Source organism: Carya illinoinensis, chromosome 3 (assembly GCF_018687715.1).
Source record: "Carya illinoinensis cultivar Pawnee chromosome 3, C.illinoinensisPawnee_v1, whole genome shotgun sequence".
NCBI classification, from domain to species: domain Eukaryota; kingdom Viridiplantae; phylum Streptophyta; class Magnoliopsida; order Fagales; family Juglandaceae; genus Carya; species Carya illinoinensis.
In genome coordinates this window covers 18,741,351-18,813,439 of record NC_056754.1, presented here as the reverse complement: position 1 = coordinate 18,813,439, position 72,089 = coordinate 18,741,351, and the positions used below count along the sequence as shown (strand labels likewise).

At 37.0% G+C, this 72,089-nt stretch overlaps 4 protein-coding genes across 7 annotated transcripts; 2 read left to right on the top strand and 2 right to left on the bottom strand.

Annotated features, from left to right (window-relative positions):
* Positions 1–8,735: 8,735 nt before the first annotated feature.
* Positions 8,736–11,376, bottom strand: LOC122303630 (tubulin-folding cofactor C). Of its 2 annotated transcripts, none has more exons than XM_043115488.1 (2): positions 10,095–11,376; positions 8,736–9,175 (listed from the first exon to the last, which is right to left on the bottom strand). In XM_043115488.1, exon 1 carries the CDS (start codon positions 11,264–11,266, stop codon positions 10,187–10,189), a length of 1,080 nt encoding a protein of 359 aa, XP_042971422.1. In that variant the 5' UTR covers positions 11,267–11,376; the 3' UTR covers positions 8,736–9,175; positions 10,095–10,186. The 2 variants fall into 2 exon arrangements, with proteins under 2 accessions (XP_042971422.1, XP_042971423.1); XM_043115489.1 differs by having other exon boundaries at positions 8,736–9,107.
* An 18,899-nt stretch (positions 11,377–30,275) lies between these two features.
* LOC122303629 (ubiquitin carboxyl-terminal hydrolase 4) lies at positions 30,276–36,149 on the top strand. The gene is made up of 6 exons (XM_043115486.1): positions 30,276–30,651; positions 31,608–31,724; positions 32,707–32,805; positions 33,682–33,870; positions 34,354–34,535; positions 35,401–36,149. The coding sequence occupies exons 1-6, from the start codon at positions 30,535–30,537 to the stop codon at positions 35,804–35,806; spliced, it is 1,110 nt and encodes a 369-aa protein (XP_042971420.1). The 5' UTR covers positions 30,276–30,534; the 3' UTR covers positions 35,807–36,149.
* A 1,885-nt stretch (positions 36,150–38,034) lies between these two features.
* Positions 38,035–53,566, bottom strand: LOC122303628 (calmodulin-binding transcription activator 3). 2 transcript variants are annotated; one of them, XM_043115484.1, is made up of 14 exons: positions 53,343–53,566; positions 53,087–53,235; positions 51,879–51,998; positions 49,507–49,622; positions 49,252–49,340; positions 47,849–47,891; positions 47,366–47,573; positions 47,086–47,199; positions 46,638–46,945; positions 44,392–44,946; positions 43,527–44,221; positions 41,832–42,411; positions 41,198–41,521; positions 38,035–38,312 (listed from the first exon to the last, which is right to left on the bottom strand). In XM_043115484.1, the coding sequence occupies exons 2-14, from the start codon at positions 53,124–53,126 to the stop codon at positions 38,193–38,195; spliced, it is 3,312 nt and encodes a 1,103-aa protein (XP_042971418.1). In that variant the 5' UTR covers positions 53,127–53,235; positions 53,343–53,566; the 3' UTR covers positions 38,035–38,192. The 2 variants fall into 2 exon arrangements, with proteins under 2 accessions (XP_042971418.1, XP_042971419.1); XM_043115485.1 differs by lacking the exon at positions 53,343–53,566 and having other exon boundaries at positions 51,879–52,008; positions 53,087–53,227.
* Positions 53,567–55,325: 1,759 nt separating this feature from the next.
* LOC122303626 (cyclin-dependent kinase C-1-like) lies at positions 55,326–70,952 on the top strand. 2 transcript variants are annotated; one of them, XM_043115482.1, is made up of 12 exons: positions 55,329–55,567; positions 57,245–57,326; positions 57,462–57,552; positions 57,656–57,685; positions 57,859–57,968; positions 58,055–58,127; positions 59,897–60,017; positions 60,211–60,328; positions 61,067–61,206; positions 68,920–68,977; positions 69,779–69,849; positions 70,111–70,952. In XM_043115482.1, the coding sequence occupies exons 1-12, from the start codon at positions 55,458–55,460 to the stop codon at positions 70,646–70,648; spliced, it is 1,542 nt and encodes a 513-aa protein (XP_042971416.1). In that variant the 5' UTR covers positions 55,329–55,457; the 3' UTR covers positions 70,649–70,952. The 2 variants fall into 2 exon arrangements, with proteins under 2 accessions (XP_042971417.1, XP_042971416.1); XM_043115483.1 differs by lacking the exons at positions 61,067–61,206; positions 68,920–68,977 and having other exon boundaries at positions 55,326–55,567.
* Positions 70,953–72,089: the final 1,137 nt, after the last annotated feature.

Sequence of the window (72,089 nt, the reverse complement as noted above, 5' to 3'; positions counted from 1 at the left end):
ACTAATAATTACTTTTCGATTGGAGATCAAAGACAGAGAGCATAGGACTGGGCTCCGACTTCGACGGAGTTAAAAAGCCCAACTCTGACCTCCGACTCCAACCAAAGTCAGAGACTAAGTTGGGCCCCAACTCTAACTCCAAATTAGAGCATATTCCGACTTCGATCAGAGTTAGAGTCGAGAGTTGGAACTCTAATCGGAGTTGAATAAAAGAAGGAAAAAAAATTTCAACAAAGAACATTTCACAATTCACAACTTGTTTTCTCTTTTGTAATGTAATATCAAGATCTCCAGACAAGGAATATTCCACAAATAATAGATAACAAATTTTTAGATTAATAGAGGATTTTCGCATCCTAACAAATAATAAATAATAGCAATTATAAAAAATAATAGAAATTATAACAAATAACAAAAACTTCAAACTTTAACAAACATATTCATAGAAGATTTTCGCATCCTAGGGTGGATTGCAACAGAGGAATAAAAGCACAATGTAACAAGTCCACCATGGAAGCTCCTTAATGCAGTGGAGAAGAGGGGGCTACTAATGGTGAGAAGCGGCGAGAAGAGGTTAGGAATGAAACCCTAACCCACGTGCAGTGGAACTCAAGTAGATTCAAAACTGAAGTGAAGACTTCAGTTGACTAAGGGAACTCAACTTCCAAAAAGAAAATAAGGACGAAAGAAAATTGCGTATATAAAAGAGAATTTGTGAGAAAACGAAGGAGGAAGAGAGAAACTATAACAAGAGAGAAAAGAGAGAGACTTTCAGTTATGAGAAAATGAAGGAGGATGAGAGAAATAGCATAGGATTTCGGTACTAAAGAGATAAATATATAGGAAGCGAAAACAACGGCATTTTGAACTTTTGAGGGTTTTTAAAAAACCTTTGCAAAATACACCATCTCGTACATGGAAAGGCTCAAATGCTGGTGAGTTAATTGGCAAAATAGTACATTGCACCATTAGGCCACTCAACTACTTATTATTTATGTTACAATATTAAATATATTAAGTCTAAATATCGGAGTTCAGAGTCGGAGCTCGGAGTTGATATGGACTCAAGACTCCGACTAGGTTACTCCAACTCCGATTTTTGAAAACTCTGACTCTATCAAAGTTAGAGTCTTGTCGAAATTCGACTAAAGTTTGAAACTCCGAAATTTTGCCCACCCCTAAGAGAGCGATCAAGAGAGGTACTATTTAAAATTTGTAAAGATAAAAATTGGCTAGAATTAGATGACTAAATGATAAGATTTATCTTATCATTATTTGATTAAATTTGGATGAATGTAAAATAAGTATTTATTTGTATCTAAACAATGTTGAATCTATCTAGAAGTCTTAGGTGTTGTTTAGATAAGTCTTTGAGATTAAAATCGAGTTATGGAAGATTTGTATTTATCCAGAAGAAAACTTAACAGAGTTTAGTCAATAACAGAAAATGTTATCGCGAAATATTAGCAGTCCGTCAAAACACGTTTTCGTGACTGTTGCTAACCGCCAGCAGAGTTATACTGTGACTAAAACTCTTTCCAGACTTTCTATTTAAATGGATTTGGTTTTATATCTTTTCAAGGACTTTGAGCCACGAATTTCAGAGTGAATATTCTGAGTATTTATGAGAGAAAATTCACTTGAGAATTTTCATGGGGTTTTTCATATCTTCTTGAGTGTGATCATGCTTTGAGTGTGAAGGAATATCGATTGGATTTTAGCCTCTAGAGTTCTAGAAGGGAAGTCAACATTTGAAGATTGCCAGAGGTTCTGGCTGCTGCTGTGGTAGAAGATAGACGGGTCATTTATTTAGGCAAGTAAGAGAGTCGAATTGTAAAAGTTTTGTAATTGATTATTGCTTATAATTGTTCTTCAAATAATAATATTGACTTTTCTGGATTTGGCTGCCCCATAGGGTTTTACCTTTAAAGAGTTCTTTAAAGGGTTTCCTTTCGTAATCAATCGTTGTGTCTTACAAGTTTGATTATTTATTTTAAAATATTTGATTCGTTTCATAATCTTGATAATTGAGATCTAACTTATTTATTCAAGGAAATTGATAGACAATTTCATGATTTTACAGGAATACATTGAGAATTTCAAAGCTGATGTATAAATATATATATTTATATACACACTAGTTGATCTAATTTAATGGGTTAGCATGCGGTAATGCAGGAGACTAGATTAGCTAGCCACGTAGGAAGGAAACTTTAGTTGTATATCAATTAGGTAGTTAATCATGTTCATCTGGATAAAAAAATGTTTTGATTTAAGAAATGAGTAAGCTAAAAGGATAAGATCCGATAGAGCTTTGTTCAAATTCTATCTATAATCTAAGTTGAGAGAGAGATAGGTACATAAAATAAATCACGATTCACATATATAGTATTTACCGATGTCCGGCCATATAAATAAGCGGGCCGGGCTCAATATGGTATTTAAAGAGCATTTCATACTAGCTAGAAGAGATATTCACAAGTGCAAAAATAAATATTGTTGAAACTATTTTAATTTGTGTCTAATATTTTTTCTCTCATTCTAAACCTGACAATTTGGATAAAGACGTCAAGGAATTCAAATCCAAGCGAAAGCCGACCTATTTGATGTATGTACATGCATGCATGTTATATATACGTATGAATATAATTTGCTATGGTGCCAAAAAAAAAAAAACATGATAACACACAGGACACATATATATAGGATGTTTTCCCTCGCGACCAAAGAATTGATCTTTCGAATATATATAGGATGGCTCAATATCTAGTCATTTTAAGACAAATTGAGTGTTACAAACGACAACAATGATCAACCTCGATCATTCATTATATATATAATGTTTGGGTAGCTGATCATGTTGAGCTACCACTTCATTTCTTTTATTTGTATCATCTTAATATAATATAGATAGATAGAGTCCCCATATATATTTAATATTTTCATACAAAATTGTTGGATATATACATCATGAAGCAGTCACATTAATTAATGTATATATATTAATATTATATAGCTATATATATATTAAACTATATATGATAATCATATTCATCAAACTATATATTAATTAATCAAAATAAGGAACCCATATATGGTTGATTCTTTTATGTCCAAAATTGCTATGTTTAGAAACTACTACGTGGAGGAATCATGAGCTATATTTAGACTACTGTTACTTACTTAAAACGATCATATATATATTCCACGCGAAGCACTTTATATATAATTGGAGACCAAACCCTCTATAATATTAATATATGGACTTGTAACAAATACACAAACAATAACAGTATTTGTGTATATCTATTAATTCTGACTTGAAAGATCTTTATACGTATCCAAAAGTCAGATCGATGAGATCCATGTTCGATCGGCCTAATCCTGGCCTAAATAATTTAAACAACTCCCTCCTCGTTAGAAGAGAGCTTATGGGCCAAATTCATACATTTGTTGCCGTCAAAACTAGCCCAATTATGAGTCGACCAACAATATTTTTGGTGGAAGCCTAGTGTTATGTGCTGAATTAAAAGAAAAAGGCCAAGCTTTGTTGTCTATATTGAAATGCACAGAGAATCTTTAGAATATAAGCTATATATGCTGTTCGGCATCACTCGTAATAGATCAAGAAGGTTTTCAGGCAAAAATAAACAGTCGAGGATATTAAATGTGTCATGATATGATGATGACAAAGGTAGAAGACGAAAGGCAAATTATTCTCATGATCTGCAACTTGCTTGCCAGCATACGAGATAACTTCTTCATTCAGGGTTATATATATATATACATATATATATATATATAATATTGCATTGAACATGCCTGGAGATACCAGGTGCAATATTCCAATATGTTGGACTCTAGAATATATATAGATGAACCATAACAATATCAACTGATAAAGATAGGCAGGCGAAAACGTACCTTTAAAGAATTGCGCTAATCTTGGAAGAAGAAGACAAGGATTTTGACCACAAACATGTCATGTAGAAGAGCGTGGAGGCAGAGATGATGGAAACGAGAAACTCAGAGGCTTTGAGTTTCTGTGTTATGAAGATAAGCGCTTGATAATTTAACAGATGCTTTCTGAATGCAACAGAGATCCCCATGATCATCCAGGTTGGTGCATGATATCACAGTTGGTAACATTATGGATCTAGTCGAAGCTTAAAAAAAGAGGAAAATTTGCTGTCTGCACACATGGAACTGAACACGGTTTTGGAGTTGGTAAGACAGAAATCCATGTAACAGTGAGGCCTTTTTTCCTCTCAAGACTCAACGTTTTGGGAGAAATTATATATATATATATTTATCTAAACTCGATAAATATCATGCTCAAATTTGTTTATGATTAAGATCACATATAGCACCATTAATAAACTGATTTGAACCATGTTTTAAAGAGAAAAAATGCAGGCATATGCGTACATGTCAAATGAAAAGCTGATAACATGCGCAACCACATGAGGGGAGCATTTTTTTCTATAATTTCCTAAAAGCAAACAATAGATGGGCTGGAAAGTGTAAAGTTTTAACCAGGTTCTGACTAATTTCTATCTCATAGCAAGCTAATCCTGCCAAGTACTCCAACTCTGAAATGCTGCTGGAGGAGGAATTAGTGCCTAACAATTGTATCAAATCCAGATCTCACTTATGGATCTGTAAATTAATTAGTCTTTTAACCTTTGGTTTTGTCTGCCACATGCTCATATATATATATATATATCTAACCATCTATTAAGTCCAAACTTACTTCAGTTTCAAGTATGATCTACTACTTTTACAGGCAAGATTCCCATCAATAAGGCCAGTAATCCATTGAGTTTCTAGCTAACTTTGGATGACACAGTTTCCAACAAAGAATTGGATTCTTACTAACGAGGTGCCCGGAGCTCTACCTCAAGCTCCTGAATGCAACTCTCTCCTATAGCATCCGACTAGCCCTTTGGAACCACTACCATGGACTTGTCCTGGTAAATTTCTTGACTTGAGTAAGACGTCCGGACCCTTTGAAAACCTGAGGCTGACTCTCTCTGCTAAGATCAAATTAAAGGATTTGATTATAATTTCTCTTCCATTTGATTTCAAGAAAAAAGCATTTACGACATACATCTCATATTGGAGCAATTTTGAATCAAATTTTTTCTCCTCTAAAATTCTTTTTTATATAAAGGTATGATTTAATTCAAAACATAGGGAGAGGATAGGATGGGTGAAGAGTTGTGTGCGCGTTTGAAAGCTATTAAGGAAACCCCAAAACCCAGCAGGCATCAAATGATGAATGTGTGAATTATTTTTTCATAGTCAAGGCCTCTTATCTGTCGTGTATAGAAAGAGCAATCTGTTAAAATCAAAAATCAAATTGAAAATCATATTTTCCACTAATTTGTTTTCATGGAGAAGATATCATAGATTATAAAACAGCACGGGAAGAAAAAGTAGCTAGCCTGGTTTGATTTGGTAGATGAGAAATTTGTGATAGTAGCTGGGAGATAATTTGTGAATAGTAGTAAAATGGTTTGAGTTATAATTTTTATGAAGTTTTGGGAAATGAGAAAAAAAAATTCAATACAAAAATTATAGAGTTAAACGACGGTTAGAATATCATTTTTTAATATTATTTTTATTTTGATATTTGAAAAAGTTGTGTGTGTGTGTGGAAATTTGGAAAATTTTAATGATTAGATGAAAATTTGAAATTGAAAAATATTTGTGTTTGAATAGTGTTTAGATGTTGAGATGAGATAAGATAAGATGAGATAGTTTCAAATGTTTGAAACTAGACCGGGCCTAAGAGGATGCTTGAGGAATGAGATGAGATTAAAGTTTTGTGAATGTAATAAAATGGTTTGTGAATAGTAATGAAATAGTTTGAGTTAAAATTTTATTGGGTTTTGAGAAATAAAAGAGAAAAAGTTGAATAAAAAATATTATTAAAATATAATAAATTTGATTGGCCTGTGCACACTCGAGATTAGTAGGGATGCTATTTTGGATACCTGATGCTAATAAAAAAATCATTTTTAATATTATTTTTATTTTAGAATTTGAAGAAGTTAAATTATTTTTTGTGTTTTATTTGGAAGTTTGAGAAAGTTATAATAATTAGATAATGTTAGAAAAAAAAAGTTGATAATAATTAGATAATGTTAGAAAAAAAAAGTTAAAAATTTAAAATTAAAAAATATTTGTGGTTGAGTAATGTTTGAAAAAGAAATTATGAAAAATTTTGAGATAAGATGAGTTATGTTTTTCAAACAACTCCTAAGTTGCAGCGACGACTAGAGGTTGAGCAACGAGAGACTGAGAGACAAAAGAGAGGAAAGAGAGAAAATCAAGACTGATGTGTTTGCACCTAGGGGGAGAATGTTTTTATGCAATGTCCAACTTGACACCTGTTTTCTCAAGGGGCTAGTGCCTATCAATCTGCCTGCCGAATGTGGGTGGACTACCTCACCTGCCTTAAGGCAGTGCTAGGGTCGGGTACGACAGAGCTTGGGTTGGATAAGGCAGTGCTGGGTGCAGGTACCCAGTCCCCATCTCTAATTTTAAGACATTGGTTCTTAATTAGGTAGAATATTCTTGTTCTTATTTTTGGCATATGGTTTTTTGATTTTGTGATTAACTGATAAAAGATCATATTAGTTGATTATAGCGGTGCTATCCGCACCATATGGTGCGGGGTAGCCCCCTCCCCGCACCCCGCCCCGCATGGTGCTGGGGTGGGGTTTTCCTCCCCGCCACCCGCCCCCGTAGCTTCGGGGCGAAGTGCGGGGAGGATACCCATATCCGTCCCGCCTTATTTCCACTTTAAATATTGACTATATTTTATTATTTTAATAAATTATTTCTAGATCTAAAAGTGATAAAAAAAAATATATTTTTAGATCTAAATTGTAAATTTAAATTTTGTAAATATAACTATAATTTAAAAATTATGTAGTTTTTAAATTTGTTAATGCATATTTTGTGTAAGTTGTAGTGTAATAGTTTTTAAACTATATAGTTTTTAAATTTGCTAATGCATACTTTGTGAACAAGTCTAACAAATTATAATATATATATTTATATATACACAATTTGTAAAATATATATATATATATAAACATATATTTATGTTTTTGTATATATAAATATTTATGTTTAAATATATATATATAGGTAAGGGTGGGGCGGAGGAAATGCGGGGTGGGGTTGGGCCCTCCCCGACCCCCGTCGTACGGGGGAGGGCGAACTGGGGCGGGGTAGCGAGGCCCGCACCCCGCTACCCACCCCTAGTTGATTATTTGTTTAGTAATGCAAAGCTCAATAGAAAAAATAAATAAATAAATAAAATTAAAAATTATTTGACTCTTTTTTGGCATTCTCAGAGTATTATTTTATGATGCACTTCCACTTTTTCTATATCTTGCCATTTAAACTAAGTGAAACAATGAATATATCGTTAGTTTTCATAACTTTGAAGTGTTTCAAATATATGCAAGGTTCATTTATATTTTAATTTGTACTTCTGATTTTTAATGCCCTTAAATACAAAAATCCGTAAAATTTTCAATCATATGGGTTTTAGTTCTTGCTTCTTTTTGATAAGTAGTTCTTATCATTTTTCAATAAACTACCACTTGTTTTTCATATTGTGGCTTAAACTACCAAACTTTCAATTTGTACCCTAAATTGCCTGTACTTTTCAATTTCTCCTTCAATTAATGTTTGACCTAGATATTGTCATAAACAAATTTTCATCCATCTTAATGGTAAGATCTTAAGTGATTGTGCGAATTAAAATATATATATAGGTAATTTAGGATGCAAATTGAAACTTTCAAAGTGAAAAACATAGAATAGTTTGTAAGTGAAAGGTGTAATTTCATTTTTATATAGAAAAGGAAAAAATCATCTTTCAATAGAAGTGTTAGGTATGGTTGGGATAGATACTCATTAAAGATTGGTATGTATTTTCCTTCTTCCTAAGCAACCATTTATTTAGAAATGTTTAAAGTCTCTCCTCCATCACTGCTTGGTCTCTCTCCCTCTTGCCATCGCCCCTAAGTACGAGCTCTCTCTCGCCCTGAAATACCAGTGAGTTAGTGACAGTGAGCGGATGGCCTAGGGACCGAACTCGACCCCCTGCCCATGCAGGTACGGGGGCGGGGGGGCTGGCTGACCGCTTGCTAGGGGCGGGTAGCAGGCCTACTGAAAAAACACTAAAAGAAACAGAAAGAAGAATTCACTTTCCACCCTCCAACTGATGGGCGTTTCACAATTTCAACCTCAAACTACTAACACTAACACATTGCATCCTATAACTACCAGAAACTGATAAGCTGTAACATCCTTCTCCAATCCTGGCTGTTAAGATGAATTAAAATAAGTGAAAATATATGAAGTGGCAGAACGACCATTGGATCTTAACAAAAGGTGCATATTGCAATTTTTTATTTTTTATTTTATTTTATTTTTTTGTGGGGGTAAAGTGTCAATGGGATGCAAAACAAAATGCATATTAGTTAGAAGGTTAAAAATGTATTCTCTAAAACAATCAAGTCCATCAAGAGTATGCATCTTATATAGCATATAAAAACTTCCTAACATGCCATCTCAGACTGCACTGATATAAAAGTCCGGATCGATGAAAATAGTTGCTAAAACTAAAGTACAATTCATTTATAGTACATTATACCGCTAAGTTGCATCCAATTTCACAAGTGTATTAATACTTTAGCTGAACTTAGGTATTCCAATAAATCTCTAATTTGGATATTCACTAAATTTTATTTAAGCCTTACTGTAGCAAAACTTCCTTCTACAAGAAATAAGAAGATTGCTGTATTGTCTTAATCAAAATCACTTAAGTCGAGGTTAGCTGTAAGATTAACACAATGTGCAATGGAAGATGGGTGCAACTACAAGGATACAAGAAATCATATCAGCATGCTATCTTCTCGTACGCTTGGAAAAGTCTAATAATCTCAATATCTCCAGATGATTAACCATGGCATACCCAAATAGTATAAGAGCCATCCCCTGCTGTTGAAATAAAGCTCCATCATCAAACGACCTCCTCAATTTTACACAAACACCACTGCAGAGATCCTATATGTCGTTTTCTGTGCAGCAAATTTATGTAATCAGTTGAAGGATGGAGGACTTTTTCACAGCTCACTCCTTCGAACCCCTAGCAATCGATCCAGCAACCACCAATATTAAAGCCAGAACCAATAAGCTTTACTTGTGGAATATCATCACAAGGGACTGCCAGAAACAGTCAAATCTAAGAAAACATTTTACATTCTCTCAGGGGAGCGAGAAAACGCCGACGCTATCACCTCTTTCTTAATGTAGGCAGCTAAAATGCCCATGTGGAGTATTGTAACATGTGAAGAAACTGATTGCAGTGAATATTATTCAGTTCTGAGTGGAACCATTTTAGTTAAACTTCAAATGAGAACCATTACTAAACGAAAAAGTATTCAATAGAAACTTCAAACGAAAAAGTATTCAAAAGAAACTTCAAATTTTCCTCTCTAACAGTCGAAAGTTCAAGCTTCAGTCTCTCTTCCACAAAACTTTAGTCTCAAGTGTCTCTTTCTGTGAGCCACACAAATATGAATAAGGGACTGTTTTGAGCCAACAGTAAGAAGCGAAACCACTGAAGATTGACACCATTCTCCACACAAGAGCAAACACTAGCCAGGCCCAGTCTGCTTCTTTCATTTAACCAAATACCATCCATCAGCAAGACATTATCATAGTAAACTAGGCCAAGAGGAATCTATAAACCAATGAGGGTCTATATAAAAAGAGACATTTTGGGTCAAACCCAAATACAAGCCATCAGTAGAGAACACGCCTGACTCTATATTGCATGGAACCTACTTATTTGGAGATGGAACATATGTACAATACAAATTACTACTAACTAATCCAAATGTGGCAAACGAATAGTGGAGAAGCTAGTTAACAAATAGCAAAAACTAGCTGGCAGACCACCGTCATATTCGACTAAAAAGAATTATCACAAAAATGAAGCACTGAAAATTGGTAATCATATATTTCCCCTTAATTTAAATACCAAGTACAACAAGGAACGTCACCTCAAATTTGAATAGCTCAACGTGCTCCTTAACCAAAAAAGAATAGATAGAAACTTTCGAACAGTCGCTAAAATCAAGAGGACGAAACAAAGTTAATTGCCGTCAGTTCCACCTCCCAAAGTTGAAATGTTAACCACCTCAAACCTCTCGTTCTCCGGTAAAACCGACCAGTTGGGCGACTGCACTGCACGCAACCACCGGAAATCATCCACATTGGCCCAGTTCCCTGTCTCCTCATCGAGACTTGCACCCTTCAGATCCTCCTCAACGCCCTCATAGTTCAAACAATACGGCGCAAACCTCACGCCGCTAGTATCCTCAATTATCGGCCTACTCCTCACTCTCAAGTAAAAATCGCAACCCTTCGCATTATGAATACGAATTTGATGCGATGCCATCACGAACACACACCCATCGGCTTCATCAATCAGAACCGAACCCGTTACCGGCCCAGCATAGACCTTACAATTGCTCAGCCTATGGATAAATAATGCTCTCACGGAACCAGTCAATCTCACTTCGCAAGAATCGAGATCCGAAACCGTGAATTCTCCAATGTCCGAACCCTTGAAATTCTTAACCAAAATATCACCCTTTCTGTTTCTAAAGCCCGGGGAATCCCTAACCGGGAAACTCAAATTCCCGTGTTTAGTTGAAACAGATTCAGGGTTTTCGGGCGTGGTTTCGTTGGGTTCGGCGGTCGGATCTTTCTTGGCGGCTTTGTTCTTGAAAGTGAATTTCTTTCTGGGGATCAGCTCGGAATTCAGCGTCTCGAGGGCTTGTTTGAGGTCGGAAATGGTTTTGAGTGAGGAACGGACCTCGTAGGAAGGCAAAAGGTAGGAGCTCTCGGCGACGAGCTTCTCGAGGTCAGAGATGGAGGCAGAGATATTGTCGAGGAGGGATCTGACTTGACTCGGGTCGGTGGGATGGTCGATTCGGGACAGGTCGATTCGAGACTCTATGGAGCGCTTGGAGTCGGAGAAGCGGGAGAGGAAGGTGGTAGAAGACGACGGCAAGTTCGAGTGGGAGTCGGAGTCGGATCGGCGAGCGAGTGAGTTGTCGAGGCGAATTTGTTCGCGGTTGGATAGGCGCTCGAGCATCGAGAGGTGCTTTTTGTGGAGGGCTGAGTCTAGGGCTTGGTTTGAGGTTGAGCGTGCTTCTTCGTTTTCCATTGTCCTGGCCCGTGAGAGTGCGCGAGAAGATGGGGGAAGGGGCTCGTGAATCTGAGCAGGAACCGGGAGGCGGGTTAACTTTGGTTTGATTCCAGTTCAATTATTGGTAACTAAACGACACCAAGTCCTTCGCGTTTTAAAGCGTTGCAACTTGCTCCCTGGTAATATTAACAGGAAAAATATTATAAACAAAAGCCTCACACCTTACGTTATCACTTTAACATGTGATTTTTTCCTTCTACTTTCATGTTTAAATACATAGTTCTTTTTCTCATTTCTTATCTTTTCCCTCCTCCCAACACACCCCACCCCAAGTCCCCTACTGTTCTCGCCTTTCTCCACTCCCCTTCTCCTTTTCCTTATCTCTTATTTTTAAAAATTTTAAACATAAGCCTCACACTTTACACATCACTTAAACATATAATTTTTCCTTTTTACTTTCATATTTAAATACATATTTCATTCTCTGATTTCTCATCAACCCACCAACCCAAGTCCCCTACTCTTCTCCCCTTTCTTTGCTCCCCTTCTCCTTCTCTCCTAATTTTGATTTTTCTTTTTGGCTCTAGTATGCTTCTCCCCCTTACTTTTCTCCAATTTGTCCATCCAATGTTCTCTATATTAGGAGAAAAATAGAAAAAAGTAATCAACTTGGTGCTTGACCCTGGGCAAGATTTTGAAAATAATCTAAGTTTTTCTTGGACAGATAATACAAATCATTTCAGGAGAAACTAATTGGTTTAGAGCCCAACAGCCTTAGGCTATAGATAGTTGATGCTTACTTAAATTTACGTCTTTTGAATCACATAAATTGATGTTTTAGATCTTCAAACAAATCAGACCCATTTTCACTTTCAATCAAGCTTTCCATCTTGCTATTGTCAAGTTGTTGAATTAGTCCTAGAGGTTCCTTTGATGCATTGAATTTTAAATGCCTGCAAACATCAAAACAGAACAATTAAAGACATACAGAAAATGTGCTTGTACATTCAAATTCAATGAATTATAAAGCAGATTCCTTTAAGTTGAAATAGAGACATTTTTATCAGTCAGGATGATGAGGTTTGTGTGGTAGTTGAAATAGAGAGGTAGTTGCTGATGAGAAAATTAATCATGTTAGTAGCCTCTTAACCAAGTTTGAGGTAGCCCATGCAACAATGAGAGAAGTTTATCATTAAGGAAGGTGACACAAAACAAGAATAAAGTTTAAAAGCACAAGAAATCTAGAAGTGATCTGCAACAACAACCAAGCCGAGAATCATGCTTTGTAATTGTTGTAAATTAATTTTGTAACCAATGTACATGTTAGTTTTTTATAGCCATATATTTCCTTAGATAGATCTATAAGGTCTGTATAAAAAACATCTAAATGATCAATACAATGTGTGTTGAAATTTTCATTGTGAGCTCTTGTAATATTTACTTCTCTATATGGTATTAGGAGTCCCTTTCTCTAATGAGAATTTGATACTCATCTCCCAAATGTCTTCCGCTAATCAGCCTATCTCTTCCTCAGAAATTCTCTTGTCATTTTTAACATCACAACTCAGATCAATGAGAAACTCACATCCTCATCTTTTCCCCAATGGCGAGCTCAATTTGAGGCACTCCTAATTGGCTATGATCTGATGGATTATGTTAATGGAGAATCGTAATGCCCCTCTTCCAATGGAACCCCATCGTCTGTTGCTAAGAAAAACCACTGAGTTAAGCAAGATAAGCTAATTCTTAGCTCTATTCTTGCCTCTACTTCACCAACAATCACGCCTCTCATTGCCATAGCCAAAACCTCATATGAGGCATGGAAAAAATTATCAACTATATATGCAAACAAATCGCGTACAAGGGCAATGCAACTCAAGGAAGAACTAACCTTGATTCAATGTGGAACTCGACCAATTCTAGAGTACCTTCATGCGGTTAAAGGATTGACTGATGAGATAGCTCTCATCGATCACCCCATCTCTGACAACGATTTAACCCTATATGTCTTCAACAGGTTAGATCCTGAATTTCGTGAGATTGCTGCACCTATTCGGGTAAGAGAAAAATCACTTGCCTTTGAAGAACTCCATGATCTACTTGTTGGGCATGCAAGCTACTTAAAGAGGATGGAGGCTGCTACACAGCATCTCGTGGCTGCTGTGAACTTCACCAGTCGTCGTTCTGGTTTCTCAGCAACAGAAAGGAAGTAACAAGAACAATGGGCCTTCGCGTCAACAAGGCCAAAACCACTCCTCAAATGGTCCACCTCGAGACCAATAGCACAACAATAATTCGAGCCACCCCAACTCAAATGAGAGACGCTTCTAGCCCAAGTGTCAATATTGTGACCAAGTGGGCCACAGCTAAGGTTTGCCCCCAATTACACCCTTCTAAAATGACTGTTAATTGTGAAGAAACATCTGATGGTCAAGAAAATAAATGGTTAATTGACTCCACCGCTTCCTACAATATCACGGGTGATATACAAAATTTATCCATTCACTCTGAGTATGATGGCACTGACGAAGTCATTCTTGGTGATGGTCCAGGTTTGACAGTTACACATATTGGTTCTTTAGCCTTACCCACACCTAAAAAAAATTTCATTTACATTATACATTATGTGTTCCAAATATTCACAAGAATCTCATTTCAGTCCATCACTGCACCAAACAAAATAATGTTTTTCTTGAATTTCACCCCCTTTATTTTCTTATGAAGGAACGATCCACGGGGCGATACTTATAAGAGGTGCGTGTGAGAATGGCGTCTATTGTTTCCAAACTCAATGGTGGCTTCTTCCAATCCAAAAATGGTTGCTTATGTGTATAAACAGACTTCAATAGATGGGTGGCACAAGCGTCTTGGACACCCATTGATTAAAGTTATTCAAAATCTTGTCTATCTTTTTTCTCTTCCTCTTACCACAAATAAGTTACCATCTTCATGTACTTTCTGTTCAATAAATAAAGCACATCAATATTTGGCTTTACAAGTTTTCAAAGTCATTCTCCACTTGAAATTATATACACTAATGTTTGGGTCCCGCTCACATCACTGGGTTAAATGGCGCATGCTATTATCTCATTATTGTGGATCATTACATCAAATACATGTGGTTTTACCCAATGTCTACAAAATCTCTTGTTTCTAGCATTTTTCCATAATTTAAAATGCTTGTTGAAACAAGGTTTAAGTCGAAAATCAAAAGTTTGCACTCAAATAATGGTGAAGAATTTCTAAGTTTATAAAAATATTTGTCCAATCATGGTATAAGCCACTACACCACTGCGCCCTACACCCCACAATAAAATGGTGTTTCTGAAAGGCATCATCGTCATCTTGTAGAGAATGGTCTTACTTTGCTTCATGATATTTCTTTACCACTCTCTTATTGGCCTCATGCATTCCAAACTGCCACTTATCTCATAAAATCTCATAAATCGACAACCAACTCCTTTTCTCCAAAATAAATCTTTGTTTGAAGTCCTTTTTGATCAACAACCAAATTATCTCAAATTGCAAAAATTTGGATGTTTATGTTATCCCCTCACAAGGCCATACAACACCCACAAATTACAACCAAAGTCAATTCCATGCATTTTCATCGGATATTCACAAACACAGAATGCATATAAATGCATGGATCCATCAACGGATTGGGTCTATCTATCCAGACATGTGACTTTTGATGAAAGCCCAATCTCCACCACTATCACGCACGGCCCAATATCCAGAGAAGGCCCACTTGCCCACACCCATTTCTTTCTTACGTAGAACTTGTGCCCTAACATTTCCTCTTCTGCTCTTTTAGTTTCTACACAATCATCCATCTTCGATTGACCATCGCAGCCACCACTGAGCTCGAAAAATGTTGCTGTCATCTTTGCGCCACCTCTAAGTATACCCTTATCTCTCTCTAGTCCTTATCTTTGTGAATCACATGACATCCTAGGTGCTAAAAATTTAAATTCGAATTTGAATTCTAGTTTAAATATTATTGCACCGCATGCTTCATCCTCACATCAACTTGCATCTACTTCTGTCTCTGATTCACAATGTCTAGTGCCACCTAAAAATTCATCAACTCTAACCCATTCCATGACTACTAGATCCATGAACAATATTTACAAACCAAGCAATTGCACACTATCTCTAATCATTCTCTACCGTTACCTCTAGAACCAACATGTGTGAGTCAAGCCGCATCTCACCCTGAATGGCGTGAAGCCATGTCCAATGAATTAACAGCCCTCATGCAACATGGTATATGGGATTTAATTCCACTACCCACACATTGTAAACTATTGGGTTGTAAGTGGGTATTTGAAGTTAAACGGAAAGCAGATGACTTAGTTGATAAATTCAAAGCAAGATTTGTTGCAAAAGGCTATAATCAACGTCCTGTAGTTGATTATAAAGAAACTTTTAGCCCAGTTGTTAAACCAACCACAATAAGGACAGTGCTAAGCATTGCAATCATGAATGGGTGGCCCTTTAAACAAATGGAGGTAAACAATGCCTTTTTACATGGCAATTTGACTGAAACTATTTACATGATGTAACTTTCGGGTTTCCAAGATTTTTTTAAACTTGATTATGTCTGCAGGTTAAGGAAAACAATTTATGGTCTCAAACAAGCCTCGAGGGCGTGGTATTCAGCTTTAAGAAGTGCTCTACTAGAGATCAAGTTCCACAATTCTAAAGCTAATTCTTTGCTATTTATTTATCGACATAATTCCATTATATGTTATTTCCTTGTTTATATTGATAATTTAGTCATTATGGGAAATGACAAAAAGTTTGTAGCTCATGTTGTTAACAAACTTGGTGATTAGTTTTCATTGAAAGATATGGGCTCACTTCGATACTTCTTAGGAGTGGAAGTCATACCAACTAATGCAAGTTTATTTTTCTCACAACATAACTATGTTCGTGACATCTTGAAGAATACAAAAATAGATGGTGCAAAGGATGTTTCTACACCATTGTCAACTAGTCAATCTCTTCAATTGGTAGATGGAACAGTTGCAATGAACAGTACAGAGTATAGGTGTATCATTGGCAGCCTACAATATCTTTCGGCATTCACATCAAGAAAGCTGCAGCACCATGTTTAACAACCTACAGTGATGCTGACTGTGCTGGAAACATTGATTATAGAACCTCTACATCGGCTTACATCACATTCCTAGGTTGCAATCCAATCTCCTGGAGTTCACAAAAAATAAAAGGTTGTTGCTTGGTCCATTACGGAAGTAGAATCCCAAGCCCTTGCAAATGGAGCATTAGAAACAATGTGGTTACTTGCACTTCTTCACGAACTTGGCTTTCCATTAAAGGTGTCACCTTCTCTTCTATGTGATAATTTTGGAACAATCCATCTTAGCTTTAATCTGGTTCAACATTCAAGAATGAAGTATATCCAAATTGATCTTCACTTTGTGCATGATCAAGTTCAGAATGGTACTCTTAAAGTGAGTCATGTACACACTTAAGATCAACTGGCTGATTTACTAACCAAGCCACTGTCCCGGAAACACACAGAATTTTTAAGAGCTAAAATTGGTCTTGTCGATGAAAGCTCAATTTTGTGGAGGCATATTAAGGATGGTGACACAAAGTAAGAATAAAGTTCAAAATTAAAAGAAATCTGGAAGTGATTTGTAGCAACAACCAAGCCGAGAATCATGCTCTGTAATTGTTGTAAATAAATTTTGTAACCAATGTACATGTCAGTTATTTATAGCTGTATATTTCCTTAGATAGATCTGTAAGGTCTGTATAAAAAACATCCAAATGATCAATACAATGTATGTTGAAATTTTCATTGTGAGCTCTTGTAATATTTACTTATCTATATTTATTTGATGTTAAATGCTTTGATGCAAGCAAATGAAAGTACAAAATAGTTGATCGGTATGTGAAAGCAAACTAGTGAGAATTTGATGGTAAAGGGAGCAAGCTCGATTGAAGAAGTCAAACAACTTAAGTTATCAATACATTTGAAAGAAGAGAACAAATTACTGCATGATCAAATCCCATATGGTCTAGCAAAGATGGAAAACTCATTATCATTACTTGAATGGTGTTTTGTGCAAATGCAAAGGGTTGTAAATGATAGGTTCAACGTAATATATTCTTATGCCTTATCTTTAGGACAGGAGATGCTTTGCTAAGTAAGCAACTCTAGATCATCAGTAGAAGATATTTGCACTGAGATAATAGAGAAATGATTTGCTTTCTTTGTGTTGGTTCAATATAGAAAAATTGAAGGTCATCTAGCTAATACCAAAAAGGCTTTGGTTATTTCAAATTATGATCTTTAAGTAGGCTAAAGAAACAATAGACAGTTACTCAAACTAGAACATAGAGTTCAAGGTTCTATTAAAAGATATCTATCCTAAAAAAAAAAATTAAATTGTTGATTTTCAGGGATTTCCAAAAAAACTAATTCACTATGTCTTACAATTCACAACCATAGAAACATCTTATAAATTAGAAATCCTGGGCAAACTTATATTACAGGTGTACTCTATATTACAAATCCTGAACCCAAAAATGTATAAAATGAATTCAATAAATCACTGTCTCATTAATACAACTTGCTTGTTCCAACTTGCCCGTTTGTCACCATATTTGAGTCCAGATAGTCCACATTATTCATTACCTCGTAAATCTAAACTGCCATACTTTCAAGTGATGATAATAGGATTAAAATTGAAAGTTTCTAAATTAAAGTGGAGCTAACCAAGCTACACACACAATAGGAAAATGATATGAATGCAAAATGAATACTACTAACCCAAAAATAAAAAAAAAAAAAATGTTGTTAACCATGGGTGCCAAGCTCCATTAGTTTCTAGGAAGTGTTGTACATGCTTTCTGCAAAGATGAGGAAAACAAACTTATGAAGGAAATTTCAGCTAATCTTTTTTTCTTAAACACAAGAAAAGCATACCGTAGAAATTATGCTAACATGAGTTGGAGAGTTTGGTAACATATAATTGATTCACTTACTGGGAGGGACTGATAGAAATTAAACATGGGTGTTAAATTACAACAAATCACACTACTAACAAAGTAAAAAGCCTTCAGATTAGCATTAAACCTTTTGTTTCTTTCTATTTAAATCATTAGAGTATCCATCTATTTTCTTCCTTGATTGACGATTTTTTACAGACTTCTCAACCATGGAAACTCTCCATCATTTTGACGACCTCCCTTTACCTCTTATCACGTTCAGACTAAGGACTATTTTACCCTTGTCTACGGTACTATCAATCATAGCTCTTGGTTTCAAAGTCATTTGTTCGCACATTAAGTCACGACATTATGCTTTGGTCGTAGTTAAATGGTCCACCAATCTATTATATAGCTCCTCACTTCTTGATACAAGTGGTACTACCTCACAAAACAATCTCATAAGATGACGTGCCTCTGTGTATCGGGATTGTCATGCAAGTCGTCATAAGTACTATTAATAAGAGTGTACTTGCGTTTCAAGTTCTTTCTCCATTGGTCTAAAATATACATAAACGGTAATGATGTATCACTCTTATACAATCTAAAGATGGAAATGGCATGCCTACATAAAATACTTGAGTCTCAAACAACCCACAAGTACATTTCAACTCAAACTCCCGCTATTGCAATAAACACAAAATTTTACGTCTTTAGTGAAATCATCAATTTGCACAGTATCAAATACCTCATGAGTTAAAATTGCACATTTATTCCTCATAAGTGAGCCGTTACAATAAATCATTCTCACTATCTCACGTTGGACCTCCTTGAACTTCTCATTGGTGTACACACTTTGGAACTACTTATCAATTATGGAAAATGAAACATATGGTATCGTGACGTTGAATGAGTTAAAGTCGGTAGATTACTCATTCTCAACTTTTTTTTTAGAGTATTGTCGAACTAATCAACAAACTCTTTCAATATGATACCCAAATGCATGAACCCATTAAAAAAAAAAACATTAATACTATCTCATTGCTAAGTGGTGCTCGTTCTAGTCCAAAACACATCTTTCAAATAAACTGGTAATCAAAATGTATGCTCACTATATAACCCACTCATCCATGCATTATCATGAAGTTTATATGCATCCAGTAGCCTTCCCCAATTCTCTTCAAAGTTATCACGAGTTTGAGAATCATACAGACACACCTGGATAGAGGATTTTAGACCATAATTGTACATTAAATGTGAGCCAAGCTTTTCTTGGAGTTTCTTCATGAGATGCCATAAACAATATCTATGTCTAGTGTGTGGAAAGACAATTGCAATGACACTCTTCATTGCACGATCTTGGTCAGTTATAATTGCAGCTGGTGCTCGGCCATTCGTACACTTCAACCACATTCGAAACAACCATACAAATATATGTGCATCTTCACTTGATATCATCCCTGCGCGTAGAAGTATGGATTGACCATGATGGTTTATACAAACAAATGGTGCAAATGACATCCCTTATCTATTAATCAAATAAATCGTATCAAATGTTATGACATCTCCAAAGTATAGGTACAATGCTCTACTTCAAGCATCAACCCAAAATACATTTCTCAATCTCAAGTCATCATCGAAATCTATAGTGGCGTAAAAACCATCATCCATATCACACATCCCCTCAAAATAAGCTAAGAGTGCCTTAGCACCTCCTTTACCCAAGTGAAGGAGTCTTTCCTTGTCCATGTAGTTTCGACAAACAATCTTTTTTTGTGAATTCAAAATTTCAAAGCCTTCGGCTTCAATAACCAATAAATTGAAACTCTTATTCATCCTTATCCCAGCTTTGTCATTCAAATCAATCTTTCATTTAACAACTAAATCTATATTCTAGTAGCATTGAAAATATATAGATTTGTGCGGGATCAATCCATAATTGTGGATAAGTTCTACTGTAGTCAAACGCCACTCAACATTCACCAAGCGGGCATTTATTTTTGCCTTACATTCTGTCTTTGTTGTTGGACATGGTTTCGATACATTACTATTAGTACTTTATGCTTTCCATCCCTTGAACAACCAAGTGTGATGTATTTGACTGTTCCATTTGACTCTCATTTAGTCCTTTGTATCTCCATCCCAAATCCTTCTTGCTTTGCATATTGCTTCTAATATGCAGTTAGTGCACCATCATCCTTGAAAATCATTCTGGACTTGGGTTCGTCAATAAGTTTCATTGTAGATTGGTGGCACTAGCATCCAGTAATCCCATATCCCTCTCAACATCCAGTTCAAAATATTCTTCTGTCATTTAAAGAATTTAACAATTAAGCATACAATACTTACCAAAACTCAAGTGTTAAAAGAGGGCAACTTTTGACAAACCATTTTGGATAGTGCAATCCACAACTTCCTCAATATGATGCTCGCTTGAGTGCAAACTTGTACTCTCTTTATTTGTTGGGAACTCTCCAGTCACACTCTCATTCATTGATTTTAAAGTTTCACCATGTCCATTTTCTGCACATTCTTCTATAATTCTTGATGTACACATGCTAAATGAGCCAAATGGTTGGATAATTGGGGGCCACAAAGCGTTAGATTCTGATAAGTTAATATGATAAATTATTAATGAACTTAACAATCTTACTTGTACTAAATATTTTTTCAACAAATAACTTATAATAAATATAATGAAACAGTATTATATTTACTTGACAAGCCCATATATCTGGATAACAAGTTGAAAGAGCATTGGTACTTGAAGGCAGATGATTAGGATTTTGATGGGGAGTAAATGGATTTTGATGAGGATAGGGATGGGCATTAGGGATTGGAGGAGCCAATGAAGGTGGTGTTCCAACAAATGGAGTTTGGTATGGTGTGGACATAGCCCCACAATAAGCCTAAATAAAAAGCAAATGCATTAGTTTCATTATGCATCAACAATATCAACAATAGTTTCCAAAGGCTATAAGCAACAACTATTAATGTGTACAAGTACTTTCAACAATTTGATGTTTGATGTTTGCAATTAGTAAAATAGAATCAAACTTTAATGTGCATTTGATGAATATCTACTTCTAAAAGCTACACAAAATTCGTCTAAATATGTAAGGAAAATTGCTATGGAAATAGATGTTTACTTAAAACTTGGGGCTTACTTGGTGTTGCCTCATTATTCTTATTTATTTTCACATGTTTCGCCACCCATATATGTTGTGTCCTACCTAAAACCATAAATCAGATATGTTATGGTTACTGGATCTTGCAGATCGCAACTCTTAAGGAGGTATGAATACTAGGGAAGATAACCTTAATCGGTTATTTTGAAACGGAACTTCAAGTTTGTGCATTTAATAAGGTGAACAGAAGATTTGAACAAGAAACAAAACTCGATCGACAACCTGTCGTCACAACTCAACTGCAGGTTTTCAGGAATTCAAACTCAAAATTTAAAATGAGTTATTTTGGCCCAATGACTTTCTAAAGGATGGTGAAATTCAGTTTCAAATATAGTTAATCGATCGGATAATATTGATCAATCACAAGTGTGTATCAAAAGGAAAAATGCGTAGAGAATTAAGTTTTTTATGTGCTCAAAACATCCAATGTGGCCCTATTGGAGTTCTTAATTTGAAAAAACTCTAAAAACTACAATAAAGATTCAATATTTTGAAGAGTGATAACTACTACAGGTTCCAAGAAAAAAAATTAGATAAAAAGCTTATTATTGTAGAGAAGAACCAAATCTTAGAAAGGTAAATAATGCTGGATCCAAACTGTGTTTGTTGCACAGAGAAACCTAGGATTCCTCCCTCCCTCATAGATTACAAAGATATGAGAGAGAGAGAGAGAGAGAGAGAGAGATAGAGAGAGATAGAGGTTACAATTACCTTCCTATATTGCCAACCAGAAATCCTATGCCCAAGTCCAATATTTAGTGCGGGTGAAGAGGAAAAGAGGAAGTTTGAAGAAGAAACGTTATGCCGATTACCTTCTAGGTGAAGAGGAGAAGAGGAAGTTTGAGAATGTGCATATTTTCTTTTATTAAAATAAATAGTGTCATGTCAGCAGGGTGTACGGGGTGTGCAAAATAATGGAGCTTCTGGGTAGCACGACTCTAACAAGGGTGCTACCCGCACCCATCCCACCCCCTGTCCATCGCCACCCACAACTGTTAGTAACCAGTCAAAAATAAAATATAAATAAAAAATTCAAATACACAATAAATTTACAAAGTCATCTTAAATCTACAACAAATTTATAAAATCATCTTAGATCCACAACAATACAGATCAAAAACCAAAACTAACCACATGAAAAAACCAAAAATAGCCGAAAATTTGAGGATCTGAGGAAAGAAAAAAGAAAACCTAAACGTCTTATAAGTTTGCGCCACAAGAGAGGAAATAGAGAGAGAGGGGCAAGAGAGACGATGGAGATATGGGCAGTGCCACCACGACAATTGCAAGAAGGAGAAAGGGCAGAGGCACATGCTAGAGAGAAGAGAGAGCTCAAGGAGGAAGAGAGAGAGATAGAGGGGGAGGATAAGTGATACGCAAAGAGGGGAACCTTAAAACCCCCCAAAAAATAACATTTTTGGCATTCGTTCTTTTTTTTAATGTTTAAGTTCATTATCAAAATGATGTCTTTTTTATAACAAAGTCTTATATATATAGGTTTTTAGTTGGGCTTAGGCCTTGCCCTGTGTGCGGCAAGGATAAGGCTGGGCCTAGCCTGCCCCCACCCTTATTTTCCCTGCAGGGCAGGGTAAACAGGAGCGGAATATAGACTCGCAATTATCGATATGAGTTTTCCACTTTTGCTTAGGGGTGCTACCCACATGGTGTGGGGAGGGTCCCCGCACCCCATCCCACACCATGCGGGGGAGGGGTTTTCAACCCTGCCCCTACCCCGGTTGTAAGGGATGGAGTCAAAAACACCATCTGCCTCTCATTTAGGCCAACTCATTGGGTCCAAAAGAAATATTTTTAGATTCAAAAATATTATTATAATATAATTAAAATTATAAATTAAAATTTCTAAATATAAAAAGAATTTAAACACATTAGAGTTATATTTTGAATTGTCTAAACCTCCTAGGCCAACCTTATATAGGAGACCAATGTAATAAAATAATTATACTTAAGAAATGTGCGACTTAGTAGTAAGTTCCACATTTCTTAAATATGACTATTGTTTTGCCTTGGTCACCTATATAAAAATTAGCCTAGGAGATTAAGGCAATCTAATAACTTGAATACAATTTCAAGCATTTAATAAATTGTATATATTTATATACAATATATTTATTTATATAAACATAAAAATATTTTTTTATATATGTAGAACGGAGCGGGGGTTGGGACGAGGCCTCGTTGGGGTCATTCCACCCCCTACCCCACATGGGTGGAGTGGGGTAGAGGGGTATGGCCCCCCACTCCCCACCCCTACTTTTGCTACTTAAATTTGGTGCTAAAGATATTTTTTTTAATAACTATATTTGAAGATTTTTATGTTGCACACTATTTACGTGTTATAATTTAATTTGAAAGATAAAATTTAAAACTTAAATCTTATAAATTAAATCATGACATGTGAATGGTGTATGCTATGTACAAATTGACATGAAAGATATGTTGGTGCAACAATATTTTATTTGTAGAAGAATCTAATTAGTAATATTTTTTATAAATCAAATTTTATTATATGATGTATTATTTACGTTTATTTGCAATCTATTAAAATTTGTAAAAACCTATTTAGAACTTGATTAAAAATTATCCTAGTACTCGCTTTGGATTTCAACATATTGAGAATATTCTAACAACACCACCTCAATATGCCATAAATAATAACATATAAACACAATAAATAAATAAATGGTACATGCAATGATGGAAACTCATCATAATGAAGTTAAAAGTATTTTAAATTATAAAAATTTTATATATAGTCACTTTTGTATATTTTTTATGTATTCTACTAATATGATTGATTGCGTTATTTTTTTAATATAAAATAACTATTTTGATTAATTATATCAGTGAAATACTTAAAAAATATGTAAAAATGATTGTACGTAGTAGAACTCTTTTTTTTATAAGAACAGAAAATCTCATTAATATAAGAATTTTATAGACATTTATCAAGCCAAATGACTTGAGAAATAAAGTCTGGAAAATAATCTCACCACATTGAAATATCTTTAACATTCCAAACAAATCGGGTAAGAATGTAAGCAACCTGATTGCCTTTTCTAGGGTTGAAAATCGACAATCATAGTTCAATTTTCTTCATAAACCGAAACTGACCAGCACTTATGGGATAAGGAACTAAACCGCCCAAAACCAACCGTGCATGGGGGAGAAACCGGTCGGTTCCTTTGCCGGCTAGTCACGGTCGGTTTCGGTTTGCTTATTTGGTTTGGGCCGTGGGTTTTGGGCCCTGTTTTGGGCCTTTATCCAATATATGTTTGGGCATTTTTTTTAAATTTTTTATATATATTTTTTTTTCCCTAAATTTATCATCCAATATCTTTTTAAGTTTTTGTTCTGAACTAATCATTCAATTCATCATCTAAGATCTTGTAAATTCATTTTTCATAATATTAAAAATAAATAAAAATAATAAATAACTAAAGCATTCATCATATTAACTAATTAATTACTATATTACTTACTACATAATTAAAATTAAATAAAAATAACTTCACTTGATATTTAGTATTATATATTACAAATTTGGAAAACAAGCCAAGTTGTCTTAAGCATAGCAAAAATGCAAGTAAAAAAATAACATAAATAAGTGAAAACAAATTGTTTTAAAGACTTAAACATAGCAACAATGTAAAAAATTAAGAATATCGATCTTCATGTTCGCTCATTACTACTTCAAGCCTTCAATCTTCAATCGTCAATACTTGTCAAGTTCGATTGTGAGGTCAACTCTATAAGAATAAAATATCAAATGTTAATGAATTCATATTATGAAAAATATGTAAAATTAAATTACAATGAAAACAAAGAAAACATTACCCGATTCTACTACAAAGTGCTTCACATTATTTATAGCCTCTCGAATATCAATGGGTGTTAACAGATGCCTTAACCAATTTTGAGTACAAATAAGTACCTCAGCAGTTTTTGGAGCTAACGAACTCCAAAAAGGATCAAGTACACGACCTCCTATACTAAATACTGACTCAGAAGCAACTGTGGGAACAGGCATGACCAATAAGTTTCGTGCAATTCTCGCAAGTATAGGATAGTTAGTCTTATTTATTTTTCATCAAGTCAACAAGTCAAACAATGCACTGAGTGCCTCACAACCATTTGATAAATATCGATCCACTTTAGTTTTGGTAATACTAGATCTCATGGCGGAAGATGCCCTATACCCCTCTTGGAACCATTTGGTCTCACGTTTGCCATTATCTTTATTCATGGATCTAGATGTTGGAAGGGGTTGAGAAACTGGGGTACTCGTGGTAGAACCGAATGTAGCATTATACTCTGTATACAAATTTACTAATACTTGTTTCACATTCGAAACCAACTCCTCAGCACGAAACTCATTATGAATTTTTTCAAATGGAAAGTAAGAAGTCCTAACTTGCTTTGTGGATCAAGCACAACAGCAATTAACATGAACAAGTTCATCCTATCCAATAACCCCTAATACTTATCATATTTGGTTCTCATGTTTATGGTCATACTCCTCAAACAAGTATTAGTACTCTCGCTCAGCATAATCAATTCAGTTTGGAGATCACAAATCTCTAAAAAATTGGTGTTGGCTGTCACATATAAAGATCCAGAAAATCTAGTAGTGGCTTCATAAAACATCTCCAAAAACTTGACAAACACCTGCACTATTTCCCACTCCGTAGCTTTAGGTCTCATGTGCCCATCATCAAAGTAAGAGATGAAATTATAATCCTCACTGTCCATCTGCCTCAAAGCCTTCTCAAACTTCTCAGCCGCCTCCAACATCAAATAGGTTGAGTTCCATCATGTCTGTACATCAAGACACAACATTTTCTTACAATCAGTTTTTTCTTTTTCTGCACATCTCTTAAACTTGTTTAATCTTGCGGGGGATGAATGCACATATCTAACTGCATTTCTAACCATTGTAATGGCATCATTGCACTTCTTCAAACCCTTATTCAGAATAAGATTCAATATATGAGCACAACATCTCATGTGCATATACTTACCCCCAACACATTTCCTGTCAAAAATTGTTTCAAATAGGAAATTCCAGTATCATTTGAACTTGCATTATCAACAATTACAGTAAATATTCTATCAATGCCCCAATCAAGCAAGTATGACTCAACATATCTTCCAATGATATCCCCTCGATGATTATGGATTAAACAAAAATTAACTATTATTATTTTTTACAATATCCAATCCTTATCAATGAAATATATAGTTAGACACATATAATTCAAATTCTGTATCGATTTCCATATATCTATCGTCAAGAAAATTTTCATGCCACCATCTTTAAACACTTTTTTAAGTTTTTCCTTTTCTACTTCATACAACTTCATACAATCTCTTGCAATTGTGACATGACATGGAACTTTAAACTGGGGTTCAAGAGACCAAGTAAATTTTCTAAATCCCTGTCCTTCAACAACACTAAATGACATCTCATCAATAATTACCATTTCTGCAATAGCCAATCTCGCAATCTCTTTACTAAATTTGTGGGTTACAAGAGTCCTTAATGTAGTATCATCACTCCCTCCAACTTCCTCCTCAGGTGATGTCTCACCTGCCAATGTTTTTTTATACCTATCCAAAGGTCCACGTTTATGAAGATTTTTATAACATGAAGGTAAATGATTTTGCATCGTTGAAGTTCCATTCCTCTTTGAGTGGCAAGCGTATATCTTGCCACAATAATTACTTTTAGCTTTCGGATCATCTACAGGACAACCATCCACCTTCGTAAAATGATCCCATACAATCGACTTGTCCGTCCCTTTCCGTTTCTTAGGTAATGGACAAGTACTACTAGTAAGGGCATTAAGGGGTTTTGATATTTGGGTCTCTCTCACATCTTCTTCCAAATTAATTGTTGATTAAGATTCATTTGTATCAACATCAATCGGAGACGAAGAAGAATCCATCTAAATTATAATACAAAATATAAATATTTTATGTTTATAATTTTTAAGATCTCATACAACATCACAAGTTTGAAACATGGTAAACATAAAATAAAATATCCCAGCAGCTAGTTTGCAACATGGCAAACATCACAAGTCTAAAACTCTAATTTAGGTTGTTCACTCATCTTCTCTCAATTTATATAAATAATTAACAATAACTAAATAACAAATTATATATTAACAAATTATATATATACAACAAATTATATATATACAACAAATTATACATACAATCGATTATATAAGTTAATATATATATATAAAAGATTATATATTAACAGATTATATATATATGCACGTTAATATAGTATATAGTATAGTATATACTATATACTACATTATACTAATATATATAATTTATTAGGGGTTAGAATACTCACGGAGGTCAAAGGAAAACACGAAGGCTTGAGGGAGTCACCGTTTTGCCTGCGGTGCTGTTGAACGGAGAGAGTCATGGGTTTGCAAGCATAAACGAGTCATGGGTTTGCAAGCATAAACGACTGCGACACGAGAGAGAGAGAGAGAGAGAGAGAGAGAGAGAGAGAGAGAGAGAGAGAGAGAGAGAGAGAGAGAGAGAGAGAGAGAGAGAGAGAGAGAGAGAGAGAGATGGGGGGTGGAGATTGTGAGAGACTCAGAGATAGAGAAAATGAGGGGGGGCAGAAGAGAGAAAAGGGAAAATGGGGGGAGGGGGGGACTGGGAAGGGGAAGGTAACCCTAACCTATTCCCAACAAAATGACGCCGTTTGGTCTCAACCAAACGGCATCGTTGGCTTTAATTTTTTTTGCTCACACATTTAAACAAAACAACGTCGTTTTATATAAGGTATATATTAAAATATATATAATAATATAAGGTCGGTCGTTTTATCAGTTTACTGTGTGGTCGAACCGGGACCGAGCCGACCGAAGTCAATTTTCATTAATTTCTACCGTTAGCCAACCGATTCTTCTCTAGTTCCGGTGTCTGAAGGTTGATTGACGTCGGTGGAGGTCGGTTCTCCAGTGCTCTGTACACCCCTAGCCTTTTCTATAGACATGTTGAAATTTGTAATCTGCATATAGTCTTTGAAGCTTTCTGATTTCACACACTAAAGGATCTAACAAGGCAGCAGATTCAAGTTCATTATTGAGCACTTGTACAACCATCAGACAATTTGACTCAACCAACAATCTTTGAATTTCCATTATGCAGTCTTTGAAGCTTTCTAATTTCACACACTAAAGGATCTAACAAGGCAGCAGATTCAAGTTCATTATTGAGCACTTGTACAACCATCAAACAATTTGACTCAACCAACAATCTTTGAATTTCCATTTGAGTACACAACTGTATAGCTCGAAAGATAGCTAATAATTCAATAGCTTTTGTAGTGTTTGCTTCGAACTCTACTTTGCTAGTTATCAACAGAACATCACCATTCCCATCTCTAAGCACCAACCCCACACTTGCTCTATTGATCTCACCAAAAACAACACCATCCACATTCAGTTTCAAACAACTAGTCGGTGAGAGCTTCTAGTCATAATAAGCTCAAGCCTTAGGTCCGGATTAGGTTTTCAAAACCAAAAATCTCATCTCAACTCATCATAACAACTTTTTCAAATCTCCATACAAAATATAATAAACAATTTAACTTTTTCAAATCTCAATACAAAATTAATATTAAAAAATATATTATAACAATCTTTTGTTCATTACTATTGAAAACATTTCGTTTCATTTCATCTCATCTGTGTAACCAAACATGGCCTTAGTCTTAGGTATTTATTTTAGATCAATGAAAGTCTTTTGAATAAAGAGAGCATTATCAATAACCTGTTGCACTTCTATACATTTCTGTTCTTCATGAATCATATGATTCCTTCTCCACCAAAAATCCTATGCAATAGAAAATAATGAGGCTAGCTCCTCATCTTGGACCTTTTCTAAAACTGCCAATGCTACCTGCATTACATACAAATATTTATCTAGATTTTTCAGCAAAGAGACATATGGAAACTAGCTAGAATGTATGGCTTGAAAGTAAAATAAGGCATGTGTTGTGTCTTCAATCTGTTGCTTGCAAAAACAACATGATCCCTCAATATTAACATGATTATTGAGTAGATTCTGTTGTGATAGTAGTCCCTCTTTGCATGCCTTTCATGCAAAAACCTTTATTTTATTAAGGGTTTTCATTTTCTATAATGTCTTTCAAAGTGACTGTTGTTGCCTTGCATTTGAACATTCCCCTCTACAACCCTTCAACTTCTCCTTGAAGAACCCGTAGCAGTTTCTCACATTAAACTTGCCACTCCTTTCTTGTGACCAAATCTCTTATTAGGTTGCTCAGCTGGATAATCATTACTTTCAAAATATCAGCAACCATGCTTGGATCGAAGAGAGCTCAAAGTTATTCTACTTGCCAACCTCTATTAACAAGGTCAATTAAGCTATCCACATAGGCATTTTTAAACTCTTCAGTAAGCAAAATGTCTTCCTCCATTAATGATTGGTGACCTAAGATCTAAGAGTCATTCCATAGTTTAGTAGTTTACCATTCCCTATCCTCCCATATACAATCCTAGCTCAACAAGTTCTTAATCTCCCAAATACCTCGCCGGGCAAAAGAAGACATTTTACCTAGATCAACATTCAAAAAGACTTCATTAAGAAAATATTTTATCTTGAACACCCTATAAATCAAAGAATCTGTCTTTTGCAAAAATCATGGGTTGACAGATAAAATAGAAAAAAGCCCAAGCCCAAAATATAATCCCGGAAGATTTGTAACAACAATTCCGGACCATTTACAGCTTGGCACAGCACGTGAGAATGTGCAGCGCCAGCCGCAAATGGAGCAGTGTCTCAAATATTTTTGCTTATTTCTCAAATTCTCAATTAATATTTTTTCTCCACCTTCATTTTCTTCGTCGTCTGTTCTCTGTCTCGAACGAAACCCTCGTCTCCCTTTCCGCTCCCGACCTAAAGAGCAATAGAAAACCATCCCTACTGACATCCCTAAGTGAATCTAACCGATTCCAACCGATAAAGTCCCGGTGAATCGTGGATGGCGCGCAAATCGCTGAGTTGAGCGCGGTCGAAGATCTGAGTCCAAAAGTCACCGGTGTTTGACAAGCGCTAATGGGTGCCGCGGGCTCCAAGCTCGAGAAGGCTCTCGGTGATCAGTTCCCAGAAGGCGAGCGCTACTTCGGTCTTGAGAATTTCGGCAATACTTGCTATTGTAACAGCGTCCTGCAGGTTTGCTTCCATCAAATCCACTTTCTTGACCATTCAACTTTCTTCCCCTTTTTCCGTTTTGTATTAGTTATTAGTATTTTAATTTCCGATGGAATATATGAACTTAAAGATTTTTTAATTTTCTGCGTGTTCGATGTTAATTCTGGTTAAGAGAGCTTGCTTATCTATGTTTTGCCGGGTTTGATGGTGAGTATAACCTTTTTCTTAAACTAATATACTTTATTTTGGAAATTTTAGCTGTGTTATTGTTGGTGATCGCTTATTTGTGCGAAGTGCTGGTTTTACATTTGGTATTGGGTGTGTAGCTGAAATCATTAGCTAGTCTAGCGAGGGCTTAGTTTTTTTTAAAGATACGGTGGTCATAATAGGCGCCTGTGTTTTATGGCTCAAGGACTTTGAAGTTGTTTCAATCTGCAGGTGTCTCCTCAAAATGTTTGAATAATCTTCGTTCTTTTTAATCTATTTTTTATGGGGAAAAGTGAACCTATTACCTTTATTTTGGCTCAAATTTGACTAGTATATGATACAAACAATGTTTGCTAAATTTCATTATAGGTAGTCTCCATCTCATTATATAATATAGAAATGGAAGGTGATTACAGTCTATTTTTTCCCATTTTTTGTTGGGAAATAATAATTTTATTGATGATAAAAAAATAGTCATAGCCAAGTACATGGGGGGTATACAAGAGCAACACATACTAGGTAAGCGTTTTCTCAAATTTCTAATGCCTTAGTAAGATTAGAACCCACAAGCTTTTAAGCGGATATGCCCACTGTATTTATTGTCATCTGGAGGCTTCAACATGCAATATCAATGGTGTCATATAAATTTTTTTGAATGGTATCCATTGACATGTTACTTTAATGATGGGTGAATGGAGAATTATGATTATGTTTGACAGGCGTTTTTTTATGGTACTCCACTAATGTCATTTTTTTTTTTGTGCTCGCAGGCACTTTACTTTTGTGTCCCATTTCGTGAGCAACTGCTAGAGTATTATGCAAATAACAAAAACATTGGGGATGCAGAAGAAAATCTATTAACATGCTTAGCAGACCTATTTTCGCAGGTTAATATCTAGCCCATATATGTACTTATCAAAAAACATATCTAGCCCAAAAATATGTATAGACACACACATCTTATTATAGGTGTGTGTAGATGTGTGTGCACGCGTAATATGTATGCAACTATATGTATGTGGGTGTCGGTGTGGGTTATGCAGATGTACATATCTTAAGCAGTAAACCAGCCCAGAGCATTTGTTTCTTGAGAATAGTCCAAGTCTCTCCAATATGGGTTGCTTGAAATTTTGATGGCAGACTACTTACTAGCTAGTAACTGATCAAAAAAACTTCATGATGCAATATGAATGAAATTGTCTAGGTGCCTGTTATCAGTCTAAATAGAAAACCATCATTACAGTAGATGGGCACCACAATTTAGGGATCTTTATTATGTTAGTTACAAATCTTGTGAAGTCTTATTTTTGTTGTTTTCAGATTTCAACCTTTGGAGATCCCCTTCTACCCTAATTGTATTTTATTTGTTAAATGGACTGATTGCTTCTAGAGAGAAAAAAACAATCTTCCCTCCATCACATATATATAGCTTAGTTCTGCTATATCAGGCCCTGTTTAGGGATTTACTTATACTTCATTGGCAGGTTTTACTCTTGAATCTTTTTTCCTTTCTGGATAGATCTAGCATCTCCTTTCTTGAGATATATTTTTCTTTCTAGAACTAACATAGCATGTCCAATGGCTTATTTTGGTCATCACTCTTAGGTTCAAGTAATACGAATAGTCTAATAGATTGTTTCAATTTATTTCTAGAACTAATATAACATCTGCATTTAATGCAGTTCTATAGATTTTTATGTCATATTTTAAGATATCAGCTGGAGTCCCCCCCGCCCCCCGCCCCCCCCCCCCCTTCTCTTCCCTCCCCTTGGGTGAAACAGGAATGTCTATTCATGCACTGCTTATTACATGCTAATATTTTCAGCCATGACAGTGGGTCTAAAAAAGTTCATTGCTCCTTTTGTCTAGATAAGCTCACAGAAGAAGAAAACAGGTGTCATTGCTCCAAAGCGCTTTGTACAAAGATTGAAGAAACAAAATGAGCTTTTCCGTAGCTATATGCACCAGGTATGTATACAGTACTTTAACTTCAGAGCAAAATCCTCTTTGACTGGGTGAACTGACAGTTACATATATATAACTGGAGAAAATTTTCTTTGAGAATTTTTTTTTCTTATGTAAAGGACTGAGAATGTAGTGTTGCGTAGACATCTTCAGTTATAATACATTTTGAGCTGTAAGATAATGCTTACTAAATGGGGCAATACATAATATTTCTGAAGTGGAGATTTCTCCTTTCCTTACGATATGAATGTCAAGGATACCTCGTATCTAGCATGAGGGTGGTGAATGAGATCCCACGTTGATTGGGAGGGAGAAGTTCTTGCAATCTCTAATGATTTCAAGGAGCTGCAATTGTAATCTTAACTAGGTTTCTTGGAGTATGGGACTACAATGGCTTCGGCATTTTTGTTGTTGTTACAAATAGGATCAGAGCCAATTCCAACTAGAATTGTGAGACATGAGTCTTGCCGCTTACAACAGAATGGCCTAACAACGATGATAGGAATTTAAGGGAAGGGCTGTAATACCCTGGATTTAGTATGATTGAGTAGTAAATTGGATTCCAAATTGCTTGGTAGAGAGAAGTTCTTGCAATTTATTATGATTTAAAGGATTCCAATTGCAACTTGACTAGTCCTTTTGGAGTATAGTCCCATATGTAGCTTGGGCTTTTTGATAGATCATACTGATGTCTCATTTTGCATCGTTACTAAATCTCTCTCTTCAACTATTCAATTATGATACTAATTGTTTACCTATAAAAAAAATTATGATGCTAATTGTATCTTGATTGAACTTCTTAACTTTCTCTGGTCTAATACAAAGCGTTGGATTTTGTATGTCTTCTTTCATTATAAAGACATTTTCTCCTTTTTGTAGGATGCCCATGAATTTCTGAATTTCTTGCTCAATGAGCTCGTCGACATATTGGAGAAAGAGGCCCAAGCTGTAAAAAGTGATCCAGAAACTTCATCACCTTCTGATAAAGTTGCAAATGGGCCAAAGAATGTTCGGGCTAACGGTGCTCAAAAAGACCCTTTAGTTACCTGGGTGCACAAAAATTTTCAGGTGACTTTGATCTGCCATTTCATATATTTTGTTCAAGTATTTACTTATCAAAAAAATTATTTTGTTCAAGTATTTGATTTTGATAATTCTTCAGGGAAGATAAATGGCTAAAGATGCTGCAATGAAACCAATTTTGTGTTCTTCCAGATTACACGAATTTCTGTACAAATAAATCAGTTTTGTTATTGTTTTGATTGGTCCAATTCTTGATATCTATACCTTTTCTCTGGCCTATTATATTATCAAATGAGCTTCCCCACTACTCTCACTCCAAGGGAAAAAAGTACAGGACATCCTTGTGTCTGTGCTGATGTGTGAGTAGCAGCATAATAGTTACCGATCAAAAAGAGTAGCAGCATAATAGTTACCCTTAATACATCGTTGAGCAGTGATGGTATGGTTGCCTTTTTCTTTGCTGCCCCTTAAAAGGTTCTCATGACATTTTGTGTAGATTCTCATAATGCAGTTCGGTTATTTGGTCAGGGAATACTCACCAATGAAACAAGGTGCCTGCAATGTGAGACGGTGACAGCAAGGGATGAAACATATCTTGACTTGAGTCTCGATATTGAACAAAATAGCTCAATTACGAGCTGTTTGAAAAACTTCAGCTCAACAGAGACATTGAATGCCGAGGACAAATTTTTCTGTGACAAATGCTGTAGGTAAGTAGCTTTTATGCTCATTAATATGGTTTTATGTGCCTTGTTTTTCAAATGCTAACTAATGTCTAATTAATTGTAGATGGCTTTGATTACATGTTTCACTGAGAAATTTGAATGAGGCAATTTAATCAAATTATTGTACGTTACAAATGCTGTAGGAAGGTAGCTTTTATGCATATTAATTTGGATGAGGCAGCTTGACACAGAGTGATTACCTTAGGTCTTAGCTTGATGATAGCAAAAGTGATTATATGTGCATCCAATGCTGAAGCACTCACTCTAAAATGGAATAGCCATCATTATAAAAGGTATATTAGTTTGGATTGCCTGTAATGAATTCAATGACGCCACAATGTGTTGGGAACAACTTTTAACTCAGAGAGAAAGGTTCAATATTTGTTTACACCGTAGGTTGAAAATAATGAATCTCTTTCTTTCTTTTACAATTCTTTCCCCGCAATTACCGCAAAGCCTTCCCTCTTCTATATGCAAAACCTCACCGACTTGCTTCTTTGAGTGGGTGATGTCTTGAAGATTATTGGCACCATATGGCAATTTATTCTTCGATGAACTTTTTATATAGTCATGTGCATTTTCTTTGAGGACTTTATTATTTATTGTCTTGTGCCATTCCAAATGCTGTGTCTGAGTGCAGCCACCCACTAGTTCCTCTTGGGTTAATTATGTATGCTCTATTGGGCAGTGCTCCACCCTTTTACACCATACAGAGCTTCCGGAGATTATTCTGGAGGAAAAGAGATTGCATCCAAACAAAAGAACTAAGAAGCATTGCACTTTCATTCTTTATATTGTTAGTCTGTTTTTGTTTTACTTGTGGTAACTGAAAGTGGACCTCATTATGCAGTTTGCAAGAGGCGCAGAAGAGGATGAAGATAAAGAAGCCACCTCACATATTAGTAATCCATCTGAAGCGATTCAAATACATTGAGCAGCTGGGTCGCTACAAGAAGCTGTCTTACAGGGTTGTCTTCCCACTTGAGCTGAAGCTGAGCAACACAATGGAAGATGCAGATTCCGAGTATTCCCTCTTTGCCGTAGTTGTCCATGTTGGTAGTGGGCCCAACCATGGACACTATGTCAGCCTTGTGAAAAGCCATAACCATTGGTTATTTTTTGACGATGAAAATGTGGAGATGATTGATGAGTCCGTTGTGCAGACATTCTTCGGGTCAGCACAGGAATTTTCAAGTAATACGGATCATGGGTACATTTTATTCTACGAGAGCCTGGGGGCCGGTAACAGGAGCTAAGAAGAGGTGCTTTGAATTTACTAAGATTAGATACTTTAATTATTCAAGACTCATTTTTCTTCTGTTATTACCCCCCGCCCCCCTTTTTTTCAACCTATAGGAAGGAGATGTCAAATATCAACGAGATTTTATGGGTTGTGAGAAATTGTATACTTAGGTGGTTGTCGTGTACAGTGGATGGTGGAAGCACAGCCCTTTTTGGTGTTTCACAATAAGAAAAGAGCAGTGTATATGGTGTGAGAGAAACTCACAGAGAAAGTTTGTATTCTTCATGATTGAGAAAATGTTTAATCAGCATCAGAAATGCAATTCAATTGGATCTGCTCGTGACGGTCCTATATCATTATTAGCTTTGTTTTCCTTCAAGTAATGTTATTGGAGGTAGTTATCATAGTGATATTTAGTCATCCCAACAATATTATCTTCACAAAGAAAAGAGGTGGTCATCACAGGAAGCTTAGAATCCTCTATGATTTTGTGCAATTAAAATTTGGTTACCTTCTGTCGCGTTTGTTGGCAAAATGGTCATGCCAAAGCTGGGGGGGATGGTAGTGCCAATGACAATTTGTTAGATCGGAAAATTCAGTGGAAATTCAGGCTGTTCCCTTTAGTGCACAATCGCCAAACGCTCATCACGAAGATTTTGTTGTTTGGGTTACCTTTTAAAACCGTCAGTTACCGCTGCAAATACATTGAAGTGTGATGAACAGTGTCAAATGGTCTCATTCGGTCTGGTTTTTCATAGATTCGAGCACAGGATATCGAGGTTCTTAGATTACTTGAAATTTTCATGTTTACAACTTGTGGCAAGAGAGGTATAGAAGAAGAATACATCAGAATGGATTAAGGGTACTGCATCTGTGCATCTCAAAGCTGTTGAGCCAGCGAGAATAGCAGCCAGAAGACTATGGACTCCACACGTAATTCGATTGTTGGCTTATTGTTAGTGTTTATCAGTCTGTTGTTACTTCTAAAATGTTGGTGTTAGAGTGCCGTAATTGTTACAAGTTGTCTCCTAAAATGTGGTTACTTCCGCTTTCCACTATCCGAAGTGTCACGGTTCAATTTGGTTTCGGCATTGCACTGATATGCTTTCTTGTTTTCGGATAAGATTTCCCATAACAACAAAGCAAAGTTTAAAAGGCCAAACATCAACCAAAGAAGTCCTGATTACACTAATCAATTTATCATGTTTTGATGCTTTTGCCCAAAGCTACTGCAGTAAGATCATGAAATTAAGAGATTCACAATTTAAATTTAAAAGGCCTTACAATAATGTTGTTAGAAATCTATCTAATGGCAATTGCATTTTGCACCTGAAATTATTAAAAGTTAAGATATGAAGATTATAATAAACCAAAAAATATGATTCAGTGACATCATTTTAATAGTCAGATTTAAGATTGGGCGGCGGGGCACCGCCACTTGCCCCACCTCGTCCGGCATTTGCTTGGCTCGAGTGGGGACCCTATTCGCAGGTGGGGCCATGAGGGTAAATGCTCGCAAGTAGATGGGAACTTGGGGCTAGGCCCAAACCCGCTCAACCCAGCCCACATATATATTAAAACAATAAATTTCTTAAATAAAATAACATTATTTTATCTAAGAATTTATTTATTTTTAAATCAAATGATGTAAATGACGTTGTTTCATAGTTAGGTTATAAAATTAAAACCTAACCCTCTCCCTTCCCCTTCCCCTCGGTCTCTTTCTTTCTCCTCTCTTTCCTCTCTCAATCTATCTTCCCCCACCCACTCTCTCTCTCTCTCATCAGTGGGTCTCCTCTTCTTCTTCTCCTCCTCTACTTTTTCTTCTCCTCCTTCTTGAAATCCACAGCCATTCATGATTATGATTTTTTGAATCTTTGTTCAGATTTGTAACATGAAAGAAAATGAATCACTTTCCTCAGATATGGTGTTTATTAACTTCTTTTTTTCCGATTTGTTGTGGATGGATTTGTGATTAAATGGATTTCATGTTTTTTGGTATTTTGTATTTTTTGATGTTTTCCAGATGTTTTTTGCTTGGGTTGGTGGTGGGCAAGGCGGGTGTCCGGGGGCCCAAACTGAACCCCCCCCCCCCCCCCCCCCCCCCCCCAAACAAATAAAAAACCCAAATTCAAAGGGCAGGACAAGAGTACATCCCGTCCGAGGGGATGCGGGTATCTCCCCTCGTCAGATTTGAATTTATGGTGCAAGGCGAAATCTGTTGGTAGGATCAAGGTTTGGTTATAGATGAATTGGATGAGTTTTCCATTTACAGAGAGTTTTAGCAAAAGCCAAAAGATTACATGGACAATACCAGTCCTACTGCCAGTAACGAAACAGTAAATTTACAATGAAACGGTAATTTTACACGAGAAAAGACTGAACCAGAGGCTCACTTTCTACATTTTCGGAGGCATGTAAGTGTCATCATCCTGATCCAACAATGCTTCAAGATCGATCAGGTCATCATCATCAAGATCAGCCGCTTCCTTGGTACTGTTTAGAACCCCATCATAAACCTGCCAAATCAACAGGAGCGATACAGAGAGACTTTGGTTATGAACCCAATCAGACGAAGTATATTGCAGCATACCAACAAACATCATCTCTTTTTGAGAAGTAACGAAGATTTTATTAGAAAACTCAAAAGGAATAACCCGAGTACATGTAATAGACAAACCAACAAACAACATCCTATTTAGAGATCCATTGCAGATGAGCTCCCAAGTCGATAGCATGCCTAGTATTATGGGGCTAAAGAGAAAAATCACATTCCCAGTCACAAGATTTAAGGGCTTGAGGGGTCAACACAAGTATTAGTTTTTTATGACTTCAGTAATATAATACAATTAGGGCTGTTCATGCGGGCCGGATTTTATCCGGCCCGGCCCGGAAATCCGGATAACCGGATTCCGGTTCCGGTTTTCGGCCCGGGTCAAATCCGGGCCGAAACCCGCAATGATAATAACCGGTACATCCGGTCCGGACCCGGGTATGAAACCCGGGTTCCGTATTTAATACCCGGTACAACCGGGTTTGTATAAAAGAGGGAAAACTCCCCCCCGGGTCCCCGATCGAGCGTCCCAGCCTGATTCTCTCTCTCTGTCTTTCTCTCAAGCGAAAGGAGCTTAGAAACCCTAGCCGCCGCAGTGTCACAAGCAGCCCGTCTCCCCCCCTCGAGTCCCGACCACCCCTTTCTCTCTCTCTCTCCCTCCCTCTCTCTCTCTCTCTCACATGAAATCTAGCTTTGGAACCCTATCCATCGCCGTGTCCCCCCTGGGTTTTTCACTATCTCGTTGATTTCTTGATGGAAAGGAAAGCATATATGGGAAGAAGATGATCCATCTGTTTTGAGCGCCGAATCCCTTGCCATCGCCGTCAGCCTCGTGACCCAAAGGTTAGTTCTCTGCGATTTGGGTCCTTTTGTCGATTTGGATATGTTTAGCTTTTGTTCTCTACTAGGGCTTGTTTAGCTTTTGCTCTCTACTATGATTTCTTGGATGTATATGTTTCTCGATCGATTATCTCGTACGTGCTTTATTATTTACTAAATAAATTGGAGGAAAAAGTCTGCTACAAATTTGTAGACATGATTCCTCAGTGGGGTTGTATATACGGGTATGTATATTCTATTATTTTGAAAGATCTGTGTATTTTTTGTTACTTTGTTAAACATGGGTATAATGTGTAAGCTGTTATTTGAGCAAAACCCTGATAGAAATTGGTAATAGGTAATTAACAGGATCGATCGAGTACCTGATGATCTAGCTACCTGTTTTTTCTTTCATGTCTAAATAGAAACTTCCTCTTACTACCAAACAGGTTTGGTACCTAACGGCTGGAAAGCTATGATTTTTGTTTATTTTTTTCTTTTTTATTGCTATTTTTAGTTTGGGACTGGGGAAGTCTTCTTGGATTTTACTCCCTGATTGTGGTCTTGTTAAGGGACAAAGCAGGGGTGTCAGTCTTAATTCTTCAATGTATTTGCTGGTTTGTGAATGGTTTCAGTCAATATCATTCAAAATGTTTTGAAAAAAGTACAAACAGTAGACTAATATACATACTTGTAGTTACTCAAAATATGCTTATGCCCATTATTTCAAATAATAAAATGGACTTAATAGGTACGTGCCATTCCATTTAACAGGTACATCATGAAACAATTTTTAGAAATAATTTGATGGACCATCTTAACCTCTACGCAAATATAAGAAGACCCATAAGGAAACCAATCAAGTGAATACTTCTTTTATTTCCTTTTTAAGCATACTGTGAGAGATCAAATGTATTGTTTGGTGGTAGCATTTTTCTTTCCAAAAGCTTTGCAGTTGACATCTTTGATTTATTATTTGAGTATCTTCCTTTTGTTACCTGGTGTTTCTGATCATGAAGTACTGTTGGGACCTGTTGTTGACTTGTCATTCTTATTGTTATGAACTGTGAGGAACATAGCTTGGAAATGTAATTTATCTTGCTGTTCCATAAAGAGAAGAATTGTAATTTATCTTAAAGTGAGTTTTGTTCTCATCAACAATTTTGGCATTACAATTTTGGTGTGAGATTAAAGACTACATAGCTTTTCTAAGTATTCAATTTTTTTTTGTTTGCAGGATCCTTTTTCAGTCAGATCACTGGAAGTTGCTTCTTGGTGTTAGATTAAATCATTGATGGAAGACCATCCTAATGATTTTGTAATTCATATATTGTAATTTTGTAATGTAATATATAAATAAAAAAATAATGTAGTATGTAGTGGATTGCATGCATTTTAGTTTTTTATTTTTATATATTTTTATTATTCTGAAGAATGTTAAGATATATGCTTTTTAATATGACTTAGAAAAAGTTTTCATAAAATATAGGCTTTTACAAAAAAGTATGATTTTCAACATTATTTTTAATAAATATTGGCTTTTACATAAAGGAATTTATGTCCTTCAACATGGATGTTTGTTGAAAAGTCTCTAATATAAATATAGGCATTTAAAAAAAAAAAAAAAAAAAAAAGAGGCTTTTAAAAAAAAAAAAAAAAAAAAACGGGTATAGTCCGGAACCCGGATTTCCGGGTTGTAAAAACCCGGATGAATCCGGGTTTCGGACCGTATCTTAACCCGGGTATATCCGGGCCGGAACCCGGTCCGGATTTGAACTCCGGATTCCGGGCCGGATATATCCGGATACCCGGTCCGGTACCCGGTTGAACACCCCTAAATACAATATGTGAGGGCAAGATTCCTTTTGTCCCTCCCCTCCCCATACTCCTAGTAGGCAAAGTGTAAGCCCCTATGGGTAAGCTACAAGAGTTGAGTGAAAACTCTTTTTCTGTGATAGAAACATAAATCATATTCCCGATGAGATACTCACACAGAGAGAGAGAGAGAGATCTACAAGAAAAATCAAGTACCTTGGTTTCCTGAATCTCAGCCACAACATTCAGCAGCCTACGATATTGCTCTCTTCCCTCTGGATACTGAACCATGGACTTCACCCTAGCAAGGGCTTTTTGTAACCCCTTTTCTGTTTGCTTTCGGCCTTCTTTCAGGAAATCATAGTCATCCTCCTTTGAAGATGTATCTTGAATTCTGGAGCCCTCAGTAAGTGCTTCTGATTTAAATCCACGCAAACCAATTCCTTTTCGTCTCCAACGCAAAATAATCTTCTCCAAAATTCCAACTGACCAGGTTATCTTTTTATAGTTCTTCCTGACCTGATGGCCTCTTACATGGGCCTTTTGTCATGAGAGCGAATAGTTAGTATTCATGAACTGGGCTTGATTACTCACTGAGGGAAAAAGTGTGTGAAACAAGAAAAATTCCATTTGAAGGCCTTGCACCACACACCATCCCCATGTCATAATTTGATTTGAAATATAAATTTTAAAATTTGAATCTTACAAATCAAATTATGTCACATGGATGGTGTATGGTGTCAAGGCCTTCAAATAGCACTACTCGTGAAACAAAGACCAGGAAAAATAAATGCTGCATGTAAAGCAGAAGCCATAAATTAAACATAGAAAAGCAATAATGGCAATGAACCTGAATTTTAACAATTCGCTCCCGGATGATCAAAAATTCTTTTCTACCCTTCCAACTACGGAACTTTTTCTGTATCTGTATTGCAGCAGTTTGCAGAGGCAGATCATGTTGTCCTGATTTGTGCGTCTTAACAGCAAGCAAAGAAAGAGCTTGTTCATCTGACATTCCAAATGTACCACCAACATACTCTTTTAACTGTTTTTGGTGGAATGAATGAACCCTAAAGACTTGATGAATCCGAGCAGCAGCTTGGGTGGCATTGCAGACAGCAGCTAACGAATCCTTCAGTGATAATCCCTCTGATAATTCCCCATTGCTGATTGGAGTTGCACTTCGTTCTGAACCTGTTTGTACTGCTTTTGATCCAGAGATCTCTGCAGCATCACCTTCCTTGGTGTCCAACTTAAGGGACACAAGGTGGGCACTAAGAGCAGATTCTGCAAGATAACCAGCAATTCCTTTGTGCCCATTGGCGGAAGCTAGGTCGGCAGGTGTTCTGCCTGAAGGATATTGGGGACACGGATCAGTCAACGCACCAGGAGCAGCACCAAGAGAGACAAGGGAAGCAACTGTGCGCTCTCTGATAAAGGAAGTTCAGAAAAGACGTTAATGGGAAAGGAGATGAAAAAAAAAGGTTATGGATGACCAATAGCATTTGTAAGAAGTTCAAAGGACTACGATATGGTGCTCGGGTTTATCCCTTTTTTTATTGGCACCAAGTGTCCGGGAACAGCGTCCCGACTAATCCCGGGGGTGCACAGCCACTTGTCAATGAGTTTCCTAGAAGTGCACCTCGGGTAATTCAAGGAGAAAATTCTCCAATCTAATGACCCCTAGAGATTGTTTGCATCTAAGGGGATTTGAACCTTAAACCTTGGGGGGAGCATACCCCCAAGCCGAAGGCCTTTACCACTTGAGCCAACCCCTAGGGGTTCTCAGGTTTATTCCTGACAGGGCAGCTATTCTCTAACCTAAACAAGATCTATGTAATTCAGTTTTCCTCCCATTGTATGGGGAAGGCTTTCATTGCATTAGTTTTTCTAATAATACCTTCTGATATTAAATCATATATTTTCCCCTTTCCTCTGCCATCAGGTTCAGCCAAGGTGGATGAGGAGAGAATAGATTAAAATGACTCTTTATCCTTTTGGCCATGAACAATCTGAGGAAGCGAGGGCTTGTTATGGATGGGTGCTATAAGTGTAAAAAAAGTGGTGAAACAGTGGATCATTTATTACATCACTGTGAGGTGGTTAGGGTCTTATGGAATGAAATTTTTAGCAGGACTGGACTTGTGTGGGCAATGCCTAGAAGGTGGTGGACCTCCTTGAGTTGGAGGGGCATTCAGAGTAATCACTAAATTGCTGCAGTGTGGAATATCCTTATGCCTCATGTGATGTATTTAGCTGGAAAGGAATGGCCTGAGTTTCGGAGAACACTCTTTGGATGATCTTAGATGTTTCTTCTTCCATACTTTATTCTTGTGGGCTTCTGGCATCATCCTCAATGGGACTAGTTCCCATGATCTAGATCCTAACTTGTAACTAGGTGGTATATTTCCTATGTAGTTGGGCTTTACCTATTTGTTTTGATCAAATAAGTTTTACCTAAAAAAAGAAGAGGAAAGAATAGAAGCGCACAAAATAATGTTTACTACAAAGAAACAACTCACAGGCAAGAAATTTGAGTCCTCACCTGCCACAAAATGCAGCCCAATGAAGTGCAGTCCATCCATTCACATCACGGAAATTCACACTTACACCCGCAACTGTTGTGGGTTGTAGGGCCCAATCATAGCCAAGAGCAGCTGCAAAATGCAGCACACCTTGGCCACACTTATCTAATACAGAAGGTCCTTTTCCACCTTCTGCTGCTTTCTGCAGGAGCCATGCATGCAACTTTTCTTTCAGTAGCTTTTCAAGCAGCTTCTCCTGTGCTTTTTCAGGAGAATAATCCTTCTCAGAAACAAGATTTAACATTTGATCCCATTCATCATCATCCTCTTTTAACAATGAACTGATTTTATCGCTTAATTGGGATTTCTCGCTCACACCAATGGAATCAGAGTTTGAATGGCTGACAGAGCTCAGACACAATAGTTTTCCAAATTGCATATGAAGAATTTCACTTGTTTTACTATAACTATCTATAACATTCACATCTTTTATATGGCTAACTCGGTATTCAAATTCTCTCACTTCGCTACATGCTAACCTATTGGAATTTGTTACATAAAAGGGCAGCCTCGCAGCCTTATGTACAGGAGTATGACAACGTAGAACACCATCTGCTATAACCTCAGCTGGAACTTCCAATTCCCCAAACATACATGACCACTTACAAATTTCTGCTTCTTTTTGACTCTTCAAGAACTTCCCCGTAATCAGGACCTGCATAAATTGTGGGATAAAAAAGAAACAATTAAAAAGAGAAAAATAGACCAGAAAATAATAAATAAATAAGATAGCATTTGTATACCAACTTTTAGCAAATAGATTGAACATTTGAAAGCTTAGCAGACACTACTACAGCACAGAAGGAAGATTAAATCCTGGAGTACCTTAACTTCAGAGCCTTCATATGCCCAATTTGGTGAGAAATCAATTATGCTGAAAAGCTGATCCTGGGATAGAGAGGGACCCAGAATATAGTTATCCAAGTGCACTTGAGAAGAAATACTGGATCCATCAACCCTGCTCTCACTCGCAACACTATCCCAATAGGCCCCAGAGCTGGACTGCATATGTGACTCATTTACATCTCCAAGTTCCTTACTCATCCACCGATTGAAACTGTCAAGCTTCTTCAGACCTTCTTCTGACAGAGAGCCATCTAACAGAGGTGGTTTTATGGCAAAAGAGTAGTTTGCTTTTCCCTCTAAGGCCATCTTGTTCTCTCGATTGGATTTCAGATAATCTTCGTGTTCTGCGTTTGAAAGCTGTACTTGGAGGTTATTTTGGATAGGATGATTTTCTAGCTTATCACTATCTGCAAAGAAAGGCTCAAGAGAATTGAGCTGATTGGCTCGGATGATATCTTCATGAAATCTGGAAGTGACTTCAGATGCTAATTCTTTCTGCACAATCCGATCCAAGGGCAACTTGCTTTCAGAAGTCTGTTTTTAAGAAAAAGCAAAGCCTGGACACAATTAGTTGGAGTTTACAAGAATCAGCAGCTAACGTTTAGACCAACATATAAGTACATACTCTATTAGAGACTTAAAATCCAAACCCCTGCATTTACAACAAAAATTTGGACTTTATGCTACTGTCGGCATCTTCAATCTGCAACTACTAGTTCATTATTAACTAAGAGCAGCTACATTACCATCACGATTTTATACATGAAGAGAAAGAAAGACAATTCAAATACTTGAAAGAGTAGTCATTTTGTGATCTAACACAAAATGCTTGCTTAACTAACATGGGAAGTATGACTACCAAATTATCCAAGTTTTGTGCCAGATCATGCGTGGGCATCAAATGTTGAAATGCAACATCTTTACACATTGACAAATCTTAAATAGACCAACATCAAAAGTTGAAAGAGGTAATGCAACTTCACATATTATAGTTAAGGACTGCCTCACATGCCTTCCAACTTATTAAAGAGGTCTCACATGCCTTCCAAAGTTGCTTTTTTCATAAGGACTGCCTATCTTGGGAAAATCTTAACATTGGACAATTTAAGGAAGCATGGTATTATGGTTATGGATTGGTGTTTCATGTGTAAGAAGCATGGGGAAACCGTGGATCATTTACTTTTGCATTGTGAGGTGGCAAGGGCTTTGTGGGATGGTATTTTTCCCAGAACCGGTTTGGCTTGGGTGAAGCCTTTGAGAGTGGCTGATCTTCTTGTGCGTTGGAACAGGCTTCAGGGTTGTTTCTCAAGTGGATGCGGCTTGGAAGAAGTTTACTTTGTGTCTTACATGGTGTATTTGGATGGAAATGAATGGGCGGTGTTTTAATGATAAGGAGTATACTTTGGAGGAACTCTGAAACTTTATTGTGAACTCTTTATTGCTTTGGTTTTCTGCTTTAGTGATTAACAGAGCTTCTGCTCATGATTTTCTGTTGTCACTTTCTGTTTCTTATAATGTATTTAGGAGTTTTCTTTTGTATACTTCCTGCGTACAAGGGTTTCGCTTATACATTCGCTTCTAATAAAATTAATTCTTACTTTTATATATATATATATATTTAAAAATAAAAAAATTAAAATTAAAAAACTTCCCATATTAATGTCAATGAGGCATCACTATTGTTTTGTTAGGGAGGAACCACAATTTCTTTTTGCTTAAGTAAAAAATTTCAATTAAAAGTTGCAAACTAGGTGCACCGATGCATACAAGAGAAACACCTATGTAGAAGTAGAAAAAGATATAAGAAAATCACAGGGACCACAATTTAAGACCAGAAGATGGTGAAGTTTCTCTTGAGCTGGCCTCCTTGCTGCCAAATATTATTTAGAAATAAATAAAATCGGTATTACTTGTACCCAAAGCGTCTCTGTTGTAGTAAGAAAAAATTGTTGGAGTTGTCAAAAGGAAGTAACCATAGCATGAGGAAAAATAAAGAATCTAGAAACTATTGTGAACATATAATTCTGAGCAATAACACAAAATGCTACCATACTATATCTCTAGATGAAATCCTAGCTCAACTTGTAACATAAAAACAATAAAGATTTTCCAAATTTATAGTGATCCTTGAGAGAAACCCTGATGAAATGCCCAAAAATATTTTAGCAATATTATAAATACTTCACGCAGATTAGATATACTATAAATTGTATATAATTCTGTACCTGCCACTCTTCTTGGACCTGCAGGTGACTCCCAATCTCCGGCCTTTCAAAGTTGCCAGTGAAAAGTTGCCCCAGTATCTGGTTTTCTTGTTTAGAAAGGACTCCAATGGTATCAGGTTGTGTTTCTGGAAATGATGGCTGAAAAGAGACGCCTTCACCACCGGAAGTACCATTTCCCAAGATATCATCCCATGTCGCAAAATCAAGGTGTTTTAATTCAGGATTGTTGCTGTCTTTCACTTTATCTGCTAGAGTGAGAGAGACAAAATCTACCCTAGAAATGGCTGACAACTTTCCTTGAAAATCTCCTGTCAACAGTTTAGAGTATTATGATGAAGTTGGTATAGCATGTCAACAGTTTAGAGGATCAGCTAACAAACAGTAATATTAAGATTCTCTATGCATCAATGATGAAAATATATAGAATGATGAATTTAAATAAGCTTACTCGAACTTGATGCATCAAAATAAGGATTAGGGAATCCAGCATTAATCTTCTCCACCATCGACTGTTGTGATTCAAGGAAACAGTGTTGTCCAGAGCTTGCTTGGTGATTGTATGCTGCATATATAACATTAAGTTGCAAAGATATAACTAATGAATATTCAGAACTTGCTGACAATGAACAATCAAGGCATACATCATCCTCAAACCTGTATAAAATCTTCTTTATGAAGTAACACTAGCAGTTTTTTATTATAAACTGAGGCATGTCTGACAAATCTACCTGATTCAGTGTCTTCATAATCTGATGCCTGAACACTGTTCAGGCTTGTTGTATCTGTAGTTTGTGAAGGCACTTGGTAATTATTTAGACGAAAATTAGAAGCCACAGAGCTATCATTCTCAGAGTTGGGTAAAATGTCTTCAGCTTCTTGGGAATAGGGAATAGCTTCCTCAGTCTCTTTAATGCGGTTAAAATTTGTCCTATTGCCCTGCTCAAGTTGTGAAACATAAAAAGGACAAAAATCCAATGTTATGAGATGTGCTTCAACAAAAGCAAATCTTGAATTCAAGGCCATGGTTTTTATCATGTCAAATCCCTTATCTAAGGTATCAAAATTACTGTGCACTACTGAAAATGCTCTTATTTATTGAAAAGCTAAGCCTTCTGGTTTATCCATCTATGACTAATTTTTATAGGTCATATGTTCTTATCCATCTAGACTAATTGGGTAACAAAAGTAGGAGAAAGAGGATAGAGTCTTACCTTTACTTCCCGATAGTGGACAAGAACTATGTGTGAGAGGTCACTGCAATATTAGGTAAGAAACAGAAGAGAAACCCCCAACCATAAGCCATGCTAGAAATAGAAACTACAAGGAAGTAAAATGGCAATTACTTAAAGTGAACAAATACGAATATCAGCTGCTCAAGACTGGTTGATAACTAGAACCAGAGCTATCTCTTACTCATTGTATACCCTTAAGATCAAGGAGCACGGAAAAAGGGGGGGGGGGGGGGGGGGGGGGGGGGGGGAAGGCAAAAGAAAAAAATTAGAGAAAACTAAAAAGATACGAAAACAGAAACAAAAAGGAATGGTAACAAGTCTAAAGGCTTGGTAATTGCAGGATACTACACTCAAGAGTTATACTAAAATACATATTGAGCTAATACAGCTGACAATTTTTTACTTATATAAGGGAAAAAAGAAGAAAAAGATGGTTGATGATTTTATTTTTATTTTTATCTTTCCTTTTGGCTTTCACCTCATCTATTGCAGCCTCCATTGAACTTCCTGCTGTGGAAATACAAAAACAGCAAGATCTCCATCCTAGAAGTCCTCTCTCAGCTTCCAGGCTTTCTATTTCCCTTTAAATGTGAGGAAGAAGCCAACTTGTGGCTAAAAGTGTGACTCTGGTGAATAAGAAAGTATTTGTGGATAACTCTTATTTTTATCAGAAACTTTATGGTTGATTTGAGAAATCTACAGGTCGCCTAACTTCTTTTTGAAATTCTCTAGTGAATAAGAAAGTATTTGTGGATAACTCTTATTTTTATCAGAAACTTTATGGTTGATTTGGGAAATCTACAGGTCCCCTAACTTCTTTTTGGAATTTATATAATTTTGTTAATTTCCGGCTCATTTTATAGGTGTATATGTCCTTGATTTATCTACTTACAAATTCCTTTTTTTCCATCCAAGTCACATCAAACATAGAAAGCAGAAAGAAGAATGTTTACTGTGGAAGCAGGTATAGTGAATCTTTAACTCTTTTTTTCATTTGAAAGTAATTCATTGCAAGGCCAAAAAAATACAACTCATTGGAATGTACTAAAAGAATTGAAAATTCTCAATAAAAAACAAGTATTTTAACAATTTTAAAACTGAAAGTTCGGTCTCCATGCTTAATAACAGACTTCAAAGATATCCCAAAGATCGTGAAACTAAAACATTAAATAATATTCTAACATAAGTGAATGTTTCACTGTCTTTAATTATCCTTCAGTACATAGAAAATTAATTTTTTTCAAAGAACATTAACATTTACATCTAATTTGTCGTGTCATATACAGCATAGAAAACATTAAATTCAAACATAGAGCGAAAAATGATAAATTCAAACAATAAGTTTGGTAAAAACACACAAAAACAATCTTTCACACACTCACTCTTCAAGCATCCAATAACTGCGCCTTTGAAAATTTTCATTTTCTTCACCATGGGCATAGTAGCAGTGCAAAACATCAATGCTTCCAGCCTGAAAGGAAGGACAATTTTCTCTACACAGTTATAAGAGGCTTAAAGAGTCTTTGAACATATATCTCTCCACAAACTAGAATGAAACACTATAAACTATGATTCTGTAAAAGCAGAGAGCAGCGTGATTAAAATGTCTAAAATGAAGAACCAGGCGCAATGCCTACCTTAAGCCTCTCATGAGCTTCCTTCACTGTCTTCCCATCTTTTTTCTTCCTCCAGTTATGACCATCTTTTCTGAAGTATCTCAGCACCTTCCGATCAAAAAGAAAAAGTGAACCACCTGAAATTGGAAATTGGAAATACATGTGAGGTGAAGATATGCTTAGAAGAAACGTTTCAAAAAGTAATAAAAAACCATTCAAAGAATGCCCCATTTTTGGAGTAGTTAATACTTTAAAATCTACCTCCAACTACAAGAAATGAAGAAATGTCATTATTTACAAGCTAACACAAACTACACAATCTTTAGGCTTTCTAAACATCAGTTACAGACAACAGAAAGTGTTTATCGAAATAATAAAGGCTATGTTATAGAGATATGTAACAGCATATATTTCTAAATCCAACACTTAGGCATTCTCAACTAGCCAAAATAACTTTGAGGTGAAACAATAATATGCTGGAATTCTTTCGAAGCTGAACAAGCAAAGGGAGAAACAAAGTCTAGAGCAATGAATGACTAAATCAAAAGGAAAAGTTACACTTTTACCTCCAAACCACTACCTTATTGCAATATGCACCGTAAAACTACCAAAACTCACAATTGGCATCCTAACCTACCAAATTTTGAAAATTTTAAACATTAATTGAGATATGATTGTAAAAATTATATCTCATTTTCACTTTTCTTTTTATCAATCTTGACAGTCAGATCTTAAAAGTGAAAATTTTCATTGGTGGGTATCGATTACCATTTATGATACTTTAGTGTGCATTTGTTTTATATATATGTTAGGGTGAAATTGAAAAAACAATGGTAGTTAAGAGCTACAAAAGGTCTTTTCCCCAGTTAGAAACTAATAACATATGTATCAGAATCATTTTAAATTAAAAGGTTTCTGCTTTTAACTCATTGAGTAATAGGTACCACCAAGCTTAGAAGCTAAAACCCATGGCTGGAGACCCACCATACTTCAGGCTTGGGTGTGAAACCAGCATTCATCACAGTGATTTTTTGGAAGATTATGGGTTACATACATCCAAAAGACAAAAAAATAATAAGTTGGGAAAACAATTTGCAAAGCAATTAGATTTCCAATGTCGATTGCTAAAATCAATGGGCACAAAAATACTACAGGAATGATACAGTAGGCTCTAGGGGTGAGCAACAGGGGCCCCACCACCCATCCACTCGCCCCCACCGGTGGGCCCCTGCTGCCCCTGCTAGGCAGCAAGTGCCCCCCCAGCCGTTAGATGCCGGTGTGCAGGCCTCCACCTGCACCTAAGAACCCAAGCGGAAACGCGGCCCAGGCCTGCCCGCATATATATATATATATATTTCTTTAGTAAATGAAGTCATTTTGGAGAAAATCCCAAAATGATGTCGTTTTGATATAGGGTTTTCGTATAAAGTCCCCCCAGCCCTTCCCCTCCTCGTGGCTCTCTCTCTCTCTCTCTCTCTCTCTCTCTCTCTCTCTCTCTCTCTCTCTCTCTCTCTCTCTCTCTCTCTCTCTCTGTTTTAGTGTTTTATGACATTGATGTCGCCCCTTGCCAGTTGCCATCGCTGTGGTGGTCTCTCTCTCCCTCTTGCCATCAACCCCAAACGGTACTTCTCTCTCTCTCTCTCTAGTTGGTTTTTGTTCACCGTGGTTCACTAGTTTGGTCTCTTCAATTTTTGTCTGGTTGGTGGTTGATTATGATCTTGGTTTTTGTCTAGTTCGTGGTTTATGGTGGTTGATTATGAATCTGATCAGATTGATGGTTTTGTCTGGTGGGTGAGGGGTGCAGGTAGTAGGCCTGGTAGGCTCTAGCACAGCAAGTCTAGAAGACCACAACAAATTGGTCCACATAATTGATAACAATTTGGTACTAAAACATAGACTAGAGACTATACCAAAATATTGGTTACGATCACAAATGCTGGTGAAATATCATCAACAAAACCAGTTGCAAGAGAAACTTGGTCTCTGCTTTATATATATATATAAGTGATACTTGATCTCAGCTATAAGATGGAGGAGCTTAAAAACAAAATCCTATACTCCCAATATAATGCAAGTATATCGTAGAGAAAGGAGGTTAAACCTTACGTAAAATCTCTCTCCAGGATTCCACAAATATACAAAAAATAGAAAATTCATCTAGAAAAATGTGTCAATAACATCATTTAGATAGCTGCTGTTATCGAGAAGAAGTACTTCTAACAATTATTGCATGTGATATCTTTTTTTTTTGATAGGTAATCAAGAAGTTATATTCATAGAAATAAGCAAAGCCCAGGTACACAGGAAGTATATATGAGGAACACCTAGCTAGAGGTTACAACAGAATTATTGCACATGATATCAAACAAAAGCAATTCAGTAACGAGTCATACTTGATGGCATATTTGCAGGCTCTGGGGCAATATAGAACTTCTGATAGTTTCGAAGAATTTCACAAATTTCAGCTGGGCGTAGCCATCGATGTTGTGCTTCTAGGAGTAGTTGTTCAATATCTGCATTCCACTAAATAACATTCATGAAACATCTATACAATTATTTGATCCTAGGGAACCACTACATGTAGGGCAGGCTTCAAACTAACAAGTAGAAAATAAACAAATTATTTCCTAAACATCAAATTTATGTTTATGCATTTGTGTAAAGAAATAATTTTAACGCCATGCAAGGACTAATAATAATATAGGCACACTGAGTCCCTGGCTCAGGGCCAGTGCCAAATAAAAGTCTCCATCCACATCCGTGGAGTATATTCTTGAGCATACAAATCACACATTTTCAGAGGGCAAGTGACTGAAAATGGTTTTTAATCTAAGCTGGTATCTCTTTATGCACACATACATACATAGACAAGTCTCTTGTTTAATAAGTGCACACATACATACATACATAGACAAGTTGAGCAGATAAATGTTTCATCTTGTCATCAAAATTTAACCTTTGGGATGCAAAGAAGTGATTGTCATTTATTATTCTAGTTTCTCATCACAACAACATCATCTACACAGTTCTAATATAGTGTCTCCTTGTATCGCTAAACTAGCATGCATAGGCGATGCTCTTGTATATGTCCTGTATACTCAAGCCTTTGTCTATTTCATGCTCAATAAAATTTTGTTTATCGATAAAAAAAAATAGTCTTCCATAATACACAACCCAATGGGGACTAACAAGTTTAAGATTCTCTCTTAAGTCTCCTTTCACGAAGTACGATTTAACCAGTGCTCTAGCATTGATGTATAATGATCCCTTGTTATATGTAGAAAGTGGAAGCATTCCAAAATATGGTCTCAACAAATCTCAATTCATTTAAAATCAAGCACACAAGTATCTTTGACAAATAGTTAACAGTATAAACTCAACAAGTTTTACCAATTCAGCAATATAAATACCAAATGCAACGTTCCCCAAACAACTACGCTCAAACAAAACGACAAACACTTCCTGGCGAATCTCATAAAAACATGCTAAAACCATGAAATTATCCATCAGATATAACGAAAAGAAAATGAAAACACTTCAAACCCAAAATTATACTAGGATCGAAAAACGAGGAAAACCAATAATTCAACAAAAATCTCACCTAGTTGGTTACCAAGAGCGTAGCGCCTGCTGTCCGCCATGAAATCGTTCTGGGTTACCTACTCCAACTCAGCAGTCGAACGCAATCATCACAAACACCATTGATTGACAGACAGTTCTTTGATCCGAAAAGGTGGAGTTGAAACGCGTCTATGATAATATAGACGTGTTGAGGGAGAGATATTATCATATTAGTGAGAATTAAGGAATCATATTAGAGAAGTGGGAGACATAGGAGTGTACGAAGAGGAACTTACGGAGGAAACAGAGGTCGCAGCCGAAGTGGAATTCAGACACTGTCGATAAACAAACAGCGGCTCCCGGTCAATAATAAAAGCTAATGATAAAAATAATAAGAAAAAGGAAAGTCGAAGACTCGGGTCAATCTGACGTAAAACTCGCGACAACAGATATTGCAGGAAATGTGAAAAATATCTCGCTTCCAGTTCATTTCCATGTCCGCGCTCGTGTAAAACGCCTATGACCGATAGTCATACGTATACCCTTCTCTGCATCTCAATTTTCATTATTTTTTTTTTATCATTTTATAATATAATATAATATTATATAATTAAAAATTATTTATTTTATTTATAAACTTATCATATTATAAAATCGTAAAAAATTATTATTTTCTTTCCTTTTAATGGTGAAATTGAATAAATTAAATTTTATTTTTATTAATAATATATAATATGAAAATATTTTAATCATAAAAATTATATAAAATAAATCATAAATTAATATAATTTAATGAAATATAATTTATATTAATATATATTATTAATATATCAAATTATAATATTATCTTTATTATAAAATAAATTTAACTAATCTGAAAAAATTATTAATTTATAAATTTAATTGTATATAATCACTTTTCATATGTTACAGATATTGCAATAAATATGTCCTCTAAAGTTAGTAGCTTCTATTATTGATGAGTGGCGGAATATAGATAAAATTAGAATTTTCTTCAATTCAAAAGTTGTATATGAAATTCTTAAAGTGGTCATTTATCCTGACAGCATAGCCGATAAATGGACTTGAAAGTATAAGAGGAATGGTCAGTTTTCTATTAGAAGCTACTATATATTATTATATATATCTGTTCTCAGCAAAGGGTACACTATGTAGAATCTTCAGATATGAGTAGACAACAAAGGGTGTAGAAGGCTTTGTGGAATATGCAGTTGCCTAACAAGATTCAGGTGTTTGCTTGGCGTGTTTGTAGAGAGGGTCTTCCTACTAAGACTAATCTGGTTTATAAACAAGTGATTGCAAATTATGTATGTTGTCTCTGTTCTACTTCTTAGGAAGATTTGCATCATGCTTTACAAAGTGTTCTCAGATTGAAGAGTATTGGCAAGAATTTTTGCCTTCCATCTCTACTTATACTAGTTTTACAGTGTTTGATGTAGCACTAAAACTGATAGGAGAGGAGATAGAAAATTTAGAGCTATTTTTTTGTCTTGCATGGGGGTTCTGGTATATGAGAAATAAATGGAAATTTGAGTAGGTAAAGACTAGAAGTCCTCGGAATGTGACTAGTCATGCTATGGGTGTTATGCACAATTATAAAGCAGCGAAAGTAAAGGATAACGTGCAGCTGCAAGCTCATTATGATTGGAAACCACTATCAGAGGCAAGCTTAAGCTTAATATTTGATGGAACAATGTTTATAGATTTTCAAAAAGCTGGAATTGGAGTAATTTTACGCGATGACTCTGGATATATATTGGTGGCAGCTAGTAAAGTTGAATTTAAAGTAGAACAACTAGAAGGGATAGAGCTCCTAGCGGTCTTACGAGGTCTACATCTGTGTTCTACAATGAGTATCTCTAATATTATTGTTGAAAGTGATTGCTTACTTTTGATACAATCTCTTCAACAAAATACTATGATGGACTCTCTTTTAGGTGTTCTATACGTTGAGGTTTGTAACCCGAATGAATATTTTAATTCTTGCATATTTAATCACGTGTATAGAGAAGAGAATATGGCTGGTGATCAGCTTGCTCATTATGTTTGGTGTGTTGAGAGTATTAAAATGTGGTTGAGATTGTATTCTAGATTTCTTTTCTCAAACTTTTTGAGTTGATAAATATCTATAATTATTATCTCTAATGAAGTTGATGTTATTTTATTAAAAAATAATAAATAAATAAATATGTCCTCTACCGTCTATACCATGTAGTGTAGACAAGGTACCCCGTCCAATGAAAAGACCGAACAATCCATCGTGTGCCCAGAATATAACAGAAAAAAGAAAGGGACCATAGAGAGAAGGCAGACCCTCTCACCCAGCCTCTGTTTTTATTTTTTCATATTTCAACGAGAAAAGCAAACGAAGAACTAGTGAGGGGAGGGAGATGGCAGTAGCCGGACCAGGGCAGCTTAACGTGGAGGAGTATCCCTCTTGGGGGTCCCGAAGCGTCGACTGTTTCGAGAAATTGGAGCAGATCGGCGAAGGCACTTATGGGTCGGTCACCCCCCCCCCCCCCCCCCCCCCCCCCCCCCCCCCCCCCGGGGGGCGGGGGGGCAACCCACACACATAATTCTCTTTTTATTTGATATTTTTTTTGCAATTTTTTGTTCTCCTCATTGTTCCTTCTCTGCCATGAGAGAATATTGCCTTTTTTGTTTTTTTAATGGAATTCGTCCTTTTTTTTTGGTGGTTGCGGGCTTTGATCTTGTACATTTTGTTATCCGCTGATTTTTGTCGGGGTTTTGGGTTTTTCATTGGAGCTTCCGCCGTTCATAGCGGGAATAAGTATTGCTGAAGAAGAGTTTTGTTGACAAAGTTTTTTTTTTCTATGTTCTTCCTTTTTCTTCTTCAGTTCTTTAAGTGTGCGATATCGTCTCTCCTTTATTAATTGCGATTCTGAATATATCAAAAACTAGTGTGGTTAACTGATCTATTGGCCTTTATCTCATTTTTTGAGGCAACCCTTTTAGGGGGAAAATGTGGGTTTTTTTTCTTCATGAAGAAGAAGTGGTAGTGCTGTTTTTGGTTCCTTTATTTCCTGCTCCTTTGATTCGAGCCTTCTCTATTTCTCTTTTTTGAGCCCAAGTAGCTTCCTTTTTATGTTTCGAGGTCCTATTCGTGTCACTTTTTTGTTTATGACTTTGGCATTCTGTCTGTACTGATCGGTATAGGTTCTAACTATCGACAATGATTGCAAAATGATTATGGGACTATATTTTTGTGCAATATCTCTAGATTTCAAGCTATTTGTTATAAATTTTTGTGTTTCATCTTGTCAAAAGATGCATTCAAATTTTTAATTACTTTCTTTAGTGTGATCCTTTAAGGTTTGGATAGTGAGTTGAGATGAGATGAGATGAAAATTGAAAGGTGAATAATATATTGTTAGAATATTATTTTTAACATTATTTTTGTTTTGGGATTTGAAAATTTTGAATTTTTTTATTGTATTTTGTTTGAAAATTTGGGAAAATTATAATGATGAGATGAGATGAATTGAGTTGAGATGCTTTCTAAATCCAAACAAGGAAGTTACTCCTAAAAGCAGTCATTCTTGCACAATCCCTGTTGAATGTAACTACAAAATTTTGCCAAGTCGTTTGCTTCTCCAGGATGATTCAAGTGTGTGACAGTAACGAGAATTATATTGGCATAGGAATTCATGTAGTTACATGTTTTCCTTTCTCGTGGGATACTAGGGTTTTATGGTTATAACATAGTATATATAAAGTAATTAAGTCTCATATTTGAAGCACAGCTTTAGCGATTAAAAAAAAAACATATTTGAGGCACAGCAATGACAATTTTTGCAACAACCGATTAACTCTCTTTGAGTATGAGATTCTCCATGGTGGGGTAAACCAGAAAAGACATGATTATAGAAACAATACGGATCTCATTTCTCATTTGGAGATATTAAGTTATAGCTACGATGAGGTGCCTTGAGTTTGATATTTGTTCATAAAGAATGAAGTTTTGATGATCTTTACTGTGAAATGCAGCAGGGAATGTAGTTTATGTAATGCCACTATATAGCTTTTTGTTTTGTTTTTGTTTTTGTTTTTTTGTGTTTTTTTGTTTATGTTTTTAAGTTTTTCTATTGTTTCTACACACTAGAGAATGATATTTCACTTTTATATTTTTCAGTCAAGTTTATCTGTGTTTTTGCAGTCAAGTTTATATGGCCAGAGAAATTAGAACCGGGGAAATTGTTGCCTTGAAAAGGATACGCATGGACAATGAAAAAGAAGGGGTAGTTTTTCTTTTCATTAACTATCCATGCTCTATGGCAATTATAGCCCACCAAAGGCAGAGGTGTGCGTGAACTGATTCACACAAATTCATGTTTATTTAGAATAATTTTTCGGGCACTTTTTACTTGATGCAGTTTCCTATAACAGCCATTCGGGAAATCAAGATTCTGAAGAAGCTTCATCATGAAAATGTTATTAAGTTAAAAGAGATCGTGACGTCTCCAGGTAATTTAGTTTTTGCAGGTTTGACTTCCATCATTTATAGATTCTTTGCACCAATATCACACTGATTCACTCATACCTTCTATATTTTGTCATTGTCTGTAAGGTCCTGAGACAGACGAGCAAGGGAATCAAGGTGAGAGAGCTGTCATATGATTTCCTGATTGGTTAGTTCTATGAGTTACTTGTGCTTGCTTGTCATCCTGTGGTTTCTTTATGGTCATGCATCTGGTGTAAAAGTGTCCCAGTACGTCAATTCTGCAATAGATGGTAGTTTTTAACATACATTATATCTTTTGAGAACTACAGATGGTAATAAGTTTAAGGGAGGCATCTACATGGTTTTTGAGTACATGGACCATGACTTGACTGGCCTTGCCGACCGTCCTGGGCTGAGATTTACGGTTCCTCAGATTAAAGTATTTATGTTGGAAATTTGGACTTTGTATGTGTTGTAATCAACAAAACGCCCATAAATTTGCTGATAAGTATCATTTTCATCCAGTGTTATATGAAGCAGTTATTGACTGGGCTCCATTATTGTCATGTTAATCAAGTGCTTCATCGGGACATCAAAGGTGATTTTCCTTGTATTATTATTATTATTTTTTGATAAATAAATAATTATATTGATCAAAGAATGGCAGAAAGCCTGAATTACAACTCTGATACCCCACCTAAGTGGATACATTAGAGGCAAGAAAATCTCGAAGGGCCATGCCATTAAAATCTACAGCAATGGCCCAACTACAAAGAGTTCTAAAAAATAAGAATTTAAGCTCCTCTACAGATCTTTCCTTGTCTTCAAAAGTCCGCTCGTTGCGCTCCCTCCACAAACTCCACAAGATGCAAATAGGTACCATCTTCCACATAGCTCTAATCGGTTGCCTGCCTCTTATGCTAGGCCAACTAGCCAACGTTGCTTCCACCGTTTTTGGCATCACCCAAACCATTGCCAAACGAACGAACACTTCGTTCCATAGAGTCCTTGCTACCTCGCAATGTAACAGAAGATGATTTACCGATTCTCCCTCTCCTTTGCACATGCAACACCAGTCTGCGATAATGATCATTCTTTTCCTTAGATTATCAGTGGTAAGAATCTTACCCAAAGAGGCTGTCCATACAAAGAAAGAGGCTTTTGGAGGTGCCTTGTGACTCCATATCTTTCTCCAAGGGAAATGAGAGTTGGACTCTGGGGTGAGAGCCTTATAGAACGACTTGACCGAGAAAATTCTTTTTCTTGTTGGAATCCACCACATGATATCTTCTTGCTGGCTGTTAACTCTTATAGAATAAATAAAACTGTAAAAATCAGCAATGCTACTCATCTCCCAATCCTGAACTGCTCTATCGAAATTAATGCTCCAAGTAATCCGTCCCCCCGACAACTCCATAGCATCCGCCACTGATAAATCCTTTACACTCGCCATTTGAAAAAGTGAGGGGTACAAGTCTTTTAAAGCCCTGCTATCACACCATTTGTCACTCCAGAATTTAATCCTGGTTCCTGTACCCACCTGAAGCTTAACAAAGCGATTGAACACCTCCCAGCCTCTTCTAATGTGTTTCCACAATCCAACTCCATGAGCCCCACTAACTTCCCTAGTGCACCACTCTCCCCATAAGCCTCCATATTTCTTTTCAATGACCAATTTCCATAGAAAATCTGGTTCCCTGGCAAATCTCCATAGCCATTTGCCTAATAGTGCCCGGTTAAAAACCCTTAGGTTCCCAACTCCCAAACCTCCCCCTGGGATAGAGCGGCACACCTGTTTCCACTTAATCAAATGAAACTTGAATTCATCCCCCAAACCCCCCCCCCCCCCCCCCCCCCCCCAAACAGAAAATCTCGTTGGAGCTTCTCAATACGGGTTGCCACACTTGCTGGTATCGGGAATAGAGATAAGAAATATGTAGGTAGGTTAGATAATGTACTTTTTATCAAAGTGATTCTCCCACCTTTGGACAAGTACATTCTTTTCCACCCCGCCAAACGCCGCTCTATTTTCTCAATCACTGTATCCCATATTGAAGAAGCCCTCGAGACACTCCCCAACAGAAGCCCCAAGTAAGTCAGAGGGAAAGAGGCTATCTTGCAACCCAACGTTCTTGCCAAGAGGCGAGTGTTAGGAACAAGCCCGATTGGCACCAGTTCTGATTTGTCCAGATTTACCTTCAATCCCGAGACTGCCTCAAAGCAAAAAAGTAGGGCCTTTAACACTTGAACCTGCCTTTGGTCTGCTTCGCACATAATCATTGTATTATTATTTAATATAGTATCTTTTGTAGATGATGTTTTTGTTTTGTGATTGGGGCTATGTTTTACTAATTCCTTCTCTTGCAGGTTCTAATCTTTTGATAGATAATGAGGGAAATTTGAAGCTAGCGGACTTTGGGCTTGCACGATCATTTTCTACTGACCATACTGGGAATCTTACGAACCGTGTCATCACTTTGTGGTATAGGTAAACTGCCAAGTTACTTTGAGCACAAAAAATTACATTGCAATCATTGACTGTGAGTCCCAATTTCAAGAATATCCTCGATTTACTCAAATGTTCAATCTTCTCAACAACATATGCTTTCAATTATTATTATTATTTTCTGAGCATCCCCCAATTTCCATTTAGTGGGTTCAGATTGGTATGATTTGGGCAGGCCACCAGAGTTGCTGCTGGGAGCCACAAAGTATGGCCCTGCTGTTGATATGTGGTCTGTTGGTTGTATCTTTGCTGAGCTTTTGAATGGAAAACCAATCTTGCCTGGGAAAAATGAGGTTAGATATCCTCACTGATTTTGTCTTTTTGGTCTGATAGATATTTTGCAGAATGAATGATGTGCATAAGCAGGCTCATTTTGGTTTATTATTGATATCTGTGTGGGTGAGCATGGATGGTGGTGTAACGTGGTTTTGTATACGACTACTTTGGATCTTAGTTAGATTAGCTCTGACCTTGTGGTGTTTTGTGTCTGCTTAGGGAAATTTATGAACCAAAATGCACATATAATATTAGTGTAATTCCAAATCAGCTTCATTAGATGCCAACTTTTACAGCCCCAACATCTGACATCCTCATTTTTGGAAAAGAATCGACGTTACACATCCCAATTAGTTGGGATCAGGACTTGGTTGGTTTGGAAGAAATTGAAATATCATGTAATTACATTTGTGACCTTATTGCACTTTCCACCATACTCTGTTAGGACTTGGGTTGTTTCAAAAGGCGCCTGGTTTGGATAGCAAAATCCTCTCATCTCATCCCATCTAATCTCATTTTAATATCCAAACACCACAGCTGTAATCATCCTACGGTTATGATGGCTTTATTACAACTAAGCGTGAACTTGTTGGTTCATAGCTGGAAGATTATTAGAAAATTTAAAAATTTTGAGAAACCTTTTGAGAAAATCATTGACCTTAGATGGGATGATACATGGCATTGCACATCTATATTTAGAAGTAAACTGTTTTTTCCATCAATAAATTGAATTAAACTCTTCACATTGGTTGTAGCCTGAGCAATTGAACAAGATATTTGAGCTCTGTGGATCACCTGATGAGATCAACTGGCCTGGTGTTTCCAAGATGCCTTGGTATAATAATTTCAAGCCATCAAGGCCAATGAAGAGACGTATCAGAGAGGTTTTCAGACAGTATGTAACCATACCTTTAATTTTTTTCTTAATAGTTTTTTTATAAGTAAACAATTTTATTGAATAATGATAGGCATAGCTCGAGTACACGGGAAAATATACAAAGGTACACCCGATCTATTTTTTTTTATAGGTAAAAAGAGATTTTTCTAATCCATGTAAGTAGGCAAAGCCCAAGTACACAGGAAGTATACAAGAAAGAGCCTAATTACAAACTACGCGCTATAGAAAGTAGCATAAAAGTCATTAAAACTCCTTCCATTCAATACACTAGAAGAAACCCAAAGCAACAATGTATGAAAGAAGAAAGCCCTAAAACCATTCAGGGAGCATTGCCTATTGTCAAAACAGCGACCATTTTTTTCGTTCCATGTGCACCACATTAAGCATAGAGGAGGCTCCATCTTCTATACAACTGCAATGTGACGATTGTCCCAAATCCCTCTCCAACATGACAATAAATCTATCACCCTCCTAGGCATTACCCATGCGATACCAAGTCTAGTGAAGATTTTATCCCATAAAGCCTTGAATACTTCACAATGAAGAAGTAGGTGATCTGCTAATTCATTATTGTGTTTGCACATGAAGCACCAATCTACTATGTAGAGGCCACACTTTTTCAGCTTGTCGATAATCAGTATTTTCCCATAGGATGCCAATCAGCCGAAGAAGACAACTTTGAGGGGAACATTGTTCCTCCAAATGCTCTTCCAAGGGAAGGCATTGGATGAGTGAGTCATCAATGCCTTGTAATATGATTGGACTGAAAATTTCTTGTTCCCTGTAAGTGTTCAAAGTAATATGTCCTCCCTCCTGCCTGTAGTTTCAGCGCACATAACATGCTGTAGAAAACGACGATGTCTCCCACCTCCCAATCCTGTACAGTTCTAGTGAATCTCATGGACCATTGAAGGGAATCAGTGGAAATGCACATATTATCAGCTACCAAGGTACCCATATCTGATGCAATCCTATAAAGAGGGGAAAATGTTTTTCAAAGCAACATCACCACACCAAATATTGTGCCAAAACCTAATTCGTGTGCCCCTTCCAGCTGAAATTACTAAGTAAATCTTCCCAACCATGGTTGGAGAGGAATGGAAGGTGTTTTAAAGATTGTGAACGCTCTATGGGGGAACTTAGGGAGTTTTTCATTAGCACTTTTAGTTTTTGGGTGAAGAGTCTTTTAAGGAATGGGAACTTTTGTAATGGTCTGTTTTAGTCGTGTTCTATTTTAGCTTGTATTTAGGTGTATTTTCTACTTCCTATGTACTTGGACTATGCCTATTTACTTGGAATAAAATTCTCTTATTAACTATGAAAAAAAATAAAAAATAAAAAATTTCCAAACTCCCACACCATAAGCCCTTCTTCATTAGAGCACCAACCTTCCCAAATGCTCCCATATTTAACATCTATAACAATCATAACAATTTTCCAAGAAGGGCCTTGTTGAAAGTTCTCAATTTTCTTACCCCCAACTAGCCACAAGACAAAAGGGTGCAGACTTTATCCCATTTCATCAAATGAAATTTTTTCTCATCCTCTAACCCTTCCCACAAGAATTCACGGAAAATCTTCACCAGTCTATTTGCCACCCCTGCAGGCACAGGAAATAAAGATAAAAAGTACGTTGGGAAATTAGATAACATATTCTTAATTAGTGTGATTCTACCGCCTTTAGACAAGTAAATTCTCTTCCAACCCGTCAGTTTGCTTTTGATTTTCTCAACAATCCCATTCGACATTGCCTTGGATTTATGAGAAGCCCCCAAAGGAGTCCAAGGTACTTCATAGGCAAGGATGACACCTTGCAGCCTAAGATGGCAGCCACTTCACTTAAATTATTAACCAAGCCAACTGGAACTATTTCAGACTTTGATAAATTCACCTTAAGACCATATACAACTTCAAAGCAAAATAGGAGGGCTCTCAGGGAGCAAATCTAATCTAGGTCTGGGTCATAAAAAATCAACGTATCATCGACGAAAAGGAGACGAGAGATTGTCAAGCGACCATGCAAGTATCCACCCACTGAGAAGCTCGAGATGAATCCCCTGTCCACCACCCCCTCCAACATTCTACTTAGCACATCCTTCACTAAGATGAATAAAAGTGGGGATAAAGGGTACCCTTGTCTTAAGCCCCGAGAATTGTTGAAGATGCCTTCGGGAGTTCCATTGACCGAGATTGAGAATCTAACGGTTGTGATACAATGTTTTATCTACTGACACCATCTTTCCCCAACGCTATATCTACCAAGTATATACAACAAGAAATCCCAGTTCACATGATCAAAAGCCTTTTCCATATCCAATGTACATAAAATACCTAGGATGTCGGCTCTGACTCTATGCTCCAAGCATTCGTTAGTGATGATGACTGAGTCTAGAATTTGTCTTCCTTTAACAAAGGCATTTTGTGACTTCAATATGATCTTCCGCATAATTTCACTCAGCCGCTTAGTTAGAACTTTAGAGATGATCTTGTAAACCCCACTCACCAAACTTATGGGACGGAAGTCATGCCCCTTCACCGACCTCGCCCTTTTTAGAATAAGGGCGATGAAAGAGGCGTTAGGGCTTTTCTCAAATTTCATTAATGAGTGAAATTTAATAAAAACCTTCATGAGATCCTCCTTGACAATGTCCCAACAAGTTTGAAAGAAAGCTATTGTGAAGCCATATGGGCCAGGTGCTGTCTTTGTCCTACCCTTTTAGTACGCTAAGCACCTCATCCTCTTCAAATGGCCTCTCCAACCAAGCCGCACTCGATTTGTCATATGAATTGAAAACCAATCTGTCTACCTTGGGCCTCCATGGGGATTGCTCTGTCATAAGCTTGTCATAAAAGTAGACAATGTGATCCTTAATAGCGACCCTGTCCAACAAAACCCTGCCCCCTAAATGAAGAACCTTTATGGCGTTGTTTCTTCGATGGGAATTAGCTACTCTATGAAAAAACTTTGTGCTCCTATCCCCTTCCTTCAACCAAAGGGCTTGGGATTTTTGTTTCCACAAGATCTCCTCCATAAGAGTGATTTTTTCCAGCTCAGCTACTACGATCAATTTTGTTGCCTTATCATCAGTCGAAAGAGCTCCATCCACCTCTTTTTCATCAACTTATTGCAACTCCTGAAACAGTTTGTTCCGCTGGTCATTAGTGTTTCCAAAGACTTCCATGTTCCATTTTCTTAGATCATTTTTGCGGCTAAAACAAAGCTAGAAGTGCCTGTGAGTTGATATGAGGCCCACTGTGATCTAACTTTCTCCGTAAACCCGCCAACCTTTAACCACATGTTCTCGAATTTAAAGTATCTTCGTCCCTCATGAAGGCCCCCACAATCTAATAAAAGATGAAAGTGATCAAAGCAAAGCCTGGAGAGCTGTTTATGGCATAGATTGGGAAAGTAAGCCTCCCAAGAAGGAGAAACAATGAACCTATCCAACCTAGATCAGGCCCTCCCATTTGACCAAGTGAAGTCTTCCCTTGCTAAAGGTAGATCCACTAAGTCTAGCTCGAAAATTAAAGCTGAAAAGTAAATCCTGGTTGAACCAATGCTAGAAACCCCCGACCTTTCACTCGAAAACCAAGTGATGTTGAAATCTCTCCCGATACACCATGGGACATCCCACCAACTACATAGGCCAGTGGTCTCATCTCAGAGAAGTTTTCTATTGTTGTCATCATTAGGCCCATAAACTCTTACGAACCCCCAACTGAAACTATCTTCCACATTTGAGAAAGAACAAGCTACCAAAAATTCACCGACTTATTCCTCCACCAAATTAACTGCTCTCCTATCCCACATCACTATAATGCCCCCTAAAGCACCCTTAGAAGCAAGGGGTTGGCCCAAAGTGGTGAAAGCCTTGGTCTTGAAGTATCACTTCTTTCAAGGTCCAAAGTTCAACACCTCATTGGTGCAAACAATCCTTTGGGGTCACACCCCCTAGTGAAAAACTGGAGATTTAACCAATTCCATGTACGGAAACTTCCGAGGGTGCGGTACACAGGACTAGGGTTTACTCTACAGGGGTGGGTCTGAAAAGCCCTACCTTCGAGAGGTTCCCCGATATCAAAAAAAGAAAAGCAAGGGTGGTCCATCCCGCGGAAGAGCAATTCTACAAACTTCTTATTGTGTGCTTGTGAATAAACTTCAGCTTAGTCTCCTGTAAACAAATCACATCTGTCTTCCATTCCCGTATTAAATTCTTCACTCTAAGGTGTTTGCTCGGGTCATTCAATCCTCAAACATTCCATGGAAGTATATTGGGTTTCATGGAACGCCGAGGTTCACCCTATCATTGTGTCTCCCTCTGCTGGCACTTCCTTCCCTTGCATCATAGTGAGGGAGGACTTGGCAACAGATCTAGCAGGGAGGGGTTGTCCTGCTTCTATGGTAGTGAGCAGAGCTTTAAATTGGTCTGACCTTTGCAAGAAATCCCGATGCAATAACAAACCTTTTGTAGGACCCAATTGATGACTCATCATCTGAGAGCACCCCATCATTTGATGGCTCATCATCCTCTTCTACCACTGTGCACAGAACCTTGGAGGGAGTCTTTAAGGGACCAATAATGTGCTGAGGGTTGTCGAAAACTTCAAACCGAGGCAGCCCAATTGAGGACGACGTCTCTTCGCAATTGTACCTCCCATCTAAGGTCGAGAATTGCTCCAAGCTACGGACCATAGGCTCGCTGGTGGTCAGCCACGCTTTCTGTGTCAATGGCGAGTTCCCAGAGGCTTAGAGACAGACAGTGGCTGCCATCTCGACCATCCCAACCAACTCCATTGTCTTCATGTGTCTATGCTTCACTGACGAGCCCTTTGGTTGCTCCCTACTCTTGGTCTTAGGGTCGCCAGCAACGGGCAATTCATTCTGTGTCAACGGTGAGGCGGCCAGATCAACCACCGAAGGGAATGAACCTATCAAGCCCGTGACAGAGGGCTCTTGTGTCCGAGATGAATCTTTAGCCTGCCATTCAGAGTGAAAGGGCCTAATGGGCTTGGCTTGTGATAGAGGCCTAATGGTCTCAGCTCCCATGTGCTCAAGAGACAAAGGGCTCACAGGCCACCTCGTGCTCAAGCCCAGCCTAGCCTTTTCAGATGGCCTACTGCCTGCAGCCCTTACAAATGCATCCATCCTCACGTTAACTTCAGTTGGCTCAATCTTTTCAGTGGGCTCACTGCCCAAACCCATCACCATACTCGAGCCCAGATCTTCCTTTTTCATCAACACGTTAACTTCCTTTAATACTTCTGACAGTTGAGCTCTGACAGCCCAAAGGACACCTTCCACTTCCCCCACCTTCATGCATTTGTCAGAGAACCCCTCACTACCCACAAGACGACGACCGTTATCCCCTTCACCACTGGGCACCTTGCCCTTCAATGCCATGGCAGGGCTGCACCTTGCCAGAGAGCTTGCCCATAGCCTCAAAACAGAGGCATACAAGACACCGTTGGAGAGGAGAAACCCCACTGATTCCAGCCCATTACCAGACACCCACCTCAACGTAGGCCACCCTCTGTTTGCACCCCCCCAACGTCAGCCACCTTTTTGAGGTGGTATGTGAGCCCTTCCCAACCACTGCCCTTCGTGACTTCAAGGACAATCAGAGAGTCCTCCATCGTTACCACCCATGAAGCCGACATCCCGTTTATGAAGAAAAACATAACCATTCATTTGTTCCTCTCAGTGATGCAAAAGTTGTTACCACCCCACCTTCGAAAAAATGAATGTTTTTTATTCCATCGTAAAACGACTATCTCCCTCCATTAGAGAAGCTCTGAAGAAAGATGCAAGAAAAGGAAAAGGAAAAGGGAAAGGATTCCGAGAAGGATCGATGAGTATAGAGAAGTCAGCTCTTGCGAGTAGTGCCAGAGAAGGGATTACATGCGTGCATGAGGACTAGGAGAATTTGTACGGAGAGAACTTTTACCATACCTTGGAAACAAGGATAAATTATACCAGGAGCTCTAACTGTGCCGAGAAGCGCCCTATTTATGTTGAAGCAATAGAGACAAGAAAGTCATGAAAGTCGGGGCCATTAAAGTCTACAGCTATGCCCCATGTACATAGAGTTCTAGTAAACAAAGCTCTTAATTCCTCTATTGTGCATTCCTTGTCTTCGTGAATAGACGCTTCTATCATAGACACCATAAAATACATATCAGGACCATCTTTCACATAGCTTTGATTGGTTGAATACCTCTTAAATTTGTCTAGCTTGCTAATAGTATAGCCACTTAGCGGGCATAACCCAAGCTACCTCTAATCTACCGAACGCTTTATTCCATAACACTAGCAATCTCACGGTGTAGTAATAGATTATCTAGTCTCATAGGCTTTCTTATACATGCAGCACCAATCCACTATAATCACCCTGCGTTTCCTCAAGTTATCTGTTGTCAGGATCTAACCCAGGGAAATTGTCCATATGAAAAATAGCGCTTTAAGAGATGCCTTATTTTGCCAAATCCTTCTCCATGGAAATTGATTATTCGGCGAGTGTGTGAGAAATTTATAGAAAGAGCGAACTGAGAATTTACCTTTACCTGTAGGTATCCACCACAACACATTAGCTTACTAGTTGCTTGGTTTTATGGAATACAGTAGGCTGAAAAAATCTTCAAAGCTGCCCACTTCCCAATCTTGGGCCGCCCTACTAAAATTGATGTTCCATTGGACTTGCTCCCCCAATATCACCATGAGATTAATCACTGAAGCTTCTTTTTCACATGCCACCAGGAGCACAGAAGGGAATATTTCCTTTAAAGCACCATTTCCACACCATATGTCACTCCAAAATTTAATCCTAGTGCCCTCACCTAAAATGAATCTTGTATGTCGAGTAAAGACCCCCCCATCTTCCCAAACAAACCTCCTTATTTGCACTCAATCACCGACTTCCATAATGCTTTTGGTTTCATATTATATCTCCACAACCATTTTCCAAGTAGCACCTAATTAAAAACTCATATTTCTAATACCCAACCCACCAGAGGAGATTAGGGAGGATACCTTGTCCCAACTGACTAGATGGAATTTGAATTCATCTCCCACTCTACTCCACATCAAATCGCGCTGAAGTTTCTCAATCCAGGACGCCACACTTGCAGGATTAGGGAATAGAGATAGGAAGTAAGTAGGTAAATTAGATAGCATACTCTTAATTGAGGTAATCGTGTCACCCTTCGACACATACAGTCTCTTTCAACCTGCCAATCTCCTCTCTATCTTCTCGATCACAGTGTCCTATATTGGAATGGCTCTTGAGGTAGCCCCCAACTTCAGGAGGCCAAGGTATTCCATGGGAAGAGAGGCAACCTTACATCCCAATGTGCTAGCCAACGGCCTTATGTTGTTAACACTTCCAACTGGCACCATTTCTGATTTGTAAAAATTCACTTTCCAACCGGATGCTGCTTCAAAACAGAGTAGGAGGACCTTCAGTGCCCAAACCTGGTTTTGATATGCCTCACAAAAGATTAATGTATCATCTGCAAACAACAAATGAGAAATGTTAATAGCACCCCTATTGGGGTCACCAATCAGGAAACCAGCCATAATTTAATAGTACCCGTATTCTGCCTTAATATTAATGGAAAAGATTTGACAGCTAGAAGATATTGGAATACTTGTTTTCTTTTTCTAAATTTTGAAAACAGGAAATTCTAAATTTTGTAATTTTATTTGGCTTACAGTTTTGACCGCCATGCTCTAGATTTGCTGGACCTCATGTTAACTCTAAATCCGGATAAGGTATTGATGAACGTCTGAAGTTGTGTCTTTCTTGATTATGACATGATCCTTAACTCATTTTGATTACTCGTTGGGTTTTAAATTATGTATTCCATTATCAATGTAATTGTTTTCCTTTGCTTGAAATATTCTTTTACCATTCTTTATTTTGGTACATGAATCCTTGTTGTATTCCGAATACTTTCTTATTTTATTTTACTTATAAAAAAAAAAAAAAGAAATTTGTACTTTCATATAGAATCTTTAAAGCTTTGAACTTGTTTAAGCATATCCATTTAGAATGCATCTACACGTCCATTGGAAGTGCGGAACATTTGTAATGGAATCAAGCTTCCTTACCACTGCATCTCTTCTTTGGGCTGGTTCTTTGTATGTCATTCATCGGTTGGTACATGATTGGCATCATGCTTTCTAGCCTGACTCCCAATGACTAGATAGTATAGAATTAGAATTTTTCTCAAACTAAAGCAGAATCAGAAGGCCCGAGTGGACTCAAACAACCCGTGCTATTATCATTATTTATTCTTCTTTTGTTCTTTAGCTGACAATGACACAGGGTAACAAGCGCCATCATCCACAAAAAGCTGAATAAAGTAAAAACATTATAAACCCTAGAGGAAGAATCTCAATGCCAATATCTCTGCCAATAGTTTTTTCTTCCAAGTAATATCTCTGTCAATAGTATGGGGATTATCTTTTTTCCACCTGAATGAAGCAACCTTATTCCATCCTAAACAATTTCTGGATCACCTCAGCTTTACCTTTATTTCATTTTATGTTACTGATCACCTGTTTATGTAGAGAATATCTGCCCAGGATGCACTAGTTGCAGAGTATTTCTGGAATGATCCCCTACCTTGTGATCCCAAGAGGTACGGTTCCATCTTTAAATTAATATATGCTTCATAGGAGTTCCAAGACTACTTTGTGCATTTTCTTATTAAAAAATAGATCTCTATGCATTTCGCTCAAAAAAATGTTACAGAGAACTTTCTTGTCCCCAAACACATCCGCATTTGTTACTTGCCACCTGCCTCAAAATTTTCAGTTGTCTTTTTATCTTTCGTATCAAACACGTGTAACTCTCTTCATTCTATGAGATGTTGAGCCCTGCCTATCTTTGGATCGTGTAGCCTCCCCAAGTATGAATCATCACATGAGTTCCAGACAAAGAAGAAAAGGCAGCAGCAACGACAAAACGAAGAAACAGCAAAGAGACAGAAATTGCAGCACCCTCAGCCGCATGCCCGTCTGCCTCCCATTCAGCATACTGGGCAAGCTCATCCTTCTCATTGGCATGGACCTAATCATCCCATCAGCAATGCACAGCCACCAGTTTCTACTGGAACTAGTCATCATCAATATGGTAGGCCGCGTGGTCCTCCTGGAGGTCCAAATAGGTACCCTCCAAGTGCAAACCAGAGTGGTGGGTATAACCAAAACCGTGGGGCCCAAGTTGGAAGCTACAGTGGTGGGCCATATCCACCACAAGGACGGGGTCCACCATATGGTGGGAGTGGTATGCCCGCCCCAGGTCAAAGGGGGGCCGCGAGTGGTTATGGTGTTGCCCCTCCGAATTACTCCCAAAGCAGTCAATTTGGAGGTTCAGCTGGTGGTAGAGGTCCAAACCCATTGGGCGGTAACCGAAATCAACAGTATTGGCAGCAATAGCTTTAGAGAACCAATGCTCGGAATTGTGAGAATATTTTAACTCAATTTATATGATCCAGAAGAGGAGAGAAATCAGTGTGAAGTTGGCCTCGGTTATAATGCAAGGTATATTTAATATACTTTGGTGAAGTGTTAACGAAAACCATGAATGATGCACTTGCCGAAAATGTTTCTGTGAATTTCGAGTAAAGACTTTTGTTCAGAAAACGATTGAGATGCCAAAACATGATGCCTCCACGCTCAGTAGTTTCGTTAGATGTTATCTGCCAACAGTAAAATAAAAATATTTCATCGTTTATTTTAAGAACTATTTCTTTATATGCAGACAAAGAACATGATATGGCAAAAACCAAGTGTTGATGAGACGATTTACGTAACATGAAAAATCCTGTACGTTTAACAGATCATAGGAAAAAACTCCTTGAGTAGCGACTGAATGATTTTTGTTTGTGGAAATTTCCTCATAAAGTAGCGACTGACCGATTTACCGATGAGCATAGACATTTTGTGGCTGAAGTAACGTTGAAGTAAAGATATTACTTGAATGAAATTATGGCACACAACATATTTTGCTAATGATCAAAAAGCTTAAGGGCACCCTCATCCCATTTCTTATCATTTCTCTTAAATTTTAATTAAAAATCGCACTTCCTATAAATTTTTTTTTAAATTATACTCATCTTTAAAAAATATTCTACATCTCATTCTGCATAATTTTTCTATGATATTAAAATAATTTTTTTTAAGTATTTCTTTCTCTCACCTCTTTTTACAATCTTAACTACCTCATCTTTTGTCTTTTTTCCTATTGAGCATTTCAAGCTTCTACATAAATCTTAAACACAAAACTTATTTCTTTTAACCTGATATGCGAATAGTTTTGAAATTAATATGAATAATAAATATTTGTCTTATCCAATAGTTTTTTATTTGTATAGGAGAAATACAAAATTGAAAACTGGAAAAAAATCTATAATTTTTTTGCAATTCCATGTACAACTACTAGTATTGCTTATTCAAATTAGCTCCAAAACACAAATGTCACGTGCAAGCAATAAAAGGTACTAGTAATTACAATTGTTGAAATGCCTATATATTAGACCCAAAAGTTTAGTACATGTCGCGATGCTTAGAATTTCTCAAAATAAATTGACAAAACAAATAAACATGACATCGAAATCAAAATAATGAAACTAGTTTTCTCCAATTTTCACTTATGCCTCTCTAAATCAATTTTTACTCGATGTCTACTAGTTTAGATGTCCATTTTAAGCCACAAGCCTGCCCAGCTTGCACAATTGACAAGGGATGAAATCTGTAAGCACATCAGTACAACTACAACTATTGCAAATAAGAAGACCAACAAAACTTGTAAAACTAACTTATAGTTTTGGCAATTGAAAAATCACCACCTCTCATTATCCTCAATATGAGGAGTTCA

Coding starts and splice junctions, on each gene's coding strand:
- LOC122303630 (XM_043115488.1), bottom strand. CDS start 11,266: ATGGAAAACGAAGAAGCACGCTCAACCTCAAACCAAGCCCTAGACTCA.
- LOC122303629 (XM_043115486.1), top strand. CDS start 30,535: ATGGGTGCCGCGGGCTCCAAGCTCGAGAAGGCTCTCGGTGATCAGTTC. Junction 30,652..31,607: donor ATTGTAACAGCGTCCTGCAG/GTTTGCTTCCAT, acceptor TTGTGCTCGCAG/GCACTTTACTTTTGTGTCCC. Junction 33,871..34,353: donor GGGTGCACAAAAATTTTCAG/GTGACTTTGATC, acceptor TTATTTGGTCAG/GGAATACTCACCAATGAAAC.
- LOC122303628 (XM_043115484.1), bottom strand. CDS start 53,126: ATGGCGGACAGCAGGCGCTACGCTCTTGGTAACCAACTAG. Junction 46,946..47,085: donor TTTTGATGCATCAAGTTCGA/GTAAGCTTATTT, acceptor AACTGTTGACAG/GAGATTTTCAAGGAAAGTTG. Junction 41,522..41,831: donor AGCGAATTGTTAAAATTCAG/GTTCATTGCCAT, acceptor TCATGACAAAAG/GCCCATGTAAGAGGCCATCA.
- LOC122303626 (XM_043115482.1), top strand. CDS start 55,458: ATGGCAGTAGCCGGACCAGGGCAGCTTAACGTGGAGGAGTATCCCTCT. Junction 58,128..59,896: donor GCTTCATCGGGACATCAAAG/GTGATTTTCCTT, acceptor CTTCTCTTGCAG/GTTCTAATCTTTTGATAGAT. Junction 68,978..69,778: donor TAACTCTAAATCCGGATAAG/GTATTGATGAAC, acceptor CTGTTTATGTAG/AGAATATCTGCCCAGGATGC.